At 40.3% G+C, this 72,089-nt stretch overlaps 1 protein-coding gene across 1 annotated transcript; it reads left to right on the top strand.

Moving 5' to 3' along the window:
• Positions 1 to 32,400: 32,400 nt before the first annotated feature.
• On the top strand, positions 32,401 to 71,460 carry PKP2 (plakophilin 2). Its single transcript, XM_054282065.1, has 13 exons — positions 32,401 to 32,608; positions 39,529 to 39,641; positions 42,397 to 43,091; positions 48,101 to 48,239; positions 50,784 to 50,991; positions 55,231 to 55,408; positions 61,849 to 61,966; positions 63,563 to 63,724; positions 64,119 to 64,292; positions 66,076 to 66,229; positions 68,123 to 68,312; positions 69,779 to 69,866; positions 71,385 to 71,460. The coding sequence occupies exons 1-13, from the start codon at positions 32,401 to 32,403 to the stop codon at positions 71,451 to 71,453; spliced, it is 2,496 nt and encodes an 831-aa protein (XP_054138040.1). The 3' UTR covers positions 71,454 to 71,460.
• Positions 71,461 to 72,089: the final 629 nt, after the last annotated feature.

Here is a 72,089-nt window from a genome sequence, read left to right as displayed (position 1 = left end):
ATCATGTAGGTCTTCTGTACCCAAACAAGATTCTTTAAGGCTGAAAAAATCTTTAAGCTGCTGTAGAATGGGGTGAGCCAGCTCAACATTGAGACACAGAGAACAGAGTTTGAACATTTTCAGATGTGACATTAAGCGACTACAGAAGGAACAGCTCCCCTCAAAAGCCTGTTTCGGTGGTGTCTCTGCAGCTCTAATGGAGAGACCAACAACCAAGATGTCTTTATCATGAGCATTGTTGGTAGTACTGTCAAAAAAAGACCTGAAAACCTGTTAGGCAATAAACACATGATACAATGACACTACCACCCTCTGAGAACCCTGATTTCAAGATTCTCAGTGATAACAAAACTAGCCATACAGAGGCTGGTCAAACTTTAATAAGACTGTCACACAAAATTAGCAGGAGTGACAGATGTGAAGCCCAGTCATAAAAGGTTCAACCACTCATTATTACTTGACTTTTTAAGGCGGGCTTTTAAAGGAAAGAGCAAGTTGCATCAAAGAGAAATGAAGAACAAACATATGTCCTCTCCCATCTGGGTTACGTACAGCAGGGAAATGATTGATTGGTTATTCCACAGATTTATTTTCTGTGTGGTTAACACAAAAATCCACCCTAATGAAAAGCCTTGAAAAATAAATGCCTGAATCTGGATTTTGCTTTGGCAGTTATTGAAGCTGCCAGCAGTTCACCATGTGTGTTTGCCTTTCCCCAGCAGTGGCATCACGCCAATGTTTTGCTCAGTATCTGCTGCAGGCCCAGCACAGGGGACTGCAGGGAAGGGGAAGATAAGAAAAGCTCCAGTGACCAGCAGCTGACCCAGCTGCCTGGGAGGATGAGCTGCTGCCCAGCTTTACAGGGGAAAACTGATCCACTACTGGAAATAATTTAAAACTGGGCATTTAAGGCAAGAACCAGGAAGAACACACACAGCTTTATGCTTCAGGACTTCATCAGGCTTGTTTTTGTAGTATTCTTAGGGGTCCCCTAAAAATGAGTCAGAATGAATCTGAGTCCATGTTCTTAGATGGCTAATTTATTATTGTATTATATTGTATTATATTGTATTATATTATATTACATTGTATTGTATTATATTATATTGTATTATATTGTATTTTATTATATTATATTGTATTATATTACATTGTATTATATTATATTATATTGTATTACATTATATTATATTATATTATATTATATTATATTATATTATACTAAAGAATAGAGAAAGGATACTTACAGGAGGCTAACAAGATACTAACTAAAAACTCATGACTGACACCTCAGAGTCCAACGGTGATTGGTTATTAAGTAAAAACAATTCACATGTTGGATAAACAATCTCCAACCATATCCAAAGCAGAAAAACAGAGGAGAAGCAATCAGATAATTATTGTTTTCATTTTTCTCTGAGGCTTCTCAGCTTCCCAGGAGAAGAAATCCTGGTGAAGGGATTTTTCCAGAAAATATGACAGTTACATATTTTGAATAATTTTACACAACCTTGTTGGGGTCTATCCTGAATGCAGCAGGGGTTTTGCTTAATTTGCATTGTCTTCACCTTTTAATGGTGTTCACTCTTTTCTTACTGAGAGGACACTTAGTTTAGTTCAGGCACACCTTTCATGACCCTATTTACAATCTTCTCTTTATAGTATTTTCAACATTAATACAACAAATGGCAATATTAAGAGGGCCAAAACAACAACCTTAACAACTTCATAAAAAAATCAACATAGTAATATACATTTGTAGCTAGTTAAAATATAGCAAATTTTACATAGTAATATACCTTTTCAGTTGGTTAAACTATATTTTCCTTCTTTTCCTAACAAACATCTACATTACAGAGACTAGAATTTGAGTGGGGTAAGATGGAGTTCTGCTTAGCCTCTGACAGTCTGTCAATAATCCTTGTGTCATTTTTTGCTCAGAAATATTTCTGAAATACAACTTTATGCCATAGCAGTGATGCAATCAATGACAATCTGCTCATGGGCTCCAGCAAGGTCAATGTGTCTTCTTCACCTTGTAATGAATGGTTAACCTGGGGCAAAGGGACAAGGTCTCATCTATTTAACTAGCTCCTCATGCTTTTCTTGCCTTTTAAAAACATCTCTTCTATAACCACAGTATCATTTACAAAGTGGGTGTGGCAGTGCTTTCTTTGATCCAGCTGTCAGCTGTTTGTGCACTCCTACACAGTCACCAGATAAAATTGTACCTGACTGTTTCATGGGGCTGGGCTTTGCTTTTGTCAGGAAAAAATAATTTTTCCTGGAAGTAAATAAACTGAGTAGCTGCCCTTTTACGGGAATTCCATCATGCAAAGATATGATACTGCAGCACTAAGTGCTTTGTTATGATTTTTTTTTCTAATTTAATTGTGTTTTGTGCCCTCAGAACTCCATTACAGAGATCAGAAAAACTATTAGCAGCACGGTATGTAAAGTGGAAATTGTCTCTTGCCCTCTGGCCATGTTTTAGTGATGTACTTAAGCCTCTTACCCAGAATCATGCAAATTTTTTTGAAAGTGCATTGGCCAATGCTGATGTTGCCACTAAATGTGTGCTCCAGTACCTAGCTGAAGAGGAAAGTAATTACTCATCTCTTCAGAATTAAGCACACCAGGAGCCCTTGTGGTGTAGCAGGTCCTCGTCTTACCTGCCAGAGATGCCTCAGTTATTCTTTTCTTTCTGTCACTCTTTTCTAAGCAGCTACAACCCTACTCTTTAGGAAGCTGAATATTTCAACACACCAGGCAGCCTGGGCCTTCTGTGATTTCAAGTCTGGGTCTTCAAGGTGTCTGGAAGCTGGCTGTGCCTGGCTAGGAAATCACCAGCCAGTGTAGGCTTCATCTTGTCCAACTCAGCCATCTACAAGACTTATGTCTTCATTTTTACTGAGGTCCCTTACAGTCAGCAGAGAGAAACAAAGATATCTAAGTAGTCACTGGATCCATGAATAGAGGCACACAGCCCTAGACTGCTGCTCCTATGAAATAAATGTGTTTCATGAGTACCTCTGGTTAACTTCTACACCAGACATACAAATATCTAAAATGGGAAATAAATCACAGCTGCTGAAGTATTTTCTTCCTCATAAATCAATGTATTCCTAGTAAGCAGCTTGGGTTCTACAAACCCACCCATGTGCATTTTACTTCTATTGAAGCTGAAATAAGGATCTGAGATGCCAAAACACTTTCTCCTATTGCCAGATAAATAACAGGACAAAGCCAAGAAGTCTGTTTTCAGAAATTGTTATTAGAGCACAAATCTCCATTGTCTGCATAGCTCTTGAATTAGCCCACCAGAAAAGTCCAGGTCCACAGGTAGTGTCACCCTGTTCTTCTAAGTTCTTCTAAGCCTTCTGATGTTTACATTCTTGTAATGAACTTTGTCACACAGTTTTATGCAAATAATTACTGGTTTACATTCTTTTCTGGAAGAAGAGAAATTTTATAGACTGTTGGTTTGTCTGGTGTCATTGGAGACGTGGCTCTGTCATCCTCCAATCCACTGTCACTTTAGAAAGTCTATAAATGTTAGAGTCAAAAATTAAACTTCCCTTCTTTTTACCTTAGAAATTCCAGTATCTGCGTTGTTTTATTTCGTATCCTCTAGCAACACAGGTAGCACCACAAAGTGTCTCACCACTGTCAGTTCTCATCATGGCCAACCTGGGAAGGAAACCAAAATGTTTTGCGTTGAGTAGATCATCCCTGCTCCTCCTTTAAAGGCCTGCTGCCCAAGGGAACTTGGCATCTAAACAGCATTTTGGCCTTTAATGCTTCTTCTGTAGATGCAGCCTATTTCCTCAGTATCAACACAAGTGGATTTATGGATAACTGTCTTTTTCATGGATTCAGATTATGAACTGGCTGAGATTGCTTGCAGACTTGCCTGTTTTATTTTTTTAAGAATACCTGGAATTTTCAATTGCCAAAGTGTAAAGCTATAGTGGTTAAAGATTTTTTTTAAAAAATTTATCATTCCAAGATTCACTGGAGCTACCTAGGAGAGAACTTCTCCATAAAAAATTAAAATTTGGTACATCCGACTTGGACAGTCCTTTGATCTGTGTTACACTGACTTTGTATTATTCATGCTCCTTGATAACCAGGTAAAACAACCCTGCAGAAGACCTGGTACAGGGCACAGACATAATTATTTCCATGAAATAAGTCATAATAAAAGATGCCAAGTTAATTGAGTCACACGAGATCAGTTGTTCATAAGTTCATATCGATCGACATTAATTATACTATTTTTACTTAAATTTGTTGTGAAACCATTCCATTATTTTAACTGACACTATATCAAATTGACTATAATGAGCCACTTATCCCGTTAATGCTCTTACATTTTGACATCAGCATCAAGCCTTCTAGAACATCCCCTGTATTTCAGTGGAGTTGAATCAGGGCTCACTGTCATGCTTTAGCCCTAGCAGGCAGCCAAGCACCCCTCAGGTTTTGTCCCTGCTCACTTTTAGGGCACTGGGAGGAGCAGAAAAGTCCCTGAGACTGTGCCAGCACTGCTTTGGACAAGGTCAGCATTAGCTAAAACATTGTTTATCAGAGATAGGTTTGTACTTCAGCACAGCACGTTTGATAATTTTATATTTGTGGTAGATTTGGGGTTTACTTTAATTATTCCATGTCTATTTAACTTCTGAAAGACAAATTTGGTAACAATACAGGGACTAAATTTTACTTAAGGTTAGCAATATGCAGAAAAACTGAAATTTCAGTTATAGTTCTTGTTATAAAATAGGATATATTTTGTTAAATTGTTATAATCAGAACCCATTTGTGTTTAAGCCTGTGTTTCACAAACACCTCTAAAAAGTAAGCAGATTTAGTTCAAAAGCAAGACTAATCATTTTAACAGGCTAATCAGCATGTAAAATATAACTCCATTTTGTTATCAAAATTTCTGTTCTGTTTTGCTATCATTTTGGAATCAATTTTGTTGGAATGAAACTAATTTAGACGATCTATACAACTATTAACATATTTCTGTGTTACTAAAATGAAATCAGCATGGAAACAGAGAGTTTCCTGTATTAGCTGACTTCAGAGCATTGTTGTTTACACAGCACTAATAGCATTTGTTTCAGATCTCTAAATAACAATTTGGCTTTTCTCACTCTGGCCATCCATATTTTCAAAACCACCTAAATACTATACCAGCTGCTCACATTGTCAATTAATCTGAATGCTGAACACAGACAGCCCATGGATCTGTTAATAATTGAATTTATTTCTGTCAAAATCAGGACATCATCACTTTTATTTCAATACAAGTCATTGTCTTCCATTTTTAAAAGCATAACATCTCAGTTTTCCTATTGATCTGTTAAAATACAATGAAGATTGATTGGTTTTGAGATAGAAATTGGGCCCTTAAGTATTTCTATTTGAAGCAGACCCTGTTGCTATTCCAAACAACTCTGTCCTTTCCAGGAGCCCTTCTGATCAGCCCCCTGACTTAGGAACCATCTTAGGACCTCTCCTAATGCTATAGAAAATGTGAGAAGAAAAACTAAGGGGCATTACATGGCACAGGCCTGTTAACAGCAAATACAGCACTATAAAACCATCTCGTCCAAATTCTTAGTTTGCAATAAACACATAAATTTGACCTTAGGTAGGAATAGAAGGATATCAAAAAGGAAGTGTGGGAAGTCATTCTGCAGAATGAAGCAGAAGAGGTGACGGGACCTGAGCAGGAATTGCTGATGGAGTTAGAGAAAGACATGAGTTAATTAGAGGTCATTTTTTTTGGCAAAATTCTGTCCTTTGGCTTTTTCCCTGAAGAAAAAAAAAGAAGACCTGCTATTTTGATATATTCATCACCATTAGTTTTAACCAAGGAATGTAGAAGCACTTGGAAAAAATATTTCAATTTGTCCAATCTTTGAAGAATAAAAATAAAACAATGACATGGTAAAAATAACATTTCTCAGTGTGTGCTCAGATAATATTCTCTAATGTATGTGTTTTAAACACATACTTTTAAATTTCTGACTAAAGCTAACATGCAAAAATATAAAGGGTTAAAAGCAATCTTCTGTGCACGGCCCTCCTGGGAAATTTTCAATGAGAAACAAACAGTATTCAGCTGCTGTCTTGCATTTTGCATTCACTTCCCCACATTATTAAATGGATCCTGAGTCTAAGAATGCTGTAAAGCAATTATTTTGTCAGTGGTTCTAGGGGAAAAAAAATATGACATAGCATTAAAAATTTTATCACTGCAGTTGAAAAATATCTCATAAAATATGCAGCAGCATCTCTTTCACTTTCAATATTCAGATGGCTTCTGACAAACCTTATTAAATCTTTAAAATATTTGTGAGATGGTGACTTTGTCTGGAAGATCTTACAGGAATGTGTGTGGTTATTCATTCCCATTCCAGCAGATCTGCCTTGAAACCTCTGCCAGGACACTTTGCCTCTTTGAATTCCCTCTCTGATGCAGAAAGAATGTGCTAAAAGTCCAGAGCAGAAAGGTTCTCAGGCAGAATTTTTACCATATTTCTCCTTGTGAATGTGGAGGTCTGCTTCATTCTTGGGGAAATCTGAGTTCTCTGGGGTCAAACGCCATTCATTCCTTATTCTGTAGGGAACAAGGGATGTGAACTCCACAGCAATTCACTGGCTCTTAACCAACTTTTCAGCTGTGCTGTTTCTGTTCCACTCATGCACAAAGTTCTGGATTCCCAATCTGGCTCTGGAACAATCACATTGCATTTGTGAGTACAGCAGAGAACACAAAATTATGTGGCATTTTATTTATTATTTTTCACATAATAGATTTTCTCACTTAGGACTTCCTGCTCCAGTGAGGCATTTTAAGTAATCCCTATAGGGATTGTTTTGTGTTAGCTCCCATTTCAACTGGAAAGGAACTGTGAGGTCATGAAAGTCCATATTTGTAAGGGTATAAAGTTTCCAAAGTATCACAGTTCTATGCCTGGCATCTTTGTGCCCAATATAAAATAGTATTTTGAGTCAAGAGTTAAAGATGGGTTTAACATCACAAGAAGCCTTTTTCAACCTGTTCATAGATTTTGAGAGACATTTCCTATTTCATTCAGTTTTTCTTGGGAAAGATCCTTTCAAAGCAAACATGGAAAAAACTTTTCTGAAGTTTTACTATTTGTTTTGTTCTGGTTGCTATTACAATGATAACTCTTGTTATTATTCATATTGATAGTAGTATTAGTAACAATAGTAAGAAGGATTTACTCTCCCAATTTTTTTTGCTGTCTCATCATTTTGTAAAAGCAACTCCTTGCATTTTGGTCAATCTTCTGCTGTAAAGACTCATTTAGCACTGAGAATGCCCAGATGATGCAAAAATCATTATGATTTCATCACCCCTCTGTAAGATTTCACATGCAATATTATACTCAGGGAGGTGCCAGGACCATGAATGCTCTTTACCCTTCTGCAGGGGTGGCTCTCTTGAGATGACCTGTAAGCAGATATCAGGGCCCAGGAACTGCAATGAGTAAAGAAATTGAGTGTGAAATGACTGGAGACAACAGCAGTGCAATCTGTTCTTAAAAATCCACTGCCAGAGTCCTGAAGCATCCCCAAGGGGCAATCCAAGATATGTTTCCTGCAATAAAACTTCCTCAGAAATTTGCTGGTGAAGGAAATACAAAGTATTAAGGAAAATGAAGATCCTGAGTTGGGGTTGCCTTCCAAACTCTGGTGTCCTGTCCTGTAGGAAGAACAGAGCACAGTTGCAGTTTGATGTGAGGCTGCTGCCACTTGTCTTCATTAAGATTTAGTTCAATCTTCTCCCTGTTTCCTGAGTGGCCTAACTAGTTAACCTCCATCCTTTGTAAGTTTAATTTCCTGAGCAGCCTGCAGGACAAGAAGTCCATTTAGCTTCATCCTTCCAAATGCACATGAGCTGTCCAGGGCTGCCACAGCCTCTGCCAGGATAATAAACCAGTGTGTTTTTCTCAGGCTTTACTTTAATGTGTGTAATTAGGAATCTACCCTTTTCAGTAAGGCTGGTTATTGAATTTGAAAATTATTCTATGAAAGCCAATCCTGAAGAGTTTTGTAGACCCATTTTTAAGTATTCCAAAACAGCTTCTTATCTTGTCTCTATCTCAAGATAAATTTGAAACCTGTTTCAACTCCTTATAAAACTATTTATTTATTTAAAAAAAGAAAAAAACCAAACCATTTTCAGAGCAAAATTTAAAGGAAGATTCAAATTTCAATGCAATCATTGCAAATTTCTTCAGTTTTTTCAAATATTTCAAATACTTCAATGGCATAAGTTTTGTTCATCCCAAAGTTTCACTTATAATTAAAAAGAGACGGGGTCGTCCTTTTTTTTTTTTTTTTTAAGAAGTTAGTCCAACATGCTCAAACTTTTTTGAACAGGCCAAATGTCTTTTTACACAGGTTTTAAAAGAGAAAAACATCCTATGCCTAAGTCTTGCTCCAAGCTCAGTGGGAGAGAGGCTCCCTCCTGTGGAATATGAAGTCTCCATAACTTTTCACTTACAGATTAAAATTCCCCTAAGGAAGTAAGCTGTGCTTAATTTAATTAAAAAGTAGTTAAAATTTGAAGGCAATCAAGAAAATAAGGCATTTAGGCAAAAAGCTGTTATCAAATATTTTGAGATTAAAAGATTTGGGCATTAAACTCTCAGCGAAATCTCAGCAGAATCTTGCTGAATTTATCTCCACGGAGCTGAAATTTCTTTTATTTGAAAAATTTGATCTGGGACTCTTACGAAAGCTTGCTGCTTTCAAATTTTCTGAGAAGGTTAAGTAGATTTCAAAAAACTCATGAAAAAAACAGAGTGATACAGGAATTTCCATTTAAGAAGAACACCATTCAATAGATAAGAGGCAAAATAACTGAAGAATGCCAGAAAGCTCCCCTGATGGCATCCTCTCTTTATCCTTTTCTGTTTAAAGAAAAGAAAGATGCAGACTTTGTGTATTTGAAGATCTGAAAAATGATTTGCAGATGGATTATGCTGACTTAAGTTAAAATTTTCTCTTTTATTTCAGTGAAAAGGACTTTCGCTTAAATAAGGAATATTTCCTAGGTATACACCTAAAGCACTATATTAAGGGGGTTTTTTAACTTTTAATAAAAATTTTAAAGATTCAAATTATTATTCAATGTCATCTCTCTCTTACTTTCTTATAAGTCTTCTTTTATCCTTACATAGTTGAAAAATGCTTGGAGCATTTTTAAGACAGTAGGACATTCATTGAAGAAAAGGAAGTGATGCTGAAATAACACCATTAAATAATGCATTTTAAAATACAATTTACTTTTGGGTTCTTTTTTGGTGCTTTTAAATGAATGGTACATATGTGATATCATTGCTGCATTTCCAGTGCTCCATTTATTAAAGTACATCACATTTTTAAAGAGCCTAGTGTGTTCAGGTTACATAAAATAATTAGAAAATTCAATCAAGAAGAAATATTGTCTGAGTTTTTGATTAGTGTCATTAGATTTTTTTGTGTGTATGTTTCAGTGCAACATTATCTAGGCATGAAAATAAAAAATAGAAAACAAACAAACCCAACACAACAAATAAACAAGTTGGCACATCCCTTATATTGTTTCAGTTATTAACAACATATTTCAGCTTACATGAGCAAATTTCTGTGCATTTTATGTTAGATAAATAGGAGGTAGTATAATTAAGATAAGCAAAACATTCCCTTTCAGCAGGAATAGAATTTATCAATAATTGTAGACAATGGGATTTTGGTTACAAAAGGCTTGTAAAGAACTTGTTTAGCAATTTGAAATAAGTAAACTACAGTGGATCTTCTTTTGAAAGTTGATTAATTGCTTTCATTCTCAGGCCAGTTGCTGTTTCTGAATAGGTTGGTTGTGTTCAGGTGTTATTGGTTTATAGAGCAAACATCCGCCAAGACAGTGAGTTCAGTTTCTATTCTCAGTCACTACATTCCATTAATTTCATCACTGGTGCACAGTAGGCACTGGCCAATTTATTCTTTCTTTATCCTTTATTTTTATTCTTTGAGAATTACTTAATAAAGTAATCATACTTCATCTCTCAACCAGAACAAGCGGGAAATGTGCACGGTGGGAGAATGGAGCCTCCACTCCATCCTTCCCCTGAGCTTTGCTGGGCTGCACTTGAGCAGCTCATCCAACACTTCCCTTCATTCTCTTCCTTTCTGTTGGAGCCCTGGATGCTGAGAGTTTTAAACTTTCTGTGCTGAAATTCACAGACTTGCAAGAGAACACAACCATTGACCTGAGGCTGTGGAGAAGGCTTCCAAAATTGATTGATAACACGGGGATTACGGGTGTGTAGTTGGTTAGAAGTGTGTAATATCACAGGGTGGAAAACTTAGAGTTTGGGGTTTTAGAATATAGAAATAAATATGAGGCAAGATGGAGGTTTTAGGGTGGCGGTAGGTTGTTCTTCTCTACCTTCTTCTTCCTTCTTCTTCACGGGTTTGTGCGATGTTTTGTAATTGGGCAGAAAAGTCCGCATTGCAGGATTTGAGGGATCAGTTATTGGGTTAAAAGGGAAAATAATCTAGATGTCCTTTCTTAGTTGGATAGTTTAGTCTTAAAAGACCTTGGAACAGGAGAGAGATAGCCATTTTGTGTCTTGCCAATGAAAGGCTGCAGAACTCATGGTTGTGAAGCTGTTTCAATTATAAGAAAAAATAAACACCTGAGTCAGAGCATGAGCTACCATCTCAAGCGCCTTCAATCCAGACCCAGAGAAATCAATACCTTTCCACCACCACAATTTTATCAAAACCCATCTCCATCACTTGGATGTCAGTCTCATCATGCAAGTTGAGGCTGATATGTAAATTAGAAGACTTTCTTATAATATTTAGAGCTTTTAATTTCTATTTATCACCATTAATTTTAAGAAGAAAATTTATATTTTCATTGAGATAGAAAAATCTATTTTTGTCTTCCAGATAAAGTGCTGAACCTGCTTCATTTAGGCAAACCACATCTTACTTTTAAACCATTAAGACTTTTAATGAAATATATGCCACACATTTATAAATAGACATAAACAAATTGTTGTATTAGTAGGAGCACACCACTTCCTTGCACGAAACATGATGAAGTCTTCCCCACTGATTTCAATCTTCTTGCAATTTCTAAATGTCCCTTTTTTTATATTGAGCAGTTATTTCTCTATTTGGCCAGCATAAGCCAGTGGCACACATATATGTTCCAAAAATGACTATTCTAATTCTATTTAGAGAAAGGACAATAACTTAACTAAGCCTATATTTTCAACAGAGCAATCTCCTCAGCTTAAATTCCATCTTTCCATGGTAAAGTGGAAAATTATCTCACTCTAGACCAAAATGACTCTTGAAAGTCTCAGTAATCACACATGACATAAGTAATTTCATTTTAGAAAATACAAGAAGATGAGCATCCACATATTAAAATCCAATACTGCAAAATCAGATACAGCTGTAAAATTAGAACTCAAGTAAATAATCTGACTGCAAGCATAATTACTCCTCTTGTAATTAATTTTAATTAGATGAGATGAAAATAGGTAGATTTATTTAGTAAACAAATCTTAATAAACATAATCAAGAATGGCATTACATCAAAATCTCCTGATAGCACTTTCTTTTCTGCTACTAGCTTCTTACAGTCATTTATTTTTCTTAAAGTATATATATTTAATAGAGTTGCTGCAAAAATAAGAGTATTTGTAAAACATTATTTGTGTTACAGAACATTTTTCAATTACAATTGCAGTATGAATTTGCCCATGCCTTAAACAGGTGGATCAGAAATTAAATTACAGGCTGGTTACATCTAGCAATTAGACAATATTATTTCAATTCCATTTTGGAATTTGGCTTGGACAGTCTCACAGAATAGTTGAGATGGGATCTTGGGAGACCATCCAGTCCAAGCCTTTGCTCATGTCAAGGTCAGCCAGAGCAGGTTGCTCAGGGCTGTGTCAAGCCAGGTTTTGTGTATCCCCAAGGATGGACACCCCACAAGACCTCTGGGCAACCTGTTTCAGTGGATGACCCCCTTTTCCCCCTAAATTAGGCCATGTTCCCTTTCCTTTCCCCTTTTAATTAGGGAAGTTAATGTCTTATTCATGGAGCAGGTGATTATCTGTGCTTACACAGTAGATCACTCTTGGAAAATACAATCCATAGTGAAATGATGGAGAGGAGTAGCTCATGAATATTATGAAAGACCATATTCCAGCTGGGTTGTCACAAATCACAGGCAGTCTTGATAAAATGGAAGGAAAATGTCTGTCCAGACTGTACTCATTTACTTACAAATGAGTGCTAAGCCAATTTGGAAGTTGCATTTTTGAGCCCTAGGGAGCTCTGCTTTTTTCACTCAGGTGAGGATAAATGCATTTGAGAAAATATACCAATCCTGATATCAGCTTTGTGACAATGTAAAGCTGGATGTATTTGATCATTGAAATCTTGTGGTTTTCATTTTTCCAAGTACCAATGGCAGTGATGAGAAGTTTTGTTCCAAAGGAAAAATTGTAAGTAGAAGTGCAATGGTTCATTGTATTTTGTGTGTGCTGAGGCTGAAAGCAAAGCTCACTTTAAATGATTTGTGAAAATCATTGTTCAATTAAAAATTGGCCTCTTGGCCTCATCTTATCTCTCACAAACAGCCCAACACAACAGAGTGATAAATTCCAGTCCCTGAGAGTCATCCAGCATTGGGATTTTAACAGGGGCTATAAATTCCTGAAATTGTTGGCCCTAGACGGCTTTGATTTCCCCCTTCTTTTGCCTCATGAAAGTCACCACAGTTTGGAGGACACATGAAATATCTCCAACTCCTGACTCAGCATCTATACCAGCAAAAATGAAAGCCCTTTCCTCAGCCTTGGCCTTCTCCTTGCTTTACCTCAGATATAGCAGGGAACATCTGAGGTGTCCTTTTGGGAAAGTTTATGGCAGTAGAGTTGCAACTGACTTCTGAGCCTTGAAAATATCTATATCACCTTTTTTACTATACCCTTGGACAGCAAATTACAATATTTAATTGATCTTATTGATCAATTGATCCATGGAAAAAAAGATTTTAAAGGCTTGCACAGAGGAATCTTGACAACCATCTACCCCTTCTTCCAGAGTACCTTTTGTGTCATGTTTACCATATAGACCAGTATTGACTAAAAAAGCTGTTTTCCTTTGCTCAGGAGTACAATGGGTTTTGTTTTTTTTACTACAGTTTTGTTGACAACCACAGCACTGCAGGTGTTGACCAAACTCTCTGACAGCTAATTGAGATTTTTGTATTAGCATGTTTTGGATGGTACGCTTCAGTTCTTTTTTACTTGAAATTTATGAAGTTAATTAAACAACTCTGAACGCAATTAAAAATTCTCACTTGGCAACCTATTAATTGATATTAGCTTGTACATCCCACACAATATTTGTAAAATGCCTATTAATTTGTCAGCTGCAGGGAAGTTGGAGTATTTGTCAGATGATAGTTTAATAAACTTTAAGAAAAATTGCTGTTCAAATCAGTCATGTTTTGGTTTGATTTTTTAATACAGTGCCATTTATCTTTCTCAACAAAAATTTTCCTGTGTAGGTTTGAAACACAAATCAGTTTTTAAAAAAATACAAAGATGGCTTCAGAAAGATCTAGTTTAACCTAGGATATGAGATTTAGAGTTAATTACACACATACGCAAAAAAAATATATGGTAGGAAAAGCCTCTTTTTAAAGGATACCTGGTTTTCTGCCTTCTCAAGTTTCTTTATGCTCATCACTTAGGTATGTGATTCTGCTCTGGGACAAAAAATATTCCCTCCTTCATAAGTATAAAAGCTTTGTCAGAGTACACACCATGGCTCATATTGAAGTCAGCTGTTGGAAAAAAAAGGAAAAGGAAAGGGAAAAGGAAAAGGAAAAGGAAAAGGGAGAAAGAGAGAGAGAGAGAGAGAAAGAAAGAAAGAAAGAAAGAAAGAAAGAAAGAAAGAAAGAAAGAAAGAAAGAAAGAAAGAAAGAAAGAAAGAAAGAAAGAAAGAAAGAAAGAAAGAAAAAGAAAGAAAGAAAGAAAGAAAGAAAGAAAGGAAGAAAAGAAGAAAAGAAGAAAGGAAGGAAGAAAGAAAGGAAGAAAGGAAGAAAGGAAGGAAGAAAGGAAGAAAGGAAGAAAGGAAGAAAGGAAGAAAGAAAGAAAGAAAGAAAGAAAGAAAGAAAGAAAGAAAGAAAAGAAAGACTAAGTGAGCAAGAGATAAACAAAAGAGAGAAAAGAAAATGAGGGGAAAAAAAAGAACGAAGATATGGCTACAGTAGTCCCTTAATTTTATAATTCATGCCCACCGAGATCCTATCTATGCCTTTACCAGCAAAATTAATCTGAAAGAAAGATTATGTATTACTCTTGCTGTCTTTAAAAGACCACAGGATTCAACTATCATTCAAAACTACAGAGCATCCTATTGGAAGAACTAGAAAATCATTTGTTTGATATCAAAGGAAAGCCCTAAATTATCAGCATTTTAAACACTATGAATCTTCTGAAATTAAAAAAAACCTGCATGTTTTTATGCTGTGAATCAGAACATGAAGGCATAGCTGACAACAGAAGAGTGGCTGGAGTTGTGAGGTCTCATTTCAGCTAATATCACAATTCAACCAAAGCAGAACTATGTGGAACAGACAAATTAAAGAGTTATACTAAGAGTGATGATAGCAGGTATTGAGAAAGAAAGAATGTAGTAAAACTACCTCCTTTTAGCACTACTCCTAGTAAATGTTACATACAATATTGAACACTGGATAGAAATGGCTCCTTTAAGGTTTTACACATGTAAGAACACAGAATTGTGTCTCCAGTTTATACTTCATTCCCAAAATAATGCTGTGAGATTACAAAGAACTACTACAGGTCAGTTTTTACCCATAGGAATAATTTTGTGGTTTATAATTTCTAGTTGATGGCCAAGGCACATACTGAGAAAAGCCCCTTGGGCAGTCTGTTACCTCCAGATGACATGGAAAATACACACAGAATGTTCATACTCAGCATTTCTTGGCAAAGTCATTTAATTCTTCAGTTCCAATGCCTTCATATTGTAGTTTCTTTTCCTCCTTTCTAGTTTTATTTGGGGAGTAAAAATATGCTGGCAAGATTAATATCACAGCATTAAAATCTTATTTCCAAAAGAAGCTGGAGTTTATTGCTAAAGTTGGCCTATCCTTTATTTGAGTCATTTTGAAAATTCAGTTTAATGCAGCCAGGTTCATACAAAGTTCCTTCAGTGTATTTACTGATCAAAATCCAAAGCTCTTCTCTTATCAAAAGGCATTTAAACAACAGATGACTCATTTTCTTTTTCTTTACTCTGACCCTTTCCACTGCAAATTTTCCTATAATTTATTTATTTCCAGATTTTTTGCTGGCCAGGCTAACTGTACATATTCTATGTGTGTCTAAAGTGTGTCTAAACTCTCACATTTCTTAACTCAAAATCCTTGAATTCATAACCTTGGTGGTCTCTTCTTGAAGTTCTCTTAATTAAAGCTGCAAGCTTTAATTTACATTGTGTGTCAGTGGTTTGAGGGCTTTTGTGCCAGGTATACTCGTTTCCAGGGAAAGAATCCTCGTTTCACATAGTAATACTCATTTCCAGATGGTTACCAGTGATGGTAACTATCTTATATGATGGGATATAGAGATTCCAGGTCCTCTCCCCCATGAAAGATTCACAGAAAAGCCTTTTCAGAGGGAGAAGCACAATCCACTCAGTGTGGTAATTCTTCTGTTGCTTTTCCTTCAGGAGATGGCATCTGCATGGCTGATAAACACCAGCACAAATGCCCAGCCAGCCATTCCTCACAGTCCCTGTCACTCTGCTGCTCCCTTTGATGCTTCTCATCCTTGCTGCTCTTCTGTCGTATTTTCAGGGACTCCCATGATCTATATTACATTAAAGAATACTAAACTATAGCTATACTAAATATAGAAGAATACAGAAAGGATACAGACAGAAGGCTGGAAAGATACTAATGAAAAACTTGTGAGTCTCTCCAGAGTCCGACACAGCTTGACACTGATTGGTCATGAAGTCAAAACAATTTACAGCAGAAGCCAATGAAACAACCACCTGTTGGTAAACAATGTCCAAACACATTCCAAAGCAGCGGAACACAGGAGAAGCAAATGAGATAATTATTGTTTTCATTTTTCTCTGAGGCTTCTCAACTTCCCAGGAGAAAATCCTGGGCAAAGAGATTTTTCAGAAAATACGACAGTGACACTCTTCCTCCAACAAAATAAAGCCACTGAAATCATCCTGACCTCCTGGTTTGATACAGACCTTCAAAGATGGAAAAGTCACATGCAAGCTAGGCAATATTCTTTTGAACTGCACTGTAGACACAAAGAAAAAACTATTGAACAGCCTGTAAGAACTTGCTTTCCTGCATTGCTTTTCTGGGAAGCAGAATGTCATCCTGTGGTTGACATTGTACAGACTGGAGAGGGGTAAAATCTGACAAAAGATAGCTGGCCAACAACTCCCAGGGAAGAAATCTCATTTCTCATAAAGATCCAAGAGAGTGTGGAGAATCACTCAGGCACTGTGCAGCAGCACAGGAACAACAAAGAGCAGCAGAGCAGAAGGTCCTGGGGGGCATCTGTGTATAAAACACTACTATCCCAGAATTGAAACATTTGTGTGATGGTTTAGCCTGTTTCTTCTTAAATGTGCCTGACAATAATGCAGTAGTTCCTCTGTTTCCAAGACAGGACTCTGAGCAACCAGATTGAGGTGAAGTTGTCCCAGTTCATTGCAGGGGGTTGGACTAGGTGGTCTTTAAAGCTCATTTCCAACACAAATTATTCAATTTTTTTTTCAGGATTCATTCAATTATCTTAAATGGGGTCTTCCATATTTTCCAACAATATCCCATAAAAGGCAATACCTTCCAATCTTGAAAGACATCATTGACTTAGCTTAATTTAGGTTGCCTCTGGCACAGAACAGGTTATTTCTGTGAAGTGAAGCCTCTCGGACAGATGAATGCCCAAAATGATACTTTCATTTTTTTCTCTATAGGAGATTTTTGAACTCTTAATGATTATCACATCTCAGATGCATCTCATATAGGCTAAATTTAAAGCTAAAAGCTCTCCTGATGATCACAGTTAAAGTTCACACATTTCAATAGATCATTTTCTTGGACATGCAAGAAGTGTCTTTATTTCAGCCATGACTTATCTCTGTTATTTCAATGTAAATTTTAAAAAAACAAAAAACAATGACGACTTTGTTGCTCAAAATAAGTCTTTCCACCTTCAGTGGCCTCTAGGTTGCACACAGTCATTATTTTATAGCCATCATACTTTATCCTTGCTTCTCCTAAAATGCTGTGCTTGTACAAATATCCCTTTCTAGAACTGTGTGGTCCTGGATAGGTTATAATATCCTTGAGTGGAATTGTCTTTTTTAACTTCCATGCCATTTCAAATGGCTACTATATTCTATCTATTTTTCAGGCCTCAACCCATAGTGTATCAACAGGTAAATTGGCAATTCCTTATGAACATCATGTCAGTTTGGTCCCAACAGAGAGAATATCCCACAATGTGGGATAATATCCCACAAATCTTCACTTTCTGCAGAATATAATATGATGGGTATGAAACATGCAGACTCATTAGTACTTTATTAATCCCCATTTTGGTTTATAGTGTGATAAATTCAACCCACCCTTCCTTCTCTCTTACATAAAATAACTTTCTTAAAACTTTTACTGGCCTGTGTGACCAAAGAGAAATTGTCATTTTTCTTTATTATTTGTCTCAGTAAAAAGTTTAGAAGTATAAATTACAAAATAAATCATCCAGATTTTTAATGAGACATTTTATGATATCCCAACATATTCTGCTTTCAGAAAGTTGTTTTACATTTTCAGATTTATGTTTATTACAATAATTTAGCATATTTATAGTCTCATTACTATGCTTATTGTAACATGTAACTTGCCTATATTTCCAACCTTTTATTATTTCCCATTAAAAAGACACTAACAATACAGAGACACAATTCAAAGTTCATTAAAGTTTGGAGCAGATTGATTCAACCCCAAGTCCAAATACTTTCTTGCTATTATTACTCAATTCATGAAGGCTCTATTCTCAGTGTGAATAAATCTGACACCATTTCCTATCTCATTTTATTATTCTTTCTTCATCATTTCCTACTTATTTCCTCTTGATGAAAACAGAAAATGTGCCTCTTTCCCCATCTCTGTGCTGGAAGCAGATTTCACCTTGCTCAAGGTAAGCCACAGTCTTTACCTCCCCATCTTTGCTCCTGCCTGCAACATTTCCTGCAAAGTCTGCACATAAAGAAACCAAAGAGTTCAGTGACTCTCACAGAACTTAATTGCAATATTTTCATGTGACTTTGAAGTCAAATCGTATATAAGCACATTTTCTTATAACTCCTTCAAAATTGTCATTAGCTATATTCCAAGTGACCTTTTACTAAGTTTGAAAAAGGAAAATAACACTTTGAGCAATTGTAACTTTAATTGCAATTTTATTCAAAGATTAAATCTCTGTGCTGTTTAATTTCTTTCTCAGTAGGCTACAAGATTACATAATTTCTGAAAGGAATAACATTGTGTAGGAAAAGTGGCTGACAAGTGCAGTCACACTCTTCTTCTATGTACAGTAACGAAGAAACAATATCAGTAATTAAAAATCAGCTTTTGGAGAATACAGAGAAGAGCTTATGTTTGACAAATGTAGCTAAGTTTCAGCAAAACAGCCCAGTTTGATACACAGACTCTTTATTTTTCTTAATCACTTTTATTTCACACTGAAGCCCATAATATAATAGTTATTCTTTACAAGATGGAATACAAATAAAAAAATTGGGGTTTTGAGTACTTCTCCTTCTGGAAGAGATAAAAGCAGGGATAGAGGGCTCTTAACTACCTGAACAGCATTATTGCCATTTGATGATTAATACAAGAGAAATGGCTCAAAGAACCATTGAATTCATACTTAGAACAAAGAAATTGCCAGCAGAAGGGTCAAAGTCCTGGATTGGATCTCAGGATTCAAGACCTGTATGGCTTTAGGCAAAGTGAAGTAGGAGATCTCCTGGGGTTTTCTATTGTCTCCATTTTCCAGCTGGCAAACTTGGATTTGTCCTGCTGCCCTGTCTGTTAGCCTGACTTACTGAGGTTATTTCTTAAAAGGTAGATTCAGAGTGTTTTTGAAGTGGACACAGGCTGTGCCATGGACAAATCCCAGCTCATACATGGATGCAAGGCTCACTCTTTTTTTCACCTTTTTTCACTCCCCCTTGTCACACTTTGGCTTTCAGAGGAAAGAAGCATGGCTACATAAAGCCAAACATTATATAGTGCAGCCATTTTATTTACATGGTTAAATCCCATTATTCTTTTATTTTATATGGCCAAATTCCCATGAATATGATGGCAGAAGCCCAAGGCATTTTTGTCCCCCACTTCTATTGCAGACAGCAATCCATGAAAAGATACAATGAGCTCTGTACTGATACAGCTTGGGAAATAGGTTGATGAAAAAGGGTCAAACTTCTACTCTGGTTTGGATGAAACATGCATTCCTTGGTCCCACATACAACCACTGAATGCACAGATCTATGCTCTCCATGTTGTAAGTAATTTGTTCTTGGATTTTCTCTCCATGTGGAATTGCAACTGATTAAAACCTCGACATCCCTAGAAAACAATTTGCAGTCCTGTTTCATAGCTATGAGTAGACAAGAAATCCAGAGTTTCTTCCTCTCCAGTGAACTGCCCTGGATAGAGGAATGAGAGCATTAGTCTGTGCTTGTCTGTGCATTCCTCTGTGTGCTCATACACAAAAAATGAAGAGCCACATCACCCATTACTAATAGACTGCCAAACCTCAGAGCAGAGCACAGCCCAGCCCTGAGCAGGGGCTCAAAAAGCCCAGAGCAGCTTTCACAATGGGGAAGGAGAGGAAACTGAGGGAAAAAACAATCCTAGAAAGCTGATACAACACAAAGAGCTTTATATTAACAGTATTCAATTTTCTTGCTTTGAGCTATTGCCAAGATGTTGTTTCAGAGCTGTGGAATACAGCAGAGAAGACAGAGCCTTTCTTCAGCCTTGTCCCTGTGATGGAGAAAAGGGGAGCTAAATTACTCAGTCCAGGAGGGAATAAACAAACTGTTTCTTATGGATCCCAGTAGCGAGAGGAAAGCTAATGGAAAGTAGCTCATGCATGTTTTCCAACTGGCTGCAATTACTACAGACACAAATTTTCATCTTCTTTTCCATTTAAAATGCATAAAATTGGATGTATGCATTTTACATGTATGTCTGCCTATATATATTTGATGAAACAACCTAATTTCCTTTCCATACTGTGGATTTTTTTTATTTTTAGCATCTTGCAAGAGAGCGAGGTATGTCTCATCTGGGCCACTGCACTCTGAGTTACACTGAACACTTTAGAGAGAGGGAGAAAGGAGAAAAAGGCATAAAGCAGTGACAGGACAAACCCCAAGAGAAGTGAGGGGCAGCCTGCAGGAGAGAACAAACCTCTTCAGTTTGAGTCACCTGCCAGCTACTGCCAGAAGATTTGGTGCTGCTCCTTCCCCTGCCAATCTCACAGAAAACCAACCCAATAAAACAGAAATTTCTCGTTTTGCAGCAGCTGCAGCAAGGCAAGCCTGGAACCTCACCCTGTGACCAAGCTACTGCGACACCTACCACAAAGGAAAGAACAAAAGCATCTATTGAAAGTGAAAAAAAGAAGTGAGACCTATCAGTTTGGCAGCAAACTAAGTGAAAGTTGGCATTGCACAGCACCCTGAGACAGGCACCTCCTCAGCAAAGCAGAGGAGGCTGCAGGAGTTTCTGCAGTGTCCTCTTGATGGGCAAGGGGAAACAAACAGACCTGCAAGGATCAGAGTGGTCAGGAAGGAGATTTATTGTAGTTCATCCATTTTAACTGTAAAAAGTCCTAAAACAACTGTGATGCCCAAATTGATTAATTTGCATTCTAAATGAAACAGTGATTTAGCAACTGAATGCCTTTGGTGTTCTTTCCTTGTTAAAAAAGTAGAGTTTGGGGATGGAATTCCCACCTTTCTCTGCACATGATTCCAGGTCTAGTGGGGAAAACTTTCAGCAGGGCCTTCAGAGAGGCTGGAAAGGAACCTGTCAGTAACAGATGTCCACAGTGGTTTTCCAGTTAAATTACTGGCCACTGTGTATTGTGCAGTCCCTTCTTCTAAATAAGATCTAGACAAAAAAGAAATGTCCTTGTCTGCTTAGACTGCTTTTGGGTTGAATATTCCATTTTTAACTGCCTGTTGAGATAGGGCTTTTTGCAACTGCAGGAAATAAATTAGTATCAACAGCATGTCTAGGGATCAATTAATTTTCATCAATGTAAAAAAAAAAAAATACAACTTTAACAAGATCAGCCAGACTGGATTCAGATTGTGGAGGGACTGACAGATTAATTTTAAAAAAATCTCAAGTGTGTTGCCAAAACCAAATGAAACAGATTCAGTGGAGGCCAGGACAATATCCATCCATGCTGTATCTGCATTACTGACAGTGGCTTCACATCAGGGATGCATTTGGAAGCATTTCTTCAGAATTTCAGGAAGCACTTTATCCCATTCTCCCATTTGGAATGATTGCCTGGAGTTGCCAAAGGGGAGTGAAATACAGTGTCTGCTGGCACAGAGAAGGAAATTCCTAGTTACAGTCTTCATGAATCTAAAAATGAATCAGGATACTACAGAGAGCACAATGGGTCTGCACATATTTCTATCATTTACCTAAAAGATTCCACAAACTGGCAAAAAAAGCAGCAGCATCCAGATCTCCTGCTAACATGACAATGATAGCTGACTTCAGGAGAAGCAACTCATAGCAAGGAACTGGCACAGAGAACTCCCACTGTCCACATTTAACACCTGGATCAACAGAGGGCAGGTGCTGTGATCCAGATGAGTATACCTGAATTTATTATGCCACAGGGGAGCAAAGGGAAGGCATGAGAGTGTTTGAGTATATTGATCAAGCCACAGCTAGAGAGTGTTTGTAAGAACCCCCCAAGGTTTAATATCATTTTGCAGATGGCTGGAAGGCCCTAGGTGCCAAATTCTCTGTTTGGGTGATGCTGTCAAGTTTGGTTCATGAACACAAGTGAAACACTTTGCAGTCTTTGGAACAAAGCAAGTAATTTAAATTTGGGTTTCATCCATTGCTTGCTCTCTACAGTTAGAAATATGTTTCTAACAAATATTTTGGTTTACTCCTTTAGACTTTCACAATTTTAAACTGCATTTACACACTTCACCTTCATCATTAAAGCTGATGTGTATTCTAAAGCCCCATGGACACCTTGAATGACCACCAAAACTACAGCAGTGGTTTGATGTTGAACTGCAAATCTCAAATCTCCTACAGATGTGTCAGGAAAAATATTTAAAAGCAATCTCAAAGCAAAGTCTACACATTAACACTAATCCAGGTCAAGATCAGGACAGTTAACCACAGGGACAAACTAAGAAAAAATCCCTTCCAGAAAGTCTGCCAGGACTGGAAATACCATCATAATAGAATTTAAGTACTCCTATGTACATTTAAATGTCACTCTGGTATTTTTAGACACTCTGCAGGAATGTTTCATGGATAAGCTAGTCAGGCAATTCAAGGGGGAACATCTGTTTTTGTCTCCCTTCCCAGTGGCATTTTTGGCTCGTGTCACAATGTTACTATCAAGGACTATCTCTGTAATAACCACTAAAATGTGTTTATATTCAACATTCTTCAAGGAATGTGAAGGTCAAAAAAAAAAAAAATCCTCTGCATTAGTGTTTGGCTTCAAAATGTCAGTTTAGAAGAAGCCAAAAATGCTAACTGAACATAAAGGAATTATTAGGTGCAGAATAGAAAGAAAAGAGGAAAAGAAAGGAAATAATGACTATATTACTGCGTAAGTCCAAGGTGTCTCAGCACCTTAAATGCTGTGTGCAGTTCTGGCATCCCATCTTAAAAATTGTAGAGTTGAGCAAGAAAAATGTAGGCTGATAAAGGTGACCTACAATCTGAAACAATTTGCATAGAAAGGGAGATGAAAAGGTTAGAGGACTTTTCAGCCTGGAAAACCAATTTCAGGGGAACATAACAGTGAAGTGTATAATCAGCAGAACAGACAGGATGAATAAGAAACTCTAATTCCTTTTTTTTTTTTTTTGTCATAATACCAAAAATAGATTACATCAAATGAAATTATCATCCAGCATTTTGGAACAACACAAAAGGGAATGTATCTCCCCATACCCTGTAATTAAGCTGTGTAACCTATTACAGAGGGGCAACAGTCATGAAAAAAGGCATCATTCAAACGAATGGGGGAAAATCATTAAAGACAATTAAACACAAAGGTAATGCCTCTGGCTGGAGGCATCCCTGAGCTGCACACTGCTGTAAGCTGCAGAAGGATACTCAGGGAGGTCTGTTCCACATTTGTGCTGGTTTGATACCAGATATCATCCACTGCTGGCCACCAGGTCAGCATGGTAGGCTATTAGGGTAGCCATGGTTCTTGTGCACTCCCTAAACCCTGCTGGAAATGCCTAGAATATTAACTTTTTCCTTGTATTATACCCACCACTCATTGCGCTAACAGCAAAACCTAAAAAGAGCTATAGACCTTAAAAAGTTTAGGAAACCAGGCAGTTTTTTACTGCAAACCTGTCTGCATTTATTTTGAGCCAGGATCAGATTGGACTGTGCTTTTCCTGACATCACTCACAAAAAATGTGCCCATAAAATGTGGATCAACCTGATTGATCCAAAAAAAAAAAAAAAACCACCTCCCAAAAAAACCTCCCTAAACTGTTGGGAAGTCATTGTGCCATGGAGCAGCTCCTGACAGCAGTCCTTGCTGGCCAGATGGATCTGCTGGGCTTACACACAGATTGTTATAAACTCTTCTGATTGCTTATAATCTCTTCTTGCAGCTCGAATCTAACTGAGGTTTTCCCTCCCCAAGAACAGAGGCCAACCAGTTTTGTGCCTGCTTTGTGCAGTCAGGAATTCCACAATGAACAGTCATGTGCACTTCAGTGTCCTTCCAGCTTCATCTCCTGTAAATTTTAGTGCATTCTGTCCTTCTCTCATGGTGACTGGGGAGGATGGATGGTACCAGGTAACCTGGAATTATGCAGATGAGTGTCTTTTATAACAGATCTTTCATGTGTGCATCCTCAGGTTGTGGATCAGCAGAATGATACAGAAATAGTTTCCCATCATGCATTAAATATATTAAAAGAAGATTAGGAAGATATCTGTGTTGTTTTAGATACAGTTAATCCTGTTTTACAGCAGAAGATGAGTAGATATACTCCTCAAGCCCCCTTAGCACTTATTTCTACAACTTTGCTAAATATAATAGGAAAATAAATTAGGATATTTTAATGAAAATACGAATTTTCATTTTGCCTGAAGGGCAGCTGTTGACAGTTCCTTTTTTTTTTTTTTTTAATGTAGTTTTATCTCAAAGTTTTATCATCTTTTTGATGGAGGAAATATGACCATTGGAAACTCTTTTACTAACACTAAGGAGAAAAAAAAGTGTTTTAAAATGTTACTCTAATACTTTCCTCAATAACCCCATCTCATACATTTCAAAATCAAGAGCCAAAAAATAAGAGATGGTTTTTAGACTCTGGGATATCACATTTCTTAAAGAAAAACATTTAATTTCTCCATCCCTGCCTTGTAGATAAAGATGAGACACCAGTCATTCAGGTGGTTCTGTTTCCTTGTGGCACAAGGTGAAGCCAAAAAGCTCTCACACATGCAGCACCCAATGAAAGAGGCTCTGATAAAATTCAGAGCCTCTAGGTGCTACTGCATGCAATAACAGCTCAAATAAACACAAATAAACCCCAGTGTCCTCACTTTCAGAATATTTCTACCTCCCCCTACATATACAGCACATTCTTTCATCAAAATGTTAATGCCTGGCAAAGCATCCACACCTGAGACAACAGCATAAGTGTGTTACCCAAAGCAGAGACTGCAGCTTCCTGGCATTAGCCCCACTCCATTCCTTTCATTCCAAGCCCTGCAGACAGTCACACTGCACTGCTGCTCTTTATAGCACAGGATCTGATAGCACCATTTCAATGTGTCTTCCCACATCTTTCCTGGCTGTCTTCCCAGCTCCCAGATGACTCAAGGACTGACAGATGCAGGGCATAACCTTTGTTCCAAAAACTGCTTATGTGCATCTCTGAGGCTGGAAAAGGAGAAAGAAGAAGAAAACGCACTCTTTTAAAGTATTACCCTTGATTGTTAAAGTGAGAGTCTAAAAATTACAGGATGAAACAGGGCACAGGGGTTTGGAAAGGAAATAAATGAGGACCAGAGAACAAGTCTTAGGCACAGGCAATTGCCTGAGTCAGCAGGACAACAGTCCAACACATGGACAGGGCCATGCTGTTACTTTATTGATGCTTAAATGCAGCATTACCAGCTTTGCCCGTATTTCCCTGCTGCTGTTTTGTCTGCTTTGCCAGCAAGCCTCGAGCCTGCTGAGATAAACTGGGCAAGAAGAGCACAGCCAGGGGAAAGTTACCCACAAGATATTGACTGGCTGGGACAGAAGGGGCTTTGCCACCTTCCCCAGAACTTGCTGAGCACCCCACCGTGACCGTGTTCACAGGGGTCTCAGGTTGAGGGAAGAGATGAGGATCTGTCTCTATGTTTCAGAAGGCTTGATTTATTATTTTATTATATATATTACATTAAAACTATACTAAAAGAAGAAAGTATTTCATCAGAAGGCTAGTTAAGAATAGAATAGGAAGGAATGATAAAGATTTGTGGCTCGGACTCTCTGTCTGAGCCAGCTGACTGTGATTGGCCATTAATTAGAAATAACCAACATGGGCCAATCACAGATGCACCTGTTGCATTCCACAGCAGCAGATAATAATTGTTTACATTTTGTTCCTGAGGCCTTTCAGCTTCTCAGGAGGAAAAATCCTAAGGAAATGATTTTTCATAAAAGATGTCTGTGACACCCCACCTCCAGATCACAGCATGCAGGTGGTCCTGCCACACACAAAGGATCAGCTGGGAGACATAAAATATAGATGAATGCTGTCTCCTCCATTCCTAATCTCTGGAAAATATCTTCCCAATGGGGCTGTGCAGCCAGGCTGTCCCCTACCCACAGTGCAGAGAAGCCTGCTATCAAGTAAAACATTCCCCAGGATCTATCTGTATGGGGATTATTCAGTCAGGCATGTTAAAAATTTTGTCTCAGCTCCCTGTGCTCCTGCTGCCTCCTTCACTGTGACAAACCCTTTTTACAGCATCCCAGAGGGCAGATGTCATTGTGCATCCCCCTTTCTCTCAGAGACTGCTGTGCTGTAGCAGGGCACAGTCCAGCCCCACAACCTGTGCTGGACACAGCCTTCAAACACATCCCTTGGCTGAAAGCAGCCCAGCAAAGCTCTCCAGGAGATCTCTGGCAGCACCACCCCATTGCCATCAGACCTGTCACTGTGTGGCAGTGAGATCACACAAAGCTGCTCCTCAGACTGTGGCAGAGGTTTTACCTGGGGGTACAGCACTGGCCAGCACCAGCTGCCCCCTGCTCCAGGTGGGATAGACACCAACACCTCCAGCTGCAGGGAGAAACAAACTGAGGGCTGAGTGATGAAATGAACTTTGTTAAAGAGGGCAGGATGCAGGAGAGTCCTGTCCTACTGCACAATAAAAAAGAGAAGCCTGAGGAGCCACTGTTATCTGCAGTCCTTGGCTCTCCTGAGACATAAAGCAAAGCTCATGGCCATGCAGCAGTTGTGGTATTGCTCAAGTCACTTAGTCAGCTCTAGGCTATGGCCTGGAATTTCAAAACCAGCAGCTCCACACCCACCTCATGGAAGTGAGTGAAGGTTTGTGACGCCTCAATGAGAACAATTTTCATAATGTGTGTGACTGTGGTTTCCCTTTCCTCAGGCAATTTGCTGCTCCTTTGAACTCTGTCTAGGTCAGGAGAGAGCCTTATGAGAGACAACTGTTCACTTTGAATATTTTAAAAGGTTTATTAAACCTTAACAAAAATACAACAAAGGACTACATAAGGAAAAAGCTGCAGCACTGGGAACTGCCCCTCATGGATACCACATGGACAATTCATCTTCAAGATGGATGCTCAGTCTTTTTTACCCCTGGGGTTGCATCAGCCAGCCCTGGCCCCTCCCAAGGTCTGTCAGTCAGCTCTTCTTTGCCATTTATCAGTGGAGATGCTTTCTTGTCACTGGATTGGAGGTCAGGTGCTGCCATGCTGCCCCCCTGAGCACCCCCAAGCTTTTCCATTCCCCCCTGCCCCATGCCAGCGACACCTGTGCAGCTGCTTTGTACCTGTCCTGGACAGCCCAGGCTGTCTGATGGCAACAATACAGGGGGAAAGGGAACTGTGGGGAGAGCAGAGGGCATCTAAACTACAATAATATAACTGTACATCACTAATTCTTTTTTTAATATTCACACAATAGTGATCTTTTAATTGAGAGAGCCAATCATCTCATTATCCATCTATAACAGCCTCAATCACAGCCCTTGCTTCATTTATTGCAAATCTCTTACAGGCAGAGAACTCCTACCACACTCATTTTACCAATGTAAAAATAGCACTTTTCCTCTAGGTGTCTCAGAAAAAAAAAGTATATATTTACTTTAAATTATCCTACAGGACCAAATAGATCATCTTCCGCTTCTCTGTTGTCAAAAATGATGCTAGAGTGAAAAAAAAGAAAAAACAAAAACAAAAAAAAAAAAAAACAAAAACAAAAAAAAAGCTACTGGAAGAAGGTACAAACAAAACTGCAATGAAATGCGGTTTTAAAGCACGCATTTAACTCTTTCCAAGCTCTCCCTGCCGGGGGCTGGCACCGGGCGGGCCCGGCCGTGCCGTTCCAGCGAGGGGACACGCGGTGGCACTGTGGCCTCTCGCTCCTCCGAGCGCTCCTCCTGGCCAGAACGAGTTGGCTTCTTCCCTTTCCCTCGGCGGCATCACCAAATTTAACCACAGGGAAGAGGACACGTGTAGGGAAAAAAAATCCTGCTCTTCCTGACTAGCCCTTACTAATGTTAAAAATAGGTTAGAAACTGTTGTAAAATATTTGATAATTGTTAAACGTGTTAGTTTGGTTATTATATTGTAAAAGGGGTTAAAAGAGTAGTTATAAGAAATTTAACTCAATGAACCATAATACACCTAAGCAAAGTGCAGCAGCCCCCAGTGAAACGAGCCAGCCTGGACAGAGCTGTAATGGGCCAATCCATCCAAAAAGAAACCAATCCAAAGGGCACAAAAAACAGGATAAAAAGGGTCTTCTGACCCACTGAATCTGCGCCGTTCCCCTGGGACATCTGGGACATCCCCAGTGATGGCACTGCGGCATTCCCAACAGGAGCGTTCCTGCTCAGCCTGGGCCCCCTTGCTTTAGGCCTTTCTTTTTCTTATAATAAAACCTGAAATCACTTCAGTACTAGGAGCACTTTAGTACTAGCACTGCTCTCGTTTTTAACACTTTGATACAGCACCTTCAGTCACGGGATCCAAAACAAAAACGGGGGGAAAACCAAACCTTGAGTGAATGGCAATCCACTTTCTGTGCGGTCCTGGAGATTTACACACACTGTTTCTGGGTGTATTGAAGATGCTGCTTCACATTTAAATGAACACATCATACTTACACCCGTTTTGCAGCTGAAACATCTGTTTCCAGGGCACAAACCCACCTGGTTCCATAAGTCCTAACAGAGAGAGAGAGGGGGACTGGGAAGGAAAAAAGAGTGAAAGAACAAATCGCCACAACTTTCATATAAATATCGCTTGTGGGAAACTTCTGATGGAGAAGGATTTTGTGGTTTTGGCCAAGTACATCTGGTAAGAATAAGAATAAAAAAAATTAGGTTTCCTGATCTGCTTGACTGCATTGGACACTGGGCTGAAAGCAAATGTTTTTATATGGTGTTTCACATCCCTCAATCAGCACTTGCATTGTAATTAATTCTCTTTTTCAAAAATCCAATGAGCAAACATGCTTCACAAGTTGCAATCTTTTAGGGATAATCCCAGCTATGTTGTTTCCTCTCTGCAAATGACACTGCTAAAGTATTTTACTCTCAAAAGACTTGGGACTTTTATTTTTAATTCAATTGAGATGGGATATTAATCCAAAATGAATCAGCTTCAAGGAATTGATGGGGCAATCAGTTACATGATACTTTTTTATTTCCTTCAGCTAAGAAAAAATCTTAATTCATTTCTATTTCAGATCTTGGCTAAGCATTTTCTGAATTGCTGTGCAGGCAAAATTCTTTCTTTCTCCTCTCTCTCCCTGCCCCCAACTTTCCAGTCAGCACTCCTAGTTAAAAGGAGATAAATCTATCTCAGAAATCTATTTAAATATTTTAAAGCCCAGAGCAAACTGCTAATTCTTTTGCCATGGATCTCACGAGCACAAATCAATGCACATACTTGCTAAATAAAGTTAATAACAATTTAACAGAGGTGATGCCACTTGCAAACCACTCTGTGCTGTCAGCAGCATCTGAGGACACTTCCTGCAAGAGTATTTTCTAAATATTAAATCCATTTCAGGTGCATTAGTTTGTGTTAAACTAAATTGGTTTTGACTATAAAAACTATCTAGAATTCGTGTTTGTGCTGGAGTTCAGGGATGGAGAAGAGGGCAGGGAAAAGGAGGAGGGGAGGAAATGTTTCACATTTTTTAGACTATTTCTAATCTCCTCACTCATACTGCCTGAGAATGAAGTATCTATTGTTTACTGGAAATGCTTTTGTGACTGTCTGCATGTCAGCAAAGGGTCTAACATAGCTTCTGACATAGTTTACATTCCTTTCTAGCTGTGATGTGTCTTCCCCATTGTTTTTCCTACCCTATCCTGTCTGTTCCTTCTTTTTTCTACCCTTGCACTTTTCTGTTACAATTATTTCCTGTCCATCCCAATTCTGCCCATATTCATCAGGAGTGAATGATTGACTGATGACATGAACACAGCTTTATTAACAGGTCTGGGTGCAAGTTAGTCCTGTCCTACTGCACAACAAAAAGAGCTGCATGCCTGAGGAGCCACTGTTATCTGCCGTTCTGCCACATACCTCCAATTTCCTCCTCTCCACAAATTCCTGCTCCACTTTCCCAGCTGGTTCCCCCCTCCACCCCACCATCTCCAACCTTTCTGCACAAAAATAAAATTTTTCCCTGTTCATAAGGAAAGGAGTGTGTCACTCATTTATTTTCCCTCAACCAGTGAAACTATTCTCATGTATTACTCATGACCTCTCCCGTGGGTGCCGCATTAGAACAAAGGGGAGTGACTTTAACTCAGAGAAGGGCCAGAGCTCCCTCCCCCTTTTAATGAAAAAACAGAAGAGAGACAAAGAGTAAAAATCAGGGGTAAAAGGATTCGGGACTCAACTGCAGAGCCAGTTCTTCCTCCCCATCCTGACTTTTGTGAGAAGGTGCCCAGTTTCTTATGTTGCAGTGTAGCCTAAGTGAAAAATCCCCCCAGTTCCTCCCCAGCCATGTGTACCCCCACTGCTGTCTGAAATTTGGTAAAAAACAAGCTTCAGAGGTTCATTTTGAGTCCCATGTCTCTGAAATAGCAATAAATGAAGTTGAAAGCCACATTAGTTATCATTTGCTTTTAAGAATCAACATGTTTTCTGTTGAAATACCTACATCTAGTTTGGTGGAATTTTTTGGGTTTTTTTTTTTTTTTTAATTGTGCAACCCTGGATCTCTCAGTTCTTTCCTTAAGCCTGCATTTTCCTTTCCCCAAGTTCCCTTGCTCCTCCTCCTTTGAACCCACCGTGAGTAAAGTGTTTGAACACTAAATGCAAGCTGTGTCCTGAGATGCTGTGAGAATTTCAGCCTTCCCCAGTGGGGCAAAACCCGCTCAGGACAGCAGGGGCAGAGCCAGCCGGGGTTTTTCCAAGCTTTAACTGAGCATTTCCCTCATCACCTCTTTACAACCAAACGGAGAGAAGGCGGCTGTAACTCATCTCTCTGCAATCCCTTAGGGCAGCCTGGAAAATCCCAGACAGCAGGAAAACCTCCCAGACCAGCAGCCCTACAACCACTCCCGCCTGAAAGTTTGGTCTGCACAGTGTGAAAGTTTGGTCTTCACGGATCACCGCGCTTACAGCATCGTCCATTTCCATTGTCCATTTCCATTTTATGTACAAAATGTGTAAAGGCACAAGAACATAGAATGACCTGATATATACCGTGATGCAAAGCATCTGTGAGGGATGGCATGCGAGGACAGCGCATATTTGTGCATTTAAAATGGGTCCGTGTGTTTGTTCACGGGGAGGGGTGTGTGTGCCACGGGAACCTGGTGTCCTGGCGGGTGCAACACAAAGACACACAAAAACAGAAACACACACACATACAAACATGCGAACACACGAAACTAGAAACACACATGCAAACACACACACTCACACACACTCAAATAGAAACACACACACACTCACAGAAACACACATAAACACACACTCACACAGATACACACAAAAACCCACACACACATACAAACACAAAGACGCAAACACATGCAAACATATGCAAATAGAAACACACACAGAAATAGAAACACACACAAACACACACATGCACTCAAACACACACACAAATACACACTCACACAAACATACAAACAAACATAAACACACATGCAAATACACACTCACACAAACACACACACTCAAACCCAAACACACACTCCCACAAACAGAAACACACACACACACACACACAAGCAAAGAGAAACACACACACACACAAACACACACACACTCACGCACACAAACACGCACGATCGAGGCCCCGGGAGCTCAGCCCCGGTCGCTCCGGGACTGCCCCGGCGGGAGGACGGGCACAGGCGGCGCTTCCCGGAGGCGGCGGCCGCTCCCCGCTGGCCGGGGCTGGGCTGGGCTGTGCCGGGCTGGGCTGGGCTGTGCCGGGCTGTGCCGGGTTGAGCTGTGCCGGACCCTTTCGCCCCGGAGGCAGAGCAGGGGAGCGGAATAGCGGCGCAGGCCGAGCAGGGCAGAGCAGGGGAGCGGAATAGCGGCGCAGGCCGAGCAGGGCAGGGCAGGGCCGGTCCCGGCAGAGCGGGGCGGGGCGGGCAGGGGGCCGTGCCTGGCACCTGTGCGGCGGGCGGGGCGCGGCTCGGCCCCGGCGCTCGGGAAGCGGCGGAGGCGCAACAGGTCCGCGGAGCCGAGCCGAGCCGAGCCCATGGCCCGAGCAGGGCCCGAGCAGGGCTACATCCGCACCGTGCTGGGCCAGCAGATCCTGGGCGAGCTGGACAGCTCCAGCCTGGCGCTGCCCTCCGAGGAGCGGCTGAAGCTGTCGGGAGATCGCGCCGGGGAGGAGAAGGCGCTGCGGATCCAGCGGCAGGTCCAGCAGACGCTGGCCAGGAAGAGCCGGGGCTCGCTCTACAATGGTGAGTGCCCGCCCGGGACGGGAGATGGGATCCGGGACACGGCTCCGGGATGGGACCCGGGACACCGCTCCGGGATGGGACCCAGCCGGCCCCGTGGCTCCCCGGCCCTGGGGCGTGCGGACTGCTCGGGCATTAAATCAAAATCGTGGCTCTGTCGCCTGTTCTTTCAGTCTTTTCCCACCCAAGAGTTTCTCCCTCTCAACCCTGCCGTGCTCGGTGAGTGCCGGGGCCGCTCCAGGCTCTCCGCTGCCCGAGACGGGAACCGAGCTGAAATTCTGTGCGAAATCCCCCTAATCCAACAGCCCCTTCATGTGCTTATTTTAATGCCTTTAGCATTATCCACTGTTCCTGTTTGTGAAGTAAAATAGGAGGAATCATAGGAAAAGTTTTGCCTGGTTAAACCGTGAAATTAAAAAAAAAAAAGTTTGGAAAAGTAACTCTAGGAAAGGCATGAATGGGGAGCGCAGAACGATAACGCTATCAGACATTATTTACACAGCTCTTTGACATGCGTGCTGCAAATTGACGTCAATCATCCCTCGCTTCCCAGAGCTCGTAGCCAGGAGGCCAAACCCGTCGGGAAATGAGGAAACCCGCGGCCACACCTTGTGCCCCAGGCAGAGCCCGACCACGGCCCCAGGCACCGCAGGGTGGCTGCCTGCTGCTGGGGTTAAAGGCAGGATGCTCCAGGGACTTAGTCTTAACTATTCCTCAAAACTTTATATACCAGGGAAATTTAATTTTGCTTTTAAGTGGGAAGGTACGGCTGACTCGCAGGCTACCCGCCCTGTTGCTCCGTTGTCCTTAAAGAAGTTGTCACCTTTCATTTGCTAAAAGCTGTGAGACAAAAGTCTTTATAACCATGCATCACTCGCCTATCTTAAGAGTCAGGCAGACTAATATTTTCTTGTTCTTTGTCTGGCCTCTGTTTTAAAAAACAGCTCATGGCAAAAATGGACATATTCTGGTTGTAGAAATCAGTTGTACAAATCACATAAATGGGTGTGTAATGTGCACACCCAAACATACAAGTCCTTAGCTTGGCTGCTGTCATTTAAATACAGATTCTAAACACTTTTAGGGTAGCTTAATTTCTTTTCCTCTCAGCAAAGAGCCTGCAAAAAGCTTTTTAAGAGTAATTTATAAATGTTACGGTGTAGTGAACCTGAGCTCATGACTCCAAACCATGCATAAACCACTATGAAAACAGAGTTCCCCTGCTCTCAAGTCATCCTGGCTTCTCTGGAGTTCATTAACAGACCTGATGTATCTGGGGATAGTTATCTTGGTTTGCTTTAAAGGTCAAGTATTTGATGCCCTTGCATTTCTGAGACACGAAAGCTTTTAAACTTCAGGATAAGGGGTGGAAAGTGGCATGTCTGTAACATGTCTTGTTCATGCAAAAAAAATGAACTTTTCTTCTTTCAAACTTAATTTTATGGGCAAGTTGCTGTACAATTTTTAGTCCCACTGTAAAACTCAGAAAAAAATAATGAAAATTGAAATGTAGTCCATTAATTTATACATATGTATAATACCTGTATATATATATAATGTGAATCATAGCTGGTCTTGCATTTAACATGTTGGCTTTCCTGAAAAATATACATCAACTTGCACGTGTGTCCCAATGTGCTTTCTATACAGACTTGCTCAAAAATTGACCATGCTTTCAGAAACATTAGAATTCTGATGTGTAGGGAACTTTTTAAAAATATGCCCTTTTTTACATGCAAAACCACCCCTTTCTGTGAATTACAGCCCTTTTCTGGCTACTTTCAATTAAGGTTCTTACATTGTTTTCAGTTTCATGGAGGATTACACTGATTTAGAGGGAGCAGGAGCTCCCCTGTGACAGAACTGTCCTGTCTGCAGGAGTATTTCAGACTCTGCTCAGCAAGGCACTTGGTGCACACCGAGCCACAGTGTTCACATGCATGCCTAAAATTAGCCAGCACATAAGCACTGGGTGTGAAAAATCAGTGGTAGGAACAGTTCTTGCCCAGTGTCATCAGTGCACACCCATTTTCTGCTGACTCTACTCTGACTATACTGAAACTCTGAAGCCACAAGAAGCAATTTGTCAGCCAGCATAATTTCTCCCTAGAGTTTCAAATTAGAGGTGTCTGCTTAGCCTTCAGCACTAATTTTATATGGAACTTTTTCTTTTCCTCCTACCCCCATATATTTGTTGTTTCATGCCCTTTCCCCCCTTTTGGAAGATGTGTTTCTTTCTGACAATAGAAATCCAGTAATCTCCAGATTTGAGGATTCCACCTGCTGCCAAAGGAATGAAGTTAGATATGTGCTCAACTCTTTTCAAGATGTTGTCAAGCATTGTTAATAGCTTTTCAAACAGTCCAACAGCAGCTGCAGCTTGTCCAGTTTACCCACTGCTGAGCCTTTATAAATTAAATCACTGCACTTAAAAGTTTTGAACAACTGAAGCAGTCATATCAAATTTCTGGATGCCATTTAGGAATGGAAGTACAATGGTAGGTAGTTCCACCTCATCAAAGTAAAAGTGGCATTTGGAATCAGAGATTTTAGTAACTGGTGTTTTGTTGCCCATGCTGCTTTTATTTCATGTACATTTTAGGAATCTTTTAAACTTCATTCCACTTGCCTCTGCTCTTGTTCCTTTTGGATTTTGATTGGCTCTTTAAGGGATCCTTATCAGGATGTAAATCAGGATGCCTTATCTGACTGTAAAAAATGAGGGCAGAATTGAGTAATATATCACACAAAATCAAATGGCCTGATGAACTGCTGTCTGTGGACTGATTCTTTCTCTAACAAGTTTTATAAACACAGTGTGTTTATTAAAAAACCAAACAAACAAAAAAATAAAAGTATAATTAAATCTTAGGTGATTTATTTCCAAATAAAAAACCAGCATCAGATAGAAGACAATGGAAATCAGAGACTTATTTATGCCTCATATTTGATAATTTCTAAAATTCCTAGTATTTTCTTGTTACAGTTGCTTTTAGGGACTCTGTGCACTTTTATGTCCTTAGCTTTCTATTTTGCAGAATGCTGGCATGGTAATTGTTCCATAGTAATTTTCTGTTTCCATCTTTCTGGGATAAGGAAGTAGAAAAAACATCTATGTTGACTTTCAATTTTTGTTGGTGTTGTTACATTCCTCTGCTTTCTGAGCCAGTAGAAACCTCTTTCTTGTATGAATGTCCTAACCAATACAAAATATTAGAAAAACTCCTCTGGGACCAGGCACGTGCTGGCAGAGTGATGAAGGAGCACCATCAAAAGGAAGGCTCTCTGATCTGGAGATGAAGGGATTCAGTGATGGGATGGGAGGAGGTGACCACCCAGGTGCCCTGAGCAGGAGTGGGCAGTGAGCACTGGGCAGGGTGTGTGACAGCCCCTCAGGTCCTCTTGCACTGATTTTTACAGCTACATTGATCACTGCACTGAGGTGTTCAAAGCCAAAATTTGGCTTTCATGGTATCCATTCAGATATGAAAACTCACTTCAAAGAGTTCCCCCTGTCTGTGATTTAAGGGGGATTTGAGACACCCAGCCCCTTAGTGGAGATAATTGTCTTTTTCATCTTCCAGATATCTTAGAGATGCCTCTTATCATTGCTGCTTCTGAAAGCAAAGCAGACATTACATTAGGGTGGTCTGTCTGCACCCATAGGCAGTGATTGCTGGGGAGAAATTCCCAAGGCCTTGGGAGATGTTGGGCTTGTCACCTCCAGGGGGACAAAGGGAACTTTGAGAAGAGCCTCTCTGGAGACAGATGGGATTTCTGCTCTCTCATCTCTACAGCCTGCTCCTGCCTCCTGATACCAGAATTATTTGTTCTGCTCTCAGAATTTTCTTGTAACTGTTGCAGAATCAAGTGACTTCTGCCCAGTTTTTATTTTAGGCTGGAGGAGAGCAGAGAGGTTCAGTTTTCCTGCTCCACTGACCACATCCAAGGTGTTCCTCGGCTGTTTTAGTTCACACTGACAGCAGAGGGATAGCTGATAAGCAGCTCCACTCCCTTGCCCACACATGGGTGTCTGATGCTGTCTGAGGTGCCTGGGTTGTCCAAAATGCTCTTATGGGTTGACAGACATGATGCAGGGCCTGCAGCAAACCCATTTTTTCCCTGACTGGCTGCTGGAAATCAAGTGTGGTGTCCTATGGCCTCTCAAACAGTGTTTGTCCCCTGTGAGTATCTGAATCTTGTGCTTATTTCCTGAGGAGACAGTTTTTGGGAGACTTAAAACACTGAGAACCACAGTCAGAGAGTACTAGTCCTAACAGTAATAATAATATAGAACACAAGTAATAATAATATAAGTAATAATAATATAGTATAAACCACTGAGAACCACAGTCAGAGAGTATTAGTCCTAACATTAATAACTAGAACATAAGTAATAATAATATAAGAACATAAGTAATAATAATATAAGAACATAATACAAATTTTAAAAATAATAATTCTTGGCTTTTTAAAATCAAAGAACAAAAGATTGCACTGGGTGTGTAAGGTTTTTGTAGTACGGTGAAAATAAGCTGAGGGAAGACTGATCAGGTCACCTATTCTGCATCTCATAATTCTTGGAAAGGCACAGCACTTCAGTTCCCACTTTCTCCTTTACCACACTGACTTTTGGCACAACTGACCAGCACTCAGTAAAAACCATGCCTTTCATGTCTGCCTAATAAATCTACAGGTGAAAGACCAGCAGAATAACTTGCTGATGTGATAAGAACAAGCAAGACACAACTGCAAAGTGAAATTCCATAGGCTGACAAGTACTGTGTTTGTCTCTGAAAGAGAAAAATTTTTATTGATGGATAATTTCACAGGGTAAAAAAAGAGGACTGCTTGAAAGATAACTGCATGGTACAATTTTTGATTTACTGTATTTTGTTTTTCTAAGAGGGAACTATTAGATATATTGTTTATCAGCCAGTTAATGGACAGCCTTGTTATTTTTAACTTGTCCGCTTTTTTGTATTTTTATTTTTAAAAAAGACAAGCTTAGAGCTAACTAGAATATGCAAAAATTACTTGCTGGAAGGGCCTTTGTGCCATAAGTAGATAAATGAGAATACTTTCTCACTAAGTACAATAAACAGGAAAAAAATACAAACTGTAAAGAAACAGAAATTTATGGGTATTTATATTTCATGATTCATTGTATGAAAGTCCTTTAATATTCAGCAATGAAGAAAGTGAATCTTTAAAAAGCCAGCACTTAGCTGAGATGGACTCTTACTGTACTGAAATGGTACATTTCTGTGGGAATTATGTGACACAAATGAGATCCATATAAATCTGTAGATTTGGGATGTTGGTGCACATTTCTGTGAATTTTTTGCAGTACAAGAGAACAATTTACTCCTGCCTCATGTGCTCAGGTAGCCCTTGGGCTATGGTAACCTTGTAATGTCAGGAAGGAATTCTTACAATCCAAATCATGAGCCTGACCAAGCTGCACCATTCCACTCCCATGACACAAAGTTACTGTGAATGTGTCCTAACAAACACCTCATACATGTTTAAATCTGCCAGAATGAGAGAATTGGAAAGTATGATTATACAAGCAAAATAATTGCAATTTATGTTTGAATTAGGCCTCAAATTACCACATTCTGCCATTATATTGTATTGTATTTTACTGTGTTATGGGATACATAAATTTGGGCAAGTCAGCAATTGGTTCTTTAGATTTCTTCTCTGTAGTACCTCAGGTAATATTTGCTGTTTTGAAAATTGATGGCCAGTTAACTTCTTTATTGACCACTGTAACCTGTTCAGCCTAGTAGGGCCATTTATGACTGATTTGAGGTCCTGCTTTCAACTTCTATTTCACCTCTTTAAACCTGTGTTAATTACATTCCTATGTGCAGATTCTTGTAGTAGCATGAGAATCTCATAAATAATTATTTCATTAATATCTCTGTCTTTTAAAAGTTTCATTAATAGAAGCACTCACTCTTTGAAAATGAAAGGAGTGAAAAAAAGGAACAGCCCAAAGGTTTTGTGGGCCTGTTTGGGGTTTTACTGGAAGAAATAACCACAGTGTGCTGCTCTGTTTTCGGAGCTGGGTCATGGAAAAAAAGAGAGCAGATAACCAGAGAAGATGTGGATATTTGGTATTATTTGTAGGATTAGTGAACCTTCCAGGTGCAGATTTGAAGTGCCACTGGGCAGCCCAACTTCGCAGCACCATGAGCTGCAGAGTTTGTTCACAGACTCTTTGGTGGAGCACTGAGATCAGTGAGGCATTATTTGCACCAATACTCTGTCATTAAATTGGCACCCGAGGGAGAGGAAACAGCAGCAGCTGAGGCAGACAGCTGTGAAATAAAGAGTGTATTCTCAGTGTGTGCAGTTTGTTTACAGCTGTACATGGTGAAATCTGCATCTCTAGCGTGCGCAGTAACAGATAGAGACACCGACCTGTGTTTCTCAGCTCCAGTCTACAGCTGCACTATTTTAATCTCTTGTGTACACAGGCAGCCAGGGTAAACCATGCATTTTTATATTTGCATGTACATTCAAAGTGGTTACAGTGAAAAATAAATGTTCTTATTTCAGTTCAGTGATGCTGTTTTTCAGCTCTTAATCAGTTTGTTATCTGGGATATTTAAAGTATCAGCTTGCTTTGTTAAAACATTTTTCACAGCTGCAGGAGTCACTGGACTCCTAAAAGCTAAAAATAACTCTTAAGCAAAGTACATAGGAAACTGGAAAAAAATGGCTTGTATCCTTGGGAAAATGCAAATATCCCTCCATCATTTCCCTGTTCAATTTTCAGCTTACAAAAATGTCAGTGCTGACTGCTGCCAGTATTATACAGTATATACCAGTATTACACAGTATTATGTATCATCTTTTATAAGAATGCCATGTTTTGGTAAGATCTGGCTAATATCAGTTTTTGGTTCCAGGCAGCCTGCACCGTGCATCCAGTGTACCAGAGCGTGTCTACAACATGGGCATCACTGAGAATGATTCTGCACCAAGGTCTCCCTACAGCTTCTCATATTACCAGGCAAACCAGGTGAGGAAAGGAAGACAATGAGTAGAAATAAAAATAGTATCACACACATAGTTTATTCACTTTGTTGCCACAAATAATAGCATTTAGATGGTGTTACAAGGTTTGTTTGCTTGTTTGTTTTCGTTTTAAAGCCTGATTTTTAAAAAACGAGGGTTTTACAGTGAAATCTCTTAGTGTTCTCCCTTTCTTCCAATGACTTCAGTAGCCAAATTCAAGCCAATCATACAGATGGGCTGTTTGCAGTCCTGTTGGGTTTGTGAGAATTGGCATCAGGGTAGAAAATGAAAAATCATATTTACACTCCACTGAGGCAAAGGCTGTAACAGCAGCTCAGTCAGCACATCTGTACCTCAGGGTGGCCAGGCAAACAGAATTCAGCATCCAAAACCAAAGGAAAACAGACTGCTTTAGTTTCACAAATACTTTATTTTTCACAATGTAGAGTGGTTCCTTATAATTTTCAATACTCCTGTTGTAACCTGTGTTATCATTATAAGAATTCCAGCAGCACAGTCCTGGCAATACAATGGTGTTTCCAAACCATGTAATCATAAATTCTCTTTTTATTTTGACCAGCTTTTCTTGGGGTCACGGCCTGAATACTGAGATAAATAATTGGTTTTCTGCAGGGTTTTTGACACAGCTCATAATTGGTTTTGGACCTATTTGGAGGAGTGACTGGGAAATTAACATAGCTCAATAGCAATGCTCCTGCACAATCAATTCAGGAAACTGAAAGCATTTTGGCTTGAGAACAGAAACATTTATTTGGTAAATAACTGTGTATGAAGGGGGCAATTATTTCCTAATTTTTAGACTACTCAAGAATGGCGCTTTGTCATTAAAAGCAATAGCCCAGCTTTTGACCAGGCAGTGAAGCAGTTCTGGCTCTGTACAGGGAGAGACAGAAGCATTTACCTAAACACATTTCATTCTTTGTCCTCCCTTCCTCTATTCTCACCGGTCCTGCAGTCCCTAATATTTGACCTGAATTCATTCCTTCCAGAAGACAGCAACAAGAGGAAAGCTGGAGGTGACATGGAAATCACAAGAAAATAATACAGTTTACCAGGCAGGGGGTGGGGAGAAAAGAGAAAAAAGTATAAAAGCTGGGAAAAGCCACAAGGTCTAGTACTTCACAAAAAATGTTAATTGTCCCCAAACAACAGATAAAGATATCCTTGCATAACTTCTGTAGAATAAACAGATATATCCAATGATCTTTGCCTGAGCCTGCTAGTTTCTATAACCTTTACTCCTTTTGTGAGTCATCTGTCACCCTCAGGATCTCCTCAACAGTGAAATAAAGGGAATTCAGTCTGGCATTTGTCTTCTAAGCACTGTTTCTTCAGTCAAAAGTTTGTGTAAACTTCTCAGTTTACCTTAAAAAATGCCTGTAATATTTCTAAACTGTAACACAATGTGGAGATACAGAGCTTTCTTTTATGGCTGTATGCCCCTATGCTTACTGATTTTCTAAAAAACTTGTCCATGACTCCTGTATTTCAAGGCCAGATAGGGTCCCAATTGATTTAGTACTGGAAGGTTCTGAATGGAGTATGCAAGAAAAAAAGTGTAAGAATCAAGAGGCCTCAAACAGGACCTAAAACTAAGAATCTTGAAGATTCTACAAAGAAAGGTTGACAGCGGTTTTGGTTCAGAAAAGAGAAGATTGTAAAGCCAGATTATGATCTAATACAGTCTCTCCCCATTAGGTATAGGAAGAAAAAATAATCTAAAATTGCAACTGTGGAATTAGGGAAGTTGTTGAGATGGTGAAACAGTCATTTTAATTTTCTTGAAATGTTATACAGTCTCCTGAATTTTTAAGAGGCTAAACAAACATCTCTTTTTACTAGAACCTACCACAACTGAACACAGGTGCTAAATAAGTTTATATTAATAAGGTTATTACCAATATCAAAACACTTCAGTATAAATTTTTTTATATCTGATTGATTAATTTTCTTCTGTCTATTAGACAGCCTTGAATTTAGCTTTAGTAGCAGATGTTGGTTAATCCTTGGTTTAATCCCCAAGGAATTTCGACAGAAGAATCTCCATTAATAATCAAACTGTTCATTACCTGGCTTAATTATGCAACTGTTTTGATTTCATGACAAAAGACAGGATGCTTAGCCTTTGCCTCCTGATGTTTAGACTGTACTTCTTCCTGCCTTCGTGAGGGAGGTACCAAGTTATGCGGCAGAATCCCATTTGCTGCACAATTTTGGAAATGTTGGCGTATTTTTTTGTGATTCTGAGAGCAGACCGTAGAATTTTTGCCTTTGCTTTGTTTGATTCAGTTTCTCTTGGTTTGGGTTGTCTTGATTTGGTTTCTCTGCTGCTAATCCTAATTTAGCTTTAGTAGCAGATGTTGGTGTTCATCCCCAAGGAGTTTCAACAGAAGAATCTCCATTAATAATCAAACTGTTCATTACCTGCCTTAATTGACCTATGCAGCTGTTTTGATTTCATGACAAAAGACAGGATGCTTAGCCTTTGCCTCCTGGTGTTTAGACTGTACTTCTTCCTGCCTCCATGAGGGAGGTACCAAGAAGCGCAACTGGTGCACAATTTTGGCAACATTCACATATTTTTTTGTGATTCTGAGATCAGACTGTAGAATTTTTGCCTTTACTTTGTTTGATTCGGTTTCTCTTGCTTTGGTTTGTCTTGGTTTGGTTTCTCTGCTGCTAATCCTAAGTGCTGTGACCTTACCGTGGCTCCTGTTGTTTCGTGCCCTCTGGAGCAGGTTGCCTCCCCATCCTCTTACACCAACGGCTGGGGGACAAGGATTGCCTACAGGACGATGGAGGAGAGAGCTCAAAGGCAGCCTCTGAAGAGACTGGAGGTTTCACCCCAGCGAAACCTGGACAGGTTGGCCTACATACCCAAGGATTATCTCTACGATGGAGGGATCTCAGCTGGGCTGTCCCTGAGGCACGGAGGAGACGGCCTGAGGTGCAGCGGGACCGTGCCGCCGCGGTACGCGCGCTCCGAGATCGTGGGGTACAGCCTCCGCGACTCCGTGCACAGGGGCCGCTCCTTCAGGAGACACTCCCGCCTGGGGGCTGCCAGTGTTGCTCTCCTCGACGGTGCCTACCCCAGCCCCGCTGCCCCTCTGCACCACCAGCCTGGCAACAGCCGCAGCATGAGCAACCTCCTGGAGAAGGAGAACTTCCTGGCCTCGGAGAGCGCCGTGGGACAAGTGAGGTCGCCGGCCGCGTCCCGCTTGTCGCAGAACAGGCACTCTGTGAGGTCCAGCTTCTACCAAACCGCCTTCAGAAACACCCAGAGCAGGAGGGAGGTTTCCCAGCCAGCTTCCATTGGCAGTGTCACCGCAGAAACGGATGGGAAGAGGATGCCAGTGACTGCTGCCGTGGCTGCAGCGGGGAGGAATGGGTTCCTGCAGAGCGAGCAAGCAACCCTCAATGGATCTCAGCTGGGGTAAGCACAGTAAAGTGTTGCAATCATATTTCTAAAGTCTTGTACCTTCTCAGTGATATTTCTTATGGTCAGCTCCTCACAGCACAGGCTTCTTCCTCTGCTTGTTGCTGCTTCTTAGTCAGGGCTCCTTCCAGGCTTTCCCTGACTGGAAAGCCCACGCCCTTTTATCCCAGTTGCATTCACAAGCCACAGCTGCTGCCCAATTAAGGACTTCACAGCTGTAGCCCATTTAGAACAACTAGGATTGGGGCACAACCACTTACACAATACAGATATTTACCAGGACTCCTACTATAGTAAAGGACCTGCTTTGGCTCTGGGCTCTCACAGCTGACAAGAACATGCTTGTTAGAAAGTACACTGATAGCCTTTGGTTCATGAAATATCAATGCAGAGGAGGCAGAAAGCAGATTGGCTTTTAAAAAGCCACATCCAGTGCAACAGAGGAAAGAGGAGAAAAAATGTATGTACAGTGCAAGGTGTACAGCTCCTGCTGAAGTTTGGAACACCCTTTTGCCAAGAGTTAACTTTATCAGGAGACGTGAAACAGCACTGAATAATTTACTGCCTAAATCACAATACACAATTGGCAAATGTGCTCACAAGAACCCATACAACATCAGCACTGTTCTCATAGGAACAGGTCAGAAAAGTAGCAATGGGACAGCTTTTGGCAGATTGACAATTTCCAGTTAAAAATCCTCCATGGTTTCAAGGACACCTCTTAGTTTTTATAAACTTCAAGTAAAACACAGGCAGAAATTTTTCTGTAGCACCATCCCTCCCTAGAACAAATACAAACTGCTCTGAATCCCAAGACCCCAGAGCTTCCCACCACCATGAGATCCTGCATGCTCTGAGGGAGTTATCTTAATTTGAAACTCTGTTAGCTCCATGACAAAAAGTCCCAAATCTGCCCCAGACTTCATGAAAATCATTTAAAATACTGGAAAGGGTTTTTTGGGGTTTTTTCCCCAATTAAAATTACTTCCCCCACCAAAAATTCCTTTCCAGAGATTTCAGAATGTTTAAAATCTCTTCCATTTTCAAAAGAGAAATTGTATTATTTCTGAATTTCCTCTCAGGAGTGAATATCTTCTAATTTTAAAATAATTTTGAATGTTTCCAGAGCTGTTACATTTCAGTGGACAGAACAAGCCACTTGGTATACAGGAGAAGGTTGCATGTTTATTCTGGTTTTTGCTGTTGTTTCAGAATTCAAATAGGGATCCTAAAATTTCTGCTAAGTTAATGGTACTGTAATTTACAACAGCATTATTAAGACATGGCTTTTTCCCCATAACAGCTTGTAGCTGTTAAGTTCATTTTTCTGAAGACCTATCTTTCTTCTTTTTCTGAGTTTCTTTCTTTGTGAGAAAAGACATCGCCTCAAATCACTGCCATGTGCAGATCAGATATTTTTTGTTGTCAAGTAAATGTTGTGTGTTATGATTATATTTACAAACATATTTTGTTCACTTCTGTTCTCAACAGAAATTTTCACCTCTGGGTGATGCAGGCCTGAGGAGATCTGACGTTACTTATGTTGACTTATAAGTATTCAGACTTTGCAGCTAGTAATTCCAAAAAATGCGGCTGAGAGCTCACAACAGCTAAAGATTTTGGAGTAGTAATACTGAAAATAGGTACCTGGCTTTGTTTTTCAGTAGGGAGGACTTTGTTTTTCAGTAAGACAATTTACAAACATGTAACCCATTGATTTATTAATCTGCTTCACTTTTGGCACATTCTAGAATGCATTTCTGAGCCACAACCAACAATTTTTATCTTGAATTACCTGTCGGAGCAATTTTGGCTTTTCTTTTGCAGGTGCAGACACCGGAGTCGGGTTATCTGTCTGTAAAAGCATCAACTAAATTATTTTAACACCTTCAGATGTAAAAATCAGTCTTGAGCCATTGTGCAAGTGGCTTTAATGTGACCATGTTAACTCAGATGGAAGGTTTGTGATCTGCTGGAAATCTTTGTGATGGCATTATTCCTTAAGGGCCAGTTTTTAGGTTCAGCATTTGCCAGAAGTTCTCTCAGTTCAAGGAATTTGTAGACACACTCAGTTTTCTTGTTATTTCTCATTCTCTTATTTGAAGGTTGCATTTATCTGACATATTGCTACCTTACTTGTTGCTCCCTTAGTCACATAAAGGGGAGAAAAAAGCTTGTTTCTGGAGTAATTTATTTTTTCCAGAAATCTATACTTTTTTTGAAATTCAGGCCACAATTTAAGTCTTTCCAAGTGAATTAAGAGAATGCAAAATAGTTGTGTAAGTAAAGTGTGATACGTTTCAAATATTGTGTACAATATTTGAAACATATCACAAATGCATTTTCAAACTTCCTGTAAAAGAATTAGCTCATGCCATGAAAGCGAAGTAGAAAAAAATCAAAGTACAGAGATGCTATCTCTGTATCTTCTGGTGAAGTGAAGCAGTTAAGAGCATCTTTATGATTAAGAGCTTAGAAAAAAGAGAGGCTCAACCTGAAGCTGTGTGAGAAATGGCTGCTTGCAGAATCTGACCTCTAAGTGTGCTGAAAGCTGACACAAAATGTATTTGTCTCAAAACTGGTATACTTTTGCAATTAAGCTGAAATCAGAATCTGTCAAATCACTATTCTGTTGAACAACCTCTGCCTGGCTGACCATTTGTTTGGTGTCTCTTCATGTGTCACTCAGCCACAGAGCTAATTAAGTTTGCGTGTAAATACTTTGAGGGTGGGAACGGAATCTTTGCATCAAATTCTGTTTTGAGAGGAGTTAGGGTGCTGCAGCTTTATGAACACCACTGAGGCTCACAGATGGTATCGCATCCCTTATTGCTGCCAGATAAAACGTTAGGGAATGTTATTTTTATCCAGTGGAGAGCAATCCAAGTATGGCAGTGCACAACAGGAGAGAAATCCTCTGCCTTCTGCATGGAGGGGTAACTGTGACTGGGGAGCTGCATTGTGTTTGCAGGCACCCATGGCAGGGAGGAATGATGCATCTGACTCCATGTTCTCAGAAGGCTTATTTATTATTTTGTAATACTATATTATATTAAAGAATACAGACAGGATACTTACAGAATGCTAAAATAATGAAAACTTGTGACTCTCTCCAGAGTCCTGACACAGCTTGGCCCTGATTGGCCAAAGAGTGAAAACAACTCACTCCAGAATCCAACGAAACAATCACCTGTGGGTAAACAATCTCCAAACACATTCCACATGAGCACAACACAGGAGAAGCAAATGAGATAAGAATTGTTTTCCTTTTGCTCTGAGACTTCTCAGCTTCCCAGGAGAAAAATCCTGGGCAAAGGGATTTTTCAGAGAATGTGAATGCCACAGAGCTGCTGTCAGTCTCAGGGCAGAGCTACACCCAGCGCCTAGAAATGCACTGTCTGCCTGTCCATGTGTCCATCTCAGGTTTTTACTCCCCTTGAGTTCCCACTTAAATTCTCTGGTGTGCCCTGAGGGATAAGCTCATCCTTGACCTTGGGAAGCCCATGGTTCCATTCCTCAGCTGCTGGTCAGTGAAATGCCACAATTCAGTACATCAGAGATGCCTGCTGCTCACAGAAGATGACTGAATTTGGTCACAATGCTCCAAAATTATTGCTGTGTCCAACAGGTAGACATGGTTGGTCACATGGACAGGTTTATAACACTGTCTCAAAACCTTTGCTGATTTAAGACACGTAACTAAAACCAAAGTTTGAAAAGCCTGTTTTTCAGTTCCACTACAGAGTAAAAAGAAGGAATATCATCTGGCTAATTTTCCATATTCCCCTTTTCTGAGCATTTTTAATTATTATTTAATATTTATGCTTAGTTTGTAGAAAAAAAAATTAAAGTTTCAACTGCAGCTAATCTACTTCCCAGGTGCTAATTTTAATGTAAAAGACAATTGAGTTAAAGTGTCTAACTGCAGATTCATTTACTGAGATGATTATGAAGTAAACCATTCTGATTCTGGTAGCTCTGCAGTGGGGAGTTATTGCAAATTACTGCTTGCTTTGCTGTGGGTCACAGATTGCCCTCTCATTCCTTTCTGGCTGGTGGCACAGCTGCTACTACAAAATGCTCTGGATTTAAAAAAGAAAATAAAAGAATGCTCACATTCTTCTCAACTTTTCTCTCCCCATTTTTTTTTTTATCTGCATGCAGCATATTTGAAACCAAAAGTAAATAAAAAGTCTGGGGAGCATAACCACCTGTCCCAGAGCTAATGCACCTGATTGTGCCATTAATTGTTTTATGTTCCATTTACTGGGGAAAAAATGTGTTTGGTGACCTCTCTTTGCATTTTTTTATATGGTTGTCTAACACAATCAATCATTTAAGCAAACATGTTGGAAGGGAAGTGGTGGCACATATTTTTGATATTCTCTACAGTGGCTTTCTACCACAGAATCTCTACATACTCAGTTTAATGAGTGGTATTCTTGTTTTTCCCACCTGAAAAATAGTTTTGCCCATCTATTCCAAAGAAGGACATCTTCCTTTTTTGAAAAAATGACGTTCTGAATCCTGCATGGGTGTGGTCTGGGAACTAAGACACTGATGAAAGGCATAAGGACAAATATAAAGAATCAATCCTCTCACTATTGAGGAAAATATCAAAGTATCTTCACAGCCAGTAATAGTCACTCTGACATGGTTATGGCCCTCTTTTGATCCTCATCGACTTCTTCATCCTCCCTTTCACATTCTTCATTCATCCATTGGATGGAAACACTGATACAAACATCTACTGATATTTCCATTTTGTTATTATAACCTAAAGCATGACCTGCTTACTCCAGAACCACATTTCTATTTATGACTTTCTCTTCCCCCTGAATGTCAGTACCTCTGAAAGCCATTATGATATTTTCTGCTACTGGAAAAGGAAAAAAATTTCTAAGAAAAGCTAGAGTTACATGAAAAACACAAAAATCCTAGTTTTACAAGACTGATCATTTTTCTACAGTCTTTCTTCACTGGATCTCTCTGTCTGTACTTTGAAGGAGCCCAGAAGTGGAGATGACCCTGGAGCGTGCAGTGAGCATTCTGAAGAGTGAAAATACCCAGTCCACCCCCAGGATCCTCGCTGCAGTGACTTTCATTCAGCATGAGTGCTTCCAAAAAGCAGATGCCAGGAGAAAAGTAAGTCATTATTCTTTTGCCAGTTGCAATCAGGCAGAGAAAATCAGATTCTATACTATTCTATACTTTATTCTATTCTATACTTTATGGCACTGTATGCCAGCATGAAAAGAAAGAAGGCAGTCTGAGTAACCATGTAGGATACTGATGGTAGATATTTTCTCTAAAATGCATTGATGTGTTTTGCTGCAGTTCTTTTGAATCCACTTGTATACCCACTCAGTTTGCCCTTTTTCTGCCAAACAAACAAATTCTTTCAGCCTTTAAAAATCATGGAGTCTGAATTTTGTCAATATAGTTGCTCCTGTCTCCTTTTTTTGACTTGCCCACAGAAATATCCCAAAAAATATAATTCTGAGGACAGTGCAAACTTATCCAAGCTTCAGGGTTTGTTAGGACTGCACAAGTGTGTTTAAAAAGTACATGGATTAGCAAAAATGTGAAGGGCTCACTGGAGCTGTGCACATGCATTAGTACATTGTTTAGATTGACCAAATTTTCAAGATTTGAAATTTTCTCTTATGAGAAACTTAAGTCTCTTGGAAGTTTTTTGAAAGGGTCTATTAAAAAAATTCTCTCTTCCTTTTCTTTAAATGTCACTAGTGAACACAAATATGTCTCTCCTGCTGAACAGTTCTGTACAATAAAGTGTAAGGTGATTGTTCATTTTAACACCTGCTTTGGTTTGTAATATGCTCAGTAATCCCAGCCTTACTTCCATAATTATGGGCATGCAGTGCAGTTCAGTTCAGTGACAGCCAAATGTGTCTCTGTCCTTTTTACTTGCTTTAGGGTACATCAGAGACAATTTTGGGAGAAAATAACAGTACAGGTGTCAACCTTAACTTCAAACTGAGGACAGAGCCTCAAAACTGAATGTTTGAAAGTGGATTACTACACAGACCTTTCTCAGGCAGCTTCCCAGAAAAACAGAGGCTGACTAGTGTTCAGGTTGGAGCAGTCAGCCTGAAGCTGCCTTACATTTTCCTGTCTATCCTGTAATGAGCTTTTCTGTTTGGTGCCCATCAGATTTGCTCACGTTGGCATGGTCTTGTGTCCCCTCTTTAGCCTTTCAGCCTGCATTCTGTGTCTATTGCTCCCTGATATTTGAGAGTTTGTGGGTCTAGTGGTTTTTCTGTTTCTGTGAACTTCTCAGCATTTTGGTGAATTTTGTCTACTAATGAAAATTTAGAAGAACCAGTCAATAGCTGTTGTAAATTCTCAGCAAATTAGGTTGAAATAGCACTCCTTTTACAAGAGCTATAAATGCCTTAAAATTACTGACCGACAGTCTGCAGAAATATTTTTAAAAACCAAGCAATTGCTGTGTTGGTGTCAAAAGGGCTGATCCACTGCAGTGAAACAGGTTGGTGTGCCTTCAGCCTGCTCTGTGCACCACAGATATTCCTGTATCCCACTCTGCTGGCATTTGGGTGATTGCTGAGTGACTGCAGGGGGAATCAGCTCAGCAGAGCAGGACAAAGAAGCTGTGCCTTTTGTACAGGTGGATCACAGGAGAGGCTGCCAGGCTGTGTAGTTGACTCCACGAAGGACAAAAGGCTTTGTTGCATTCCATTTCTTCGTGTTGCCAGCACCTGCTGGTTGTATTGAATTCTTTTTGTTGTTAAACTCTGGACTGTTTAGGACACTTGTATCAGATTTCTGAGCCTTTCATGTGCTGTTGGTTCTGCACAAGGGTGAGTTTGTCCACAAAACTATATGGCATTTTGAGATGCTGGAGGAGACTGTTGGCAATGGTACATTAATGTAAGGAACTTTCCACAGCAAATTCATTCCTGAGTCAGCTCAGGCTTGCTTGTGTCATATCACAGTTTGTATGGGATTCTTCATTCACCACAACAAACGATTTGTTTCTGTACAGCTACTGTAAAATAACATCTTTTAAGTTCTTCATTCATTTAGGGCCAAAAGTTCGTTTCCAGAAGATTTAAACACTGAAAAGTAGTCTGTGCTAAATGGAGATAATTCAGTAGATAGCTGGCTAACAGTGCTTAATGCTCTACATTTTGATGCTTACTTTTACTGTTCTTCCTCTGTGTGGCATAGCTAAGAAATATTAAGTATAATGCATTGGTTTTTAATACACTTTAAATACATGCATTGGGAAGAGCACTGTCTTGTCATCCGGCTGGTTGCTGAGAAAGAAAAAAGAACAACCTGTTTATAAATGTTCCAGAATTAAATCTCAAATAATCATTTCACCAACATGGAAGCTGAAGAGCAGAGTGATTAAATGTCTTGTCAGAGAGTACAAATCTGTGGCAAAGCTAGAAGAGATTTAGCATCATTCTCTGATATTAATTATGAAAACATGTTGCCTCTCTTAGTTGTGGATTTCAATTATGTTAATCACACAAAAGCCCAGAGGTTAATAGCCATGTCCGTATGATTAATGATCAAGTCTCTCAAATAGGAGCAAAGGAAAGGAGTCTCTATGACTATTTAAACGTTTGGTGGGGCAGGGGCAAAGGGGAGTTTGTCATTTACAGCATCTGAGCATTCTGTGCTCTGGTTTCCTGGCAGGTTTTCTCACTCGGTGGCATCCCCAAGCTTTTGCAGCTCCTTGAGGTTCAGAATGAGGACATTCAGCGGGCAGCCTGTGGTGCTCTGAGGAACCTGGTGTTTGAGGACAATGACAACAAGCTGGAAGTGTCAGAGCAGAGAGGGATCCCGCTCCTGCTCCGCCTGCTCCGGCACACCCGGGACATAGAGACCAAGAAGCAAATCACAGGTAGTGTTTGCTCTGCAGCCGGGCGTGAAGTGCTTTAAGCAGTGCAAAAGCTCTCAGGGAGAGGTACACGATTGTTTAGTGACTAAACACAAAAACTTTGTCACCTGCTCTGAGCAATTCCCCGAGGGTGAAATTCCAAGGTCATTACTCAAGACCAGTCTTTCAGTCAGTAGCAAGAGATTGGGAACCAAACTTCCCCTCTTAAAGCTTCTTCAGAGATGAAGTGAGCGTGCTTGCAGGAAGCTTTAATTCCTTGATATTCCAGAAAAGAAAGTCAGGCTCCCTAGGGACCATAATTAATGCCTGCTACTTACACAGCAGCTCAACTTTAATTTTTTGACTCTGTGCTGACAGCACCCACTGGAAGTCGAACACCCAGTTGCCCTGGACAGAAAGTGCTTGTTCTATTCCCCACAAACCCCCTGCCCCAGATTCCTGCTTCATCCCTGCAGTCCCCAGTGTGCCTCCTGGAATTCCACTGCTTGTGACCCACATTCTTTCTAATTAGCATGCAAAGGAAGAGCAGGCTTATATTTTATAAATGGAAAACATGAATAAATGAATGGGGGTTTATTTCAAGTGAGCTTTAAAGACACCAGGAACAAAATCTATTAAGAGAACAGTGCGTGAAAAGATACTGAAATTGCCCAACAGCCCTGTCCTGAAGCAAAGACATGTTGAGACTTTCTGTAATTCTGCATTCTTTAAAGTATTTGAAATACTCTGCTCCCTAAGCTTGAGAACAAAGCTTTGTATTGTTGGCTCTCTTTTAGCTCAGTTCTGCAGCAGTTTTTTTTAGGGGCAGCTCTGCAACGTTAAAATGTTTTGAAGTTTTTCACACTCATCAGTTGCAGAACTGGGTCATGTAGTAATTTACTGTACAGTGCCTTAACTCTCAGTACTGTCACAGACCAGTGAGGGAAGCAGTGAAAGTGGTGGCAGAGTGGCCGGAAAGCCAATGCTCTTTCCTTGCTAGCAGTTCCATAATTTCTGACAAAAATGTTGAATGTGCCTGATAACTCATATGTATGTTGTGAATATTACTGTCTTCCCCTTCACCAATGTGGAAATGGAAAAGGGAAAATCTTCTTTCAGCAATTACTGCTGTCACTGAATGTGAATGTTTACTCACAAAACAAAGAAGACACCAAAAAATATTTGTGCCAAGCAGGATGATGTAGTTTGTGTAAAGCAAAATGTTATGATGTGCTTTCATGCCTATCAGTTGCAAAGGATGACTTTAAAAATACAGCAAGAGAGAAGTGTTTCTTACTTTGTTTGAGACCAAATGTGCAGCCAGGAGGAAATGCCCTGGGTACCTTAGTGAAAATGCCACCAGGGCATGCTTTTTGCTATCACTTGAGCAGTTCTTCCAGCTCCCTAGCAAGCTGCAAGGAGCCTACAAGAGGAAAGGGCAGATTAGATGAATAATTTCACCTCTTGCATTGCCTTTGACTTCATACAGGACTAGTGGAATATCATATCTATGCATGCAATCTCTCTAAAATGTACACTTCCAGGAAAATGTTAACGTGAAAGATTTGGTCTTACACCAGTCAGCACCAGAAGTCCATTTGTCTTTCCTCATCCTGCTCTGATTGTAAATTAGGGACTTCCAAACATATGGCATCCTATTCAGCTAAATGTCTTTGCCCATAAAAGATTTATAAAACCATCTTGGTACCTGATAATACCTCATTGAACTGTAGTGAAAAACTCCTGGCCAAGGATTGAAAGCATGCAATAGATAATAAAGATGTCTAAGCTCAGTAGAGGGAAGTTTTTGGTTTCTACTGCTGTGTGGAAAGCTTGGTACTAAAGCACTCCACCTGACAAAAGTATGAAAATATATATTTTCCATATATATTTATATATAATAATAAATAATATATAATAAATATATATTATATATGCATATATCTATATACAATAATAAGTAATAGATAATAAGAATATATTATCTATTTATATATTTTATATAATAAATAATATATAATTAATATGTAATATTTTATAATATATAAATATTATATAATATTTATATTTAAATATATACAAATATATAAATGTATAATGTATATAAATATATATAAATATATATAATATATACATCTTTTATATATATGTACGTGTATGTATATATATATATATAATGTGTATATATGAAATAAGGAAGTTTTAGGAGAGAAGGAAATTAAAACTCTGAGATGGCAGTTTTCTGATACTGTACTTCATTACCTGTCAGAAATACAGTCCTGGTGCGCTTGAGATAAGTAAATCTCAGAAGCTTATCTTTAAAGGTCACTGGTTTATGAGGACCATCAATGTGTTAATACAGACAAGCACTTGCCTAACATTAATCCATATTTTATCATGTGTTCTCAAGGAATACTTTGATGGCCTGGATTTTCTTCAGGACCCAGGCTTAGGAACACACAGGGAGCCACTGTGCTGAGAAAAGACTGAGAGCAACCCAAGTGTGTGGAGATAAATGAATTTGACTGAATTTGGGAGCTTCACAAAAGCATTGATACTCTTAATGTCAGCAGAGGCTCTGTCCTTTCTTTGGCACACAAGCTGCTTAAAAAACTCTTGGGAAAGGAGTGAGGTTCCTCCAAAATTTTCATTTCATTTCTGGGACCTAAGACAGGATTGGAGTTTTGTAGTATTTGGAGAGCATACTGAGGAACAGAAAATAAAATGGCTGTGGCATGAAAGAACCAAAATATTTTAGCTTTTAAAGGTAAGCCAGATGAGCCTCCAGGGAGCAGCTAACCTCCTGATCCTGTTATCATGCAGCATAAATATAAGAAATGAAAGAAAATTTTTCCTGCGGGGAAGATTACAGCATGAGCAGAACTGTCATTAAAAGAAATGTAAATCTAAAACCAGACCCACCCATTTTTCCAAATAACCGTCTAAGGGAAAACTGTGCTCCTAAAAAAATAGCGTAGGTGCAAGGAAACAATCCACTCCTAAAGACATTTCCTAATGTGTACAAATTCATCCACACCCAGAATACCACTGAGAGAATCCTTCTGAGCCCAAGGAACAGTGCCTGTGGGTAAAGGTAGGGTTCTTGTTGGAAAATTTACAGTGAGAGCAGTATCTCAGATTCTCTTCTGACAATTTTAAGTATCTGCCTGTAATTCCAAATGTATTTTTTCTTTTTAATTCTGTCCTTGTGCCATTCCTTGCATTTGTGCCCTTCTGTCTTAACTTGCTTAGCTTAGCAATGCCCTTTGGACTGCTTGTCTGTTTTCCTGTAAGCCTTACCTATCCTTCAGAAAAGCACATTCTTCCTTTCATCCCCTGATTCAGAGGCTGAAGAGCTGATCCCAGAAGGAGGAATGGATTGCTTCTGGCTGGCTTTTGTTTTGATTTTACTGTTGCTCACAATAACTGAAATTAAATTCAAAGTGTAAGGAGATACAAAAGAAACATTTTTTTGTTGTTGTTCTTGTTGTGAGCTGATGAAAGGAACATTCACTAATACTCTGCCAGTGTGTGGAGGAGGAGGTCTGTGAAACTTGGAGCAGCAAGCTGGAGGAACAATGAATGCCTTTGTAGTGAAAAGCAGAAATATGTGTTGTTTTCCAAGGGAAGAGGACTTTAAAAAGAATTGTTGTCTGTAGGAACAGAACATAATGGAACCTGTTCAGTTCAACAAGATTATATTTGAAATCAGCCTTGGAGATTGTGAGTGGACAAGGTCTGTAGCATTACTGAATGATTTGTTTAGTGACTAATGTCTGGGCAGTAGCAGCCAACCAGTGTTAACAGCTTTCCCTCCTATGAGAAATTTTACTCTCAAGTGTTAGAGAAACTTGGTAAGGGGCATTTCCTGTCTTCCAGCAGATCTCCTGGAAACTCTCTGCACCTCCCATCTGTCCCTTTTGTGAGTTTGTTTTCCCTCAGCTTGTGCTGCTTTGCTACAGAGAAGGTGATTGCAGCAGACAGACATTGCAGAGCCATGGAAAGCTGCACTTCTTGGCTGGGTATTGGACTGACTGTGTAGAGATTTTACTTTATTCACATGGATCACTGTGCCCCCATTTTTGCCCTGTTTCCATGTCCCTGGATGAGGGCTGGTGAGCATTTACCAATCCCTTCTGCTTCTCTCCAGCTTATCAGTGCCAGGCAGGCTCTTCACTCATTAACACCAAGGGCTGTGAGATGAAGTCTGTCAAAGTGCAGAGGAGTCTTTTTGCCTCTCTGATTTTCTCGTGGCTGTTCCAGGTTTGCTGTGGAACCTGTCCTCCAATGACCAGCTGAAGCACCTGCTGGTCAGAGAAGCCCTGCAGACCCTGACTGAGGCTGTCCTCATCCCCCACTCGGGCTGGCCAGACAGAGATTACCCAAAATCAAGTGTTCTGCCTGACCCTGATATCTTCTACAATGCCACAGGATGCCTGAGGTGAGCACTCTGTCCACAACTGCCCAAAGCAGTGGTGATGACACAACAGGTCTGCTCAGTTATTTTTGGATGAATACATAGAGCCACAATCACTTCTCATGCAAACAGATGACTTAGAAAGGGGACATGGTACCTACAAGCACATAAATGTTTTCTGTTTCCAGCTGCTACCAAAAATGCTTATTTGAAGATATCATAATCTGTGCCTAAACTGATTAGAAAGTGATTCAACCTAAATTATGGGACAGCCATTTTTTAAAGCAGAGCGATCCCTGTCCAGCCTTTTGCACTAGTTCAAAAGCAAGTTGCAGCCATGGGGTGGAGGAATAGATTTATAGTTGTGTATTTAGTGCTGCACTCTGCTAATAGACCCGTGGGCACAGTAGCAGTTACCACAGAGAAACACCCAAGGCCTCAGTGAACACACCTCTAAATGGCTGAAGTATAAAAATCACATCTTCAATAAAAACATCTTTAACAGTCTATAGACTGGGAGCCCTTTGCAAGTTCAAAGTCATTGCACATTAAGTAAGTTTACACATTTAAAAAGGCACAAAAGGACACAGCTTGAACTGCCTAAGGAGTAATGTACAACTGCAAAGGCATGACCTGAGGTTTAAACTCCTTCTAGAAAAATACAAGGAATGAAGTTTGGAATTTGGAGTCTGGAAAGGTGCCCATTTTGCCTCAGACATACCTGCTATGCTGACATGTCCTATGGCAGACTATTTGTATGTGTATGGCATTGATTTTTCCTGTGCAACAGCTCTGTGTCTGACTCGTGTGGTTTCAGAAGACAAATGAATTGTAAGCCTTACAAAATACTCAACAACAATACACCTTTTTCTGCAGGAACTCCTGTCAGACCACTACCTGCTAATTAACTTCATCTCTAAGTAACAATTAACTTCTGTTTACTCTGATGACTCAAGAACAAATACAAATAAACACTGACCACCCATAATAAAACCTCTCTAGCTAATACTTAGTGCTGCTGTCTAGGAAAGGAAGGAGGGTGTCTTTTTTCAAATTAATGAGCCCAAGCTGCCTTTTTGTGCAGAAACCAGTCTGGCTGCTCCTCTCTTGGTGCTTGGACTCTGGAACTGTCCCTTCCCTATGAGGCAGCTGATGGTGGCACAGATAATCTCAGGTTTAGCTGGTGTTGCTCTTCCTGAGCTTGTCTCAGCAGATTGACAGGGCTTGTTCTGTGACAAATAAGGTGTAACAGTACCTGGGTTCTTTTAAATGAAAGTGGATTCCTGGGTTAACCTTACTCTGGACACAAAGTCAGTGCTTGGGGCTGCTACAGAATTGCTGGGAGCTCTCCAGCCTTAGCTAAAAGTCTCTAAAACTGCCCTTATGTAGGTTCTTAAGGATACATTACCTATTTTAAAAATATGGCATCCACATTCTAGTCCTCATTTCTAAGAGCCTCAACACTGAAAATTAGAAATAGAAAAAGAAGGACTTGAAAATTCCCAGGAAAAATGATCTGCAGGATTGCCACATACTTTCTAGCACAGAGTAGTTTTGAATGAGGCTTACCTATTTGTACAGACTAAATAGCTGAGACCTTTAGGATTAATCAGTTTGCATTTCTTCTCTGGAAATTGACTCACCTCCCAGATTAGGTCACTGGAATTATTCCTACCTTATGTATTAGGAAAACACAAAATCTCTGCATCAGTAAAAAGAAGAGCACACCACTGAGTACTGAAAGTGTGCACTGAGGGAATGATGTTACCTATGAATATGTTAAGAGTCTACTTATTTGCCAGAATGTAAATCTGTAATTAGTCTTCCCTTTTGTGATGCTAACGTGTTTGTTGGGTGTGTTGGTAGAGTCTGTAGCCTGCAGCTCCTATTAGGGGGTAAAAATTGTGCTTTGAAGTGCAATGCATTATGCACAGTACTGTTCTTAGTTACAGGAGAATACCAGAACTTCTTTACAAAAATTCCCATAAAACTGTTGGCTGAAAAGGGACAAGCACAGCCCAAACCCAACCCTAGCACCTGGTGGGGGTATGTGCACTGCACTACACCACTACCAGATTATAAATTAAAGCTTCCTTCATCCTTTGTGAGAAAACAGCAGCAGGAGAAGTGAATCCATGTCTAGCAGATAATATTGCAGGTACTTCAAGCACTGGCATGAGAGCATGACCAGAGCAGTCCCCAGCTCCTGCCAGAAGCACTGTGGGGTCCTGAATCTCTGTGTCACTGATAAGGAAGTCTGACCTTAGAAGGATTTGCTAATCCCATTCTCTAGGTCTGCATTTTGTCTTAAGACCCTGGGAGAAGCAAAGCTGTACAGAAACCACAGGTCACAAGCTTTATGTAGTAAAAAGAAGCTGTGTAAACCATGGAATTCTGAATTGGCAGTTAAAATAAGTAATAGTGCTGTTTGGTTGTGAAATATGAGAAAATGCACTCTGCTTGGACCCACAGAGTAAGCCAAATCAAAAGACTTCACTGGCTGCCTGACAATAGCTGAAGTAAAACTGGTGTATTAAACTATCTAGAAGAGTGTTACAGACATTTGTAGACAAGTCCTGTAGGATTTTAAAGGTAAAATCTCTTTTTTTTTGGCCTGAAAGTCTTACACATAAAAGTTCTGCTTCTAGTTCCAATACAAAGGATAAAAATCTTCAACATATTTCCCCATCTCCTCTGAGTCTGAAAGGATAAGATCCCAGCAGCATGTAGAAGGCATGGTTTTGAATATTATCTATATACATAAGTGAACCTCTGGCATGGCTTTTCCTCTGAAAGGAAGGTTAATGGAAGGCTGTTGGATCACACCTTGGAAGCTGATAATGAACTGGTTCCATTTTTATCTTGAAACACCTTTTCCTAGAACTTCTGCAATGCTGAGCTTTCCCAAATTGATACACAGTTACCACATTTTCCCCTACAGAACATTTAAGTGTTGAAGCTGCTGTACTTCCCTACAGAGCCTCCCTTTTTATCTGCCCTGTAACTGAACATCCTGTGCTCCTACGTATTCTAGTTTTTCAAAACTTTCTAGACAACTACTTCCAGTATAGTCAGCTAACCTCTCTCTTCTCACCCAGTAAAATTAAAGCCATCCTTCCTTTTTCATTATTATTTTTCACAGTTTGTCTGCCCCAGCCCCTCTGAGCCCCTTGTGAATTACACAGTGACCCACAAGGACAGTGAGGAGCTGTGTTTGGAGGGAATTGTGTCACTGCAACCCAGGGGGCTGCAGAAACATCTGCTTCCATTTACTCTGGGGAGAAGTGAAGCCACAGCTCTCCCCATGTGTTGGAAAGCCTGGACTCACAGTGGCAGCTCCTAAGAGAGAAAGTAAAACAAGTGACTGATGATAATAAGTCTTTGAACCAAGGCCTCTTGCATAGCACTGCCAGTCCTTTATTTCCATCCATTCTTATCTCCTCTTGCCCCCTCTTCAGTTTATCTGCTCCCCCAGTTCCTGAAAGGAATTTAGGTACTTCCAACAAGCAGTTTGAAGCCTGGCACATCTAGTTACCAAGTGGATCCCAGATACCTTTACCTTCTTGGTGAATTTTTGAACTGTCCAAGGCAAGAAGGGAATAGAATTTCCCAAAATGCTGTCTGGTATTTGAATTAAATTCACATTACCGGTTTTAGCAGAATGAGTCCCAGGAGCAAAATCCTTCTTGTTATCAGTTATATGGACCTTTCAGAGCAGTTCAAGAACCTTCTCCAACAGTCAGTGCATGACTCAGTGTTGGCTTAGAGGGAGTATCCCTTTCATTTGCTGTCATTTATCAGCTAATTGAACATTTATTATCATCATTCTGCTTACTTCAAAGTCACCCTTGGTTTAACTGCCTCGAATGTCTTTGTATCTGCCTCACAACTCTGGATCAAAATAACATTTCCCAGCAGGAAATTAGCTGATCCTCACCCCAGGACTGTGGGCAAAGAGCTCTGTTATATCTGATTACAGTTGCACCATGCATGTGTGCAAGAGGGGACAGCAGCAAATGCAAGATGAGATCAATGAGATGTGCAGATCAGCAAATGGCAGAGCTTGAGCACATCACCAGGATTCCCCCAGCCAAGAATGCCCAGAGTCAGAGATTTTTCATAAGTGGGTGCTGCCAAATGGTCAATTCTGAGTCATTTAGAGGAGAGCATCCCCACAAGTGCCAGTCTCCCCAAGGCTGTGTTCTCCTCAATTTTACAAGCACTGAGTATTTCAGGGCCTCCTGGAACTCCACTACAGTCAAGTCCAACTCCCAAGCTTAGAGGGTGGCATTTCAATTCTTAGGAAGCCAAGATGAAGTCAGTTTTTAAATTCTCTAAGCAAAATATCTCCATTGTTTCTAAAGAATATATATTTAAATTTACATTTCTGTGACACTTCTCAGAACTTTTCTTTTTTTTTACAAATTGGATGATATTTATATCTCCTGGAATTTCTTAAGCTTCAATCAGCAAACAAATTTAAGCAGTCTGCTGAGGTTTTGCCTGAAATGCTCTTGTCTGCCCCTGTTTTGAGTAGGGTGGGTACAGCAGTGTTTGGAGGGGGGGGAGAGCAGGAGCTCTTCCCTTCCCAGTCCACAATGTTCTTCCCTTCCCTAAGGACACAGGGAAAGGGGGGAAAGGAGAAACCACGAGTGTACAGGCGTGCACAGGGACACACACTGATACCTGAATCTGGATGAGCATCAAATTCTTAATGAAACAGACCCCAGGAACTCATTTCCATTGCAGAACAGGCCAGTGCCCCTAATTCAGGCTCTTCTCTGCCTCCTGAGCTGGAAAAGCTCTTTGCTCTGTTCCTGCTGACACCAAAGCCAGGGCATGGCCTCTCCTTGCACAGCAGGAGCAGCTGTAAAAAGTTTGGGGGATTTTAGAATATGTGGGACAAAACCAAACACTGCATCAGCTGAAGTGTCTTTGGCAAGGGAAATTCCACACTTATCTTTTACAGTATTTTTAGTCTGTGTGCCCCAGAAACTATTTTTGCTATGCACCAGGAGGGCTGTAACGTGCACACTTCTGTCAGCATAAGCATAGGAAAGGGTTACATGCCTTGAACATGACATATATAGGTAAAATTAAATTCCAAAGGGATTTCTACAGCAGGCCATGTTGTGAGATCTGAATATTGATTCTGTGATGTATAATTCCATAAGAGAATAAATGAACTCATAAATAGAGACATCATTAACACAATGACCTAAAGTAAAATTGTAATTACAGTATGCAATTACATGTAAAAAGTTACAGTAAAAAATTACATGTAAAAAATGTAATATTACAGGTATGTAACCTGAACATGTACTTCCCAGAGGAAAAAAGTGAGTAGAGGTAAAATGATAGTGTATAAAATACTACATTCATTTTACAGTTATAAGCCACAGGAATGCTTAAACCTTACTGGCTTTGTCATTAATAAAATTGTGAACATTGTAATTTTTAGTGGGCAAAGCATGGAAAATAAACAACCTGAAACTATCTAAAGGAACATATCCCTCTGTGTTTTGATGGATGCTAAGATTGGCATGGCTAATAGTTAATGTTATTTCAAACAAAGAAGCTTGAATGTGCAGTCCTTTGTCCACCAGAGCTGCCGGGAGTCAAAAAAAACCCAAAAAAAACCAAAGAACAAAAACCTGGATTTATAATTCTGGTAATCCATAATTCAGATTTTGCTGATTTGTAAAAATAATTACACCCCAAAAGTCTAAGTGTTGTTTCTTCCATGGAAACCAGTAGGTTGTTTAGAGCCAAGCAGCTTCAAGCAGCAAGTGTGTGTTTGGTTTTTCAAGAGTTTTTAAATCAGTTTTGTAATTCATTTGTAAGTGGTACTTGGTTTACTACAAAGCCCAGCAAATGTTACTTGAAAGGCAGGCAGAGGGTGGGTCTGGGCTTGTGGATGTGGAGATGCTGCTGAAACTCTCAGACCACATGCCTGATGATGGCTCATCTTGGATCAAGAACCAGCTCAGTGTAGGTAAATTAATTCTAAAGGACACCTGTGTGCATGGAAATTTTCTCAGGCATCTCTCCTCTGATATTTTCACCATCCTGAATATTAAAATTATAACTGAAAATGGAATAGGGAAAACAAGTCCAAGTTTTGGTTTTTTTGGTTGTTTTTGTTTTCTTTTTGTTTGTTTTTTTTTTTTTGACTGCTTAAAAAGGATTGACTCAACCCTGAGATGAAAATTTGAGTCAGATCTCACCCATCCAACCACAGTGGTTTGTTTCCCTGGAGTATTTATTTTTGTCTGGGAATGAAAGTTTTATCTAGAGGAGGCTCAGATTGTCCTACACCTCAGATTGTCCTACACCTCTAAAGAAAAGAAGCAGTCAACCTGAACTTCTGTATCTTTAAGTTTTGGCTGGAAGAGTTTGTGAGAGGAGCACAAGAAAATCCCTTTGACTAAATCTCTTCTCCCCAAATTTTCTTTCCTGCACAGAAACATGAGCTCTGCTGGCCCAGAAGGAAGGAAGAAGATGAGAGAATGTGAGGGTTTGATTGATTCCCTTGTGTATTATATCCAAGGAGCTATTGCAGACCATGAGCCCAATGACAAGGTACCCTTTGAGATGAAAAGTGTTTTCCTGGAGGAAATTGCCAAGTGAACATTTTTCTGTTGTTTTTTAGAAACCAATGTTCAGAAACAGCTATGGTGCAATTACAAAACTTATTTATTAACTATTTTAAAACTGCCACCAAAGGTGAAAGTCCAGTCAGAAGCTTTTTAAAGCATTTTTATCCTGCAATCTAAAAGAATAGTATAACTCAGCACTCGGAAAACATTCGCAGAATCTCTAGAGAGAAAGGTAGAAACTTCTGGGGGTTTTTGGGTGTTTTTTTTTTGTTTGGTTTTTTGGGGAGGGGTTTTGTTTGTTTGTTTTTGTTTTTTGGGGGTTTTGGAGGGGGTTTTTTGTTGATTTTTGGGGGTTTTTTTGGTTTTTTTTTTTAAGTGAGATACAAGCACAGCTTTCAGAAATGCTGGGACACAAAAGAGTCAGATGTTGCCTTTTTGGTTATCTCAGGGTGCTAGATAGCCAGAAGCTTAAAAAATTAATCTGCTTAGTCTCCTATATATTTAATGCTACTCTCCTATATATTTAATGCTACATACCCCTTAGGAAATGAAGAACCTAAATCCCTTTGGGTGGCAGTGTGATTAAGGAGCTTGCATCATTTAGAACAGAACCAATTTTCCTAGGTTTTTTTTAGGAAAAAAAAAAAGCTGCACTATTTTTCCTTGCTGCCTAAGCCTAAGGCATTAACTACAAGGACATGGACACCTCCAGTGCCAGTTTCTCTCACTCTTCCTCCCTGCAGTGAGTGCAGGTGAAGCCTGGACACAGATCCTTGGAGCACAGGCTTCTCTTTCAGCTGGGTGAGAAGAGCAGCTGTCACTGACATTGGCTGCAGCCTGTAGGGCACTTTCTGGTGGGCCTGCCATGGCTTGTGCTGTGTAGTGGTAATTACTGCACATTTACAGCTCTGTTCTAGGATTAGTTACTTGAGCTTGCCCATCTCCCTGCATCCAGTGCCATTAGCTTCAGGGAGAATCCAGCACGTTAAACGTGTGCCAGTAGCTCCCTGCTGCACTTTGTCTTAAAAGCACTCATTCCTTTTTGGCTTTCTAAAGAGGAGCAGTGGTAACAAAGCTCTTTGCCACTGGACTCATCACTCAGAAATTGTAGGCCTGACCTTAGCCACGTTCAGGAAGGAATGACTAGTTTTAAAAATCATTCCACCACAGAAAAATGCTTCCTCCTTGGGGCAGATGAAAGGCTTTCCTCTTGCTGATGCTGTGGTGAGGTGTGTACATGATCATCCTTGCTCCTAAGCCCTTAAACTCTTCTTGGCACATTTCTGTGTCGAGCAGCACTCGCCCAAACAATTCCCAGGCGCAGCTGAGGAATTGTGATGTCCCAGGACCATTTCCAACAGGCACAGACCCCACTCCCAGTGCAGCCCCAAATACCCCCCTAGGCTCAGGAACATCCCAGGGCATGTTTCATTTCTCAGTCTGGAGGATCACTGCCCTGAAGCCTGGCATTAGAAACTCTGCAGTCACTTACTGAAGATCCACAGATCTCCTCCCGTGTCTGTACATGTCCCTTCAACACTTGCCAAAGCTTTAAATTTCTATTCTTTTGTTATTTTAGGCCACAGAGAACTGTGTGTGCATTCTACACAATCTTTCCTACCAGCTAGAGCTAGAGCTCCCTGAGACCTATGCCCAGAGCATATATGTGCAAAGAAGAAATATTTCTAACAATGATAAAACACCAGGCTGTTTTGGAACACGGAGCAGAAAAGTAAAAGAGGTAAAGTACATGATTAGTTACATCTCATTTGGTTAATAACTTGTAGCAAACTCTGAAGAATAAGCCTGTAATGTAATTAACAGTTTGTCATTGATGTATCTGGTAGGGTGACACTTCCTTGCCCCAAAAATGCAAATTTATTGATAGTCCTTCTTGACACCAACTCTCTGATGCCAATGACATAGCAAATGTTTTATCAGTTGAGGAATACTCACTGGATGGACTGGCCACTATCGTTAAATACTGAAATTTTGCACGTTATTATTTGAGCTCAGAACTTGACAGTCTCCAAATAACCTGGTCGTGCAGAGTTACAAAATGGCTAGTTCAGCTTGTGGTGCATTAAGCTATGGAGATCACTGTTTCTAAAGGCTTGTTCTGTTGGCATGTTTAGAAGCAGCAGGACACCCCGCTTCCTGAGGAAAAGAGCAATCCCAAAGGTGTTGAGTCGCTCTGGCATTCTACCCTGATTAGGATATACCTCTCCTTAATAGCAAAGAGTACCAGAAACTACACCCAAGAAGCATCCCTGGGAGCTCTCCAGAACCTCACAGCTGGCACTGGACCAGTAAGTCAGCTTTTTAACTTTTCTTTTCATCTAATTCTTGATGTGAATGCGTAGAGCTCAGGGCTGCTGTGCGGCTGAACTCAAATAAGCACTGACAAGTCCCTGGCTCACTGACATGGTGAAGGAAAATGAAGAACATTGAAGGGAAAGTCATAACCAGCAGTGCAGCTTTTCCTTGCTGGGCAGATAGTGGGATCTGCTTCTTCTCCCTCTGTGTACAGCTGCATGTGTGGCGTTTACTAATTCATCACACTATGAGGGATGAGCAGATGTTAAAAGCACTAAAAAAGTCATTTTGTGGAAGACATTCCTGTGGAGAGAGGAGGGCTCTGACACAACAGCAGATCACATTTTTGTTGAAGAAACTAATGATACCTGTCTGAGACAGCACCTGGGAGAAAGTGGGCTTGCAACTTCTTTTTTATCGCCTCCCTTTCCTGTTGCAACTCATATGTAGCTTTGGCTTGAAACTATTTGAAATATGCTTAAACTGGTGCAGAGAGCTGGCTCTGTGTGGCCTTGTTTGAGGCTCTGTGCTGGTGGCAATGACACAAAGTGCCTTTCCACAGATGCCATTGGCAATGGCCTGCACTGTTGTGCAAAAGGCAAACGGGCTCCTGAGCATCCGCGCCATGCTGCACGTCAGCCACCATACAACTCATATGTAACTCTGGCTTAAAACTATTTGAAATATGCTTAAACTGATGCAGAGAGCTGGCTTTTTCTGAGGCTCTGCACTGCTGGCAATGACACACAAATTGCCTCTCCACAGATGCCATTGGCAGTGGCCCGCACTGTTGTTCAAAGGGCCAATGGGCACCCAAGCATCCGCGCCATGCTGCACGTCAGCCACCCTACAACTCATGTAACTCTGGTCTAAAACTGTTTGAAATATGCTTAAACTGTGCAGAGATCTGGCTTTTTTGAGGCTCTGCACTGGTGGCAGTGACACAGAAGTGCCTCTCCACAGATGCCATTGGCAGTGGCCCAGACTGTTGTCCAAAAGGCCAACAGGCTCCCAAGCATCCACACTATGCTGCATGTCAGCCACCCTGCAACTCATTTGTAACTGGCTAAAAACTATCTGAAATATGCTTAAACTGTGCAGAGACCTGGCAATGTGTGTGATTTTTTTTGAGGCTCTGCACTAGTAGTAGTGACACAGAAGTGCCTTTCCACAGATGCCATTGACAGTGGCCAGGACTGTTGTGCAAAAGGCCAATGGGCTCCCAAGCATCTGCGCCATGCTGCACATCAGCCACCCTGCAACTCATATGTAACTCTGGTCTAAAACTATTTGAATATGCTTAAACTGGTGCAGAGAGCTGGTTGTGTGTGGCTTTTTTGAGGCTCTGCACTGGTAGCAGTGACACAGAAGTGCGTCTCCACAGATGCCATTGGCAGTGACCCAGACTATTCAAAAGGCAAATAGGCTCACAGGCGTCCGCGCCATGCTGCACGTCAGCCCCCCTGCAACTCACATGTAGCTGGCTTAAAACTATTTGAAATATGCTTAAACTGGTGCAGAGAGCTGGCTTTTTCTGAGGCTCTGCACTGGTGGCAGTGACACAAAGTGCCTTTCCACAGATGCCATTGGCAGTGGCCCAGACTGCAAAGGGCCAATGGGCTCCTGAGCATCCACACCATGCTGCACGTCAGCCACCCTGCAACTCACATGTAGCTGGCTTAAAACTATTTGAAATATGCTTAAAGTGGTGCATAGATCTGACTTTTCCTGAGGCTCTGCACTGCTGGCAGTGACACACAAATTGCCTCTCCACAGATGCCGTTGGCAGTGGCCCGCACTGTTGTGCAAAAGGCCAACGGGCTCCCGAGCATCCGCGCCATGCTGCACGTCAGCCACCCCGCCGTGAAGAAAACAGCAGTCTCCCTGCTCAGGAACCTGTCCCGAAACCCCTCCCTGCAAAATGACATAGGTGAGCAAAAACTCAGAGCTTGCTCTGCTCTCTTCACATCAAAACTTCCTGCTTTGAAAGAAAGAAATGCTCGAAAAAACCCTGATCTGTGAGGTTAGTAGATTTTTCACCAGATACTTGCGGTCACAGAGCTTAAAATTAAGATTTTTGCCTAAACAAGCTTTTCACTTTATTGGGTATTCCTCTTCAGATACTTCCATTGGTGTTACTTTCAAAAATACATAATTGAAGTAAATTCTACACAGATTTGGAGAGGGAGTTTTTCTTCTGCTCAAAATAGGGTAAAGGAAGGTGATTGCTGAGTTCTGTGCTGCCACAGCTGCATAATGCTTTGCAAGAAATCACAGAACATCTCTAATTCTTCTAGCAAAAAACCAGACTCTCTCTTATTCGACACAAACTTTAGAAGTTTGCAGCCCACAGTTTTCCTGCAATTTTTTTTTTAATAATGGAAGCTATAAGATGCTATAGAAAAATAGTTAATTCTTTTAAATGATCTCATTTCTAAATAAAGCCATTTCTATTCTGAGTATTCTCATTTCAAATTATTGTGTATTTAAGACTTTTTCCTACTGAAAGGATAAAATGTGTTCATATAATTTGTTGTCCTTTTTTGTGTTGCCACTAAGGGGGAAAGGGGAAATTCCAGGTATAAAGATATCTCATGGGACAGATTACCCTCCAGAATTCTGCAGAACAGCCTCCTGGGTCTTCTTGGAGCCTTAGAGAACATTCCCTATTAATGAAAATCTTATAACATATTGTTGGGCTGATTTCAGAGGGATAATCCATATGGTGTTAGCAATTACAGGTGGTGAATCCCCCTGAAAGAGAAGAAATTAAACTGATAAAAAGTTGGGATGTCATCAGGAAAAAATCATTTATGAGAGTGAGGGAAAGACAGAATAGCACAAAGCTTTGGGGGCAGGTGCTTCATCTTGCACATTCACAGTTGTTTTATCCATAATAGAGAGAACTGGGGAAATTTCAGGTGAACCTTTTCTCTATCAAAAGATGTTCTTTTTGATTGACTGAATGCATGTGTGAATCCAGGTCAAATTTCAAAAAGAAAAACTTTGGCCAAAGGAAAACATTTGAGAGGGCACACTGTTTTCTAGATTATAAGGGTCTAAATTTATCAAACAAAACGATCCTACATTTATCCAAATTTATCAAGCAAAATGAACCTCCATATCAAATGGAGATAAATTTAACATATAACATCTCTAGCAGGGAAGTGGCAGCCTGCAGCTGGCCCATGCCTGGTTGTGGTATTTTCTGGGGTCCTACCATGGCAGAAAGGAATAAATCTGACTCCATGTTCTTGGAAGGCTAATTTATTATTTTATGTACTTATATCATATTAAAGAATGCTATACTAAAACTGCACTAAAGGATAGAGAAAGGATATTTACAGAAGGCTTAACAAGATAATAATGAAAAACTCATGACTGCGTCCAGAGTCCCGACACAGCTGGACCGTGATTGGTCATTAAGTTAAAACAATTCACATGTTGGATAAACAATCTCCAGCCACATTCCAAAGCAGCAAAACACAGGAGAAGCAATCAGACAATTATTGTTTTCATTTTTCTCTGAGCCTTGTCAGCTTCCCAGGAGAAGAAATCCTGGTGAAGGGATTTTTCCAGAAAATGTGACAGTGACATTTGGTGAGTTCAGTCCAGCACATGAGCTATTAATGGACTGTGCATGAGGCAAGATACAGGCTGTCCATTGTGGGGTTGCAGATTCAGCTGAATTTTGGGGCTGTAATGCAGGTAGGAAGTGTGTGTGTGGTGGGAGCACAGAGCTCCCTGCTGAGGGAGAATGGGAGGAATAATCTAAATCTCCTCCTGTAGTGATAGAATTGCTTGTCTCTCTCCCACCTTGCAGCCAGAGAAGTCCTGCCTGACCTGGTGTCAATCCTGCCCGAGGGTGTGCCAGGCTGTGAGGTGGCCTGTGAAACCACAGCATCCATCTGCTACACCCTGTTCAACCTGACCCAGGGCAGCTCGCACAACGCGCGGCTGCTGCTCAGCGCCCACGGTCTGCCCAAGGTCATTGCCATCAGCATCAACGACAGGTGAGGGCTCCTCAGGGTCATTGCCATCACCATCAGTGACCTGATGGCTCCTCAAGGTCATTGCCATCAGCATCAGTGACAGGTAAGAGCTCTTCAAGGTCATTTTCATCAGCATCAATGACAGGTAAGGGCTCCACAAGCCCCAAGGTCATTGCCTTGTCACATCACAGTGACAGGTGAGGGCTCCACAAGCCACAAGGTCATTGCCATCAGCATCAGTGACAGGTAAGGGCTCCTCAAGGTCATTGCCATCACCATCAGTGACCTGATGGCCCCACAAGGTCATTGTCACCAGCATCAATGACAGGTAAGGGCTCCACAAGGTCAGTGCCATCAGCACCAATGACAGGTAAGTGCTCCACAAGTCTCACTCTGTCCCCAGGCAAAAAAGAAACTGCAACCTCTGCCACTCTAGGGAAAAAAAGCTTCATCTCAAGGTGCAGGGCAGCCTAAACAAGGGATGTGAATAGAATTGCACTGATAGGGAAATACAGAAAGATCTCTTAGGACAACTCTCCCATCCATAGCTAAACTCACCAGGTTCTGGCATTTTAAATGGTCCTTATTTAAAGCATTGAAATAACTATATAATATTAAAGCATTTAATATTATATAAATTTATATAATTTAATTTATATAATTTAGGCATATAAAATTACTAATAATATTAAAGCATTTTAAATAACTCCTCAGAAGATAACTGCACCACATTATCTGTATTCTGATATATATGTAGTGACTGATCAGCAGATCTCATCTGTACCCAAAATGTCTTTCCTGTTCATTGTAACACCTGATAAACTTTGTAACACCTGATAACATTGTAAGCCCTGATAAACTTTAGCAATAAAGTGCAGGGGTACATTTTATAGAACATATAGATCTGTACTTAAAAATAACATATTGGCATTTTAGAGAACAGATTCAAAATTTAATTGTTCTTTAATAGTAAACAAATGCAATCAATATTTTCTCCAAAGATAATTAATGTTTTAAAAATATGAGTAACTATTCCATTTGCCTTGCTCTCTCTTTGCAAAATGAAAGAGGAAATCAATCTCAGTAAAGGAGGCTTCACGAGGACCTGAATAGTTTAAATCCTGTTTAACTAACAAGAGATTTTACCTACTGGAAAGATTCTTTCAAATGGCTGTTGTGCTGAGGTTATTTTCCTCAGCTGAAATTGCACAGTGTGATAGCTGCTGTAAGATGTAGGCTACAGAGCACTTGATTTCTCCCTAAATTTGAAGAATGAGTGGAGCAGGGAGCATGTTTCATTTGTTTCAGTAATGAGGACAGCCTGAAAGATGCTACAATTCCTAAAGGGTGGCAAACCAGCACTTAGGGAGTAAAGAGAGATTAAAAAAAAATGCTGTGAGGTGATGCTTGCTGAGGTCTGTACATGCACCATGATTATGATGTGGAAATTTAAATATGTTTTATCATTCTTTTTTGCAAAATGGCAGCAATATGTTCAGCAAAGCCAGCAGGGCTGCTTCAGTGCTCCTCTACTCCCTGTGGTTGCACACCGATCTCCACAGTGCCTACAAAAAGGTAAGCACAAAGAAAAATAATCTGTTGCTTCAGACCTAGAACCCTTTCATTTCTCTTCTGGGGCCCTTAGCACTCCTGCTCATTTAAGAATCAACCTGTGATAGGAATCAAGTGGTGCCTGAATTTGGTTTTCTTATTTACTTGTACATAAGTAATGCATGGCCTTCATTTTTGCTCCTGTGTGTTCATGTTCTCTCCCTCTGTGGTTTTATACCCACTGACAGAGCTTATGAAAAGCTTTTCTGCTGCCTGCCAGCAGTATCAGGGGGTGGGAGGGGATGCAGAGTGGAGGTGATGCCCATCCACAGTGGCTGAGCCAGCCTGGCACAGAGGAACCACAGAAGTGGCAGCAAAGCCAAGGGCAGGGCAGGCAGCTCCCTGCTCTAAAAGCAGAGCAGCTCTGTTCTCCTTGCTGTTTGCCCAGCCCAGGTTATAGTCACACAAAACCCAGGGCCTGGGAAAGCTGGTGGCAAACATTTACTGCCATAGCCAGATCAAACAGAAAATGGCCAGCGTGAGTCTGCCACAAACCAGTTTGGTTTTTTTAAAGCTCTGTGTCTGCTTTTCCAACCCTCAGCTGAGTTAACTTCCACCTACCTACCTTCACCCTGCATCTCAAACTGATTCCAATCTTTGTGTGTTTGCTGTTCAGAATTTGTCACTTCAAATTCCCTATTATCTAAAACTGTCCCATTTGCCATAGTTTCCCATAGCATTTGTTATTAGCTGTTTCTATTGGTAGATTTTTTTTTTGTTTGTTTACATTTGCTCCAAAAAACTTTCTTAGCATAAACTTAAACAGTGTTGCATCACACTTAGCAGGTATGGCCCCACAAACCAGAAATCTCTGTTCCAGAATAAGGCTGTTGGGCCATATAAATTCCTAACTAGTTGTCTCTGTTTTTTTTACAACTGCATTCTTGAATTTACCATACAATAAATTTATCATACCATCAGCAATATCCCTGATGGCATGAATTTTATGAATTTACTGGTAGTTTAGGAAAGTCTATAGGACACATTTGTCAAACCTGATTTTCCAAAGTGCTGATTATTTGCTCTTCCTATGCAAACCATGTCCCCTAGAGACACCAGGTATGGCGCTGAAAACTCCAGAACCACCTAATGTCTGGACAGTTTTGAAACTTTAGTCTGATAAGCCGCAGAAATCACTTATCAAATGAAATTGATAAAATCCTGAGTCATTTTGGCATTGCCCTGTGTTCTTTGTTCTGACAGGGCTAATCTCAGTTAGGTTGATTTCAGCTATTAGTCACCTGAAAGTTAGGAGTCTGTAGAGCTGGGGTAGAAGAACAAGCTCCTGGTACATTCAGTGGAGTTCAACAATTCCAATTATCCTCTCATCTATCCTGGGCTAAATGAGCCTGTTCTGTCTCTGTGACTGCTCAGGACCCTGCTAGACCCCTGCCATGGCTCCTTATCCAGCTTTTAGGCAGCTGAACCCTTGCAGAATCAGCACTGAAGATAATGAACTGTTGTGTTTCTTCCCTTCCAAAGGCTGACTTCAAGAAGGCAGATTTCGTCAACAGCAGGACCACAAAAGCCTACAACTCACTGAAAGATTGAATTTACAGAGCACAGCACCAGGAGAACAGAGATCCTACAGCAGCCAATATAACCATCTTCACAGGGCTGGTGTCACCAGCATGATCCACAAAGTATCTCAGAAAAAAAAGGAGCTGATTTGCTATAAAGACTTGAGTGGCTTTTTTGAGTTTTTAATCCTCATCACCTCGTTGTCACTGACAACATCAGTACAAGTGTATCAACATCAATACAAATGTCATACGAGAATAACCAAAGATGGATTCTCCAGGATGGCTGAGGTGAAGTTTCATCCAGGTTTAGCACGAGTCAGAGCTCCAGGTGACTGCCTTTGTTCCATACAGAGGAGTTTGAAATGCTGGTGGGCAGCAAATTCTTTTCAGACTGTTTTATACCAAAAGTTTTCTACAGTGGGTAAGCATCAAGTGCACTGCTCAGAATTTAGTCACTTTTCACTCTTTTGTTTCTTCACACAGCTGAGTAAGAATCTCCAGACTCTATGAGTATGCACAAGAAGCTGTTTCACTACATGAATTATAAAAGCACCAATGAAGTTAAAATTATTATTTTTGTATTGCTTGTTTTCATGGGCTCACTGGTTCTTAAGCTTCTTTCCTTTGAGATTTCATCAGCAACAGCAGCAAAACTGATTTTACA

Source organism: Melozone crissalis, unplaced genomic scaffold (genome assembly GCF_028551555.1).
Source record: "Melozone crissalis strain CALT ecotype California unplaced genomic scaffold, PUWL_Pcris_2 ptg000033l_1, whole genome shotgun sequence".
NCBI classification, from domain to species: Eukaryota; Metazoa; Chordata; class Aves; order Passeriformes; family Passerellidae; genus Melozone; species Melozone crissalis.
This window is presented reverse-complemented; position numbering and strand designations above follow the sequence as displayed.

Excerpts from the sequence above, each read along its gene's own strand:
- PKP2 (XM_054282065.1), top strand. The coding sequence starts at position 32,401 with ATGGCCCGAGCAGGGCCCGAGCAGGGCTACATCCGCACCGTGCTGGGC. Across the intron at positions 43,092-48,100 it reads CTCAATGGATCTCAGCTGGG|GAGCCCAGAAGTGGAGATGA; the intron begins GTAAGCACAGTA and ends TGTACTTTGAAG. Across the intron at positions 63,725-64,118 it reads GGAGCAGAAAAGTAAAAGAG|AAGCAGCAGGACACCCCGCT; the intron begins GTAAAGTACATG and ends TGGCATGTTTAG.